This window comes from Nicotiana tabacum, chromosome 21, assembly GCF_000715075.1.
Source record: "Nicotiana tabacum cultivar K326 chromosome 21, ASM71507v2, whole genome shotgun sequence".
NCBI lineage: Eukaryota > Viridiplantae > Streptophyta > Magnoliopsida > Solanales > Solanaceae > Nicotiana > Nicotiana tabacum.
In genome coordinates this window covers 55,962,226-56,034,314 of record NC_134100.1, presented here as the reverse complement: position 1 = coordinate 56,034,314, position 72,089 = coordinate 55,962,226, and the positions used below count along the sequence as shown (strand labels likewise).

Genomic DNA, 72,089 nt, shown 5'->3' with positions numbered 1-72,089 from the left:
CCGCCGCCACCAATAATGCTACCCCAGGCCGCGATACATCTTTGTAGCACCTGGATGAATAGAATACTGAGAACTGTGTGTCTCCTCTAGAATCTTTCCTTCAATCCCTCCACTTTAGGGACACATAGACGACTCTGGAGTCGCAGAACACCATCCGCACCGATAGTAACCTCCTTGGCACCACCATATAGTATCGTCTCTCTGAGAATCAATAAGTGTAGATCGTCGTACCGGCGAGCCTTGATCTGCTCGAATAGTGAAGACTGGGCAACAGCGCATGCAAGAACTCGACTAGGCTCTAAAATATCCAACCTCACAAGTCTATTAGCTAAGGACTGAATGTCCAAAGCTAATAGCCTCTCATCTGCTGAAGTGAATGCCAAACTACCAATACTCTCTTCCTTTCTGCTCAAGGAATCTGCAACCACATTCGCCTTGCCCGGATGAAAAGGATGGTAATATCATAATCATTCAGTAACTCAAGTCACATGCGCTGCCTCAAATTGAGATCCCTCTACTTGAACAAATGCTGCAAGCTGCGATGATCGGTGTAAACCTCACAGGACACCCCATAAAGATAATGCCTCCAGATCTTAAGATCATGAACTATCGCGGTCAACTCCAAATCATGTACGGGGTAATTATTCTCGTGGGGCTTCAGCTGACGCGAAGAATATAAAATAACTCACCACTCCTGCATAATACACAATCCAAACCAACGGGCAAAGCATCACAATACACAGTATACATCTCTGAACCGGAAGGCAACACTAACATCGGTGTTGAAGTCAATGTGGTCTTGAGCTTCTAAAATCTCGCCTCTCAATCATCAGACCATCATAACAGAGCACCCTTCTAGGTCAATCTAGTCAAAGGTGTTGCAATAGATGAGAAGCGCTCCACAAACCGACGATAATAACCTTCTAACCCTAAGAAGCTCCTGATCTCGGTAGCTGTGGTAGGACGAGGCCAACTCTGAACTACCTCGATCTTCTTGGGATCTACCTTAATACCCTCGCCTAATACAACATTCCCCAAGAACGCCACAAAATCTCACCAAAACTCACACTTGGAGAACTTAGCATTTAGCTTCTGTTCCCGCAAGGTCTGAAGAACCACTCTCAAATGTTGCTCGTGCTCCTCCATGCTACGCGAGTAGATCAAAATGTCATCAATGAAGACAATGATAAATGAGTCAATATATGGCCTAAAAACCTGATTCATCAAATCCATAAACACCTCCAGGGCATTAGTCAACCCAAAAGACATTACTAGAAACTCGTAGTGGCCATATCTAGTCCGTAAAGCCGTCTTCGGAACATCTAAATCACGAATCTTCAGTTGATGGTACCCAGATCTCAAGTCAATCTTAGAGAATACCTTGGCACCCTGCAACTGGTCAAATAAATCATCAATATGCAGTAATGGGTACTTGTTCTTAATGGGAACTATGTTCAGCTTGCGGTAATCAGTTCACATCCGCATAGTCCCATCTTTCTTCTTCACGAATAACACCGGTGCACCCCAAGGCGACACACTCGGTCTGGCAAACCCCTTTGCTAGCAACTCCTCGAGCTATTCTTTCAACTCCTTCAACTATTTCGGAGCCATGAGGTATGGTGGAATAGAGATAGGCTGGGTACCTGGAGCCAAATAATTACAAAAATCGATATCACGAGCTGGTGGCATGCCTGGAAGGTCAGAAGGAAACACATCAGAGAACTCCTGGACCACGGACACTGAATCAATCGCCGGAGTCTCTGTGGTAGTATCCTGAACATAGGCTAGATAAGCCAAACAAGCCTTCTCGACCATGTGTCGGGCCTTCAGAAAAGAGATAACCCGACTAGATGCACTGATAGATGAACCTTTCCACTCCAATCTATGCAACTCCGGATTCGCCAAGGTAATAGTCTTGGCATGGAAATCAAGGATGGTGTGATATGGAGACAACCAATCCATGCCCAGGATGACCTCAAAGTCGGTCATGTCAAGCAATATGATATCCGCTCTGGTCTCATAACTATAGAAAGTAACAATGCAGGACCGGTAGATCCGATCCACAACAACAGAATCGCCCACTAGAGTGGACACATAAACAGGAGCACCCAAGGTCTCACGAGGAACACCTAGGAAATGAGTAAAATAGATGAATCATATGAATATGTAGACCCTGGATCAAATAGTACTGAAGCATCCCTATCGCAGACAGAAATAATACATGTGATCACGGCATATGAGGCCACTGCATCTGGTCTGGCCAGAAAAGCATATAACCTGGCTGGAGCACCACCTGACTGGCCTCCACCTCTAGGATGACCCCTACCCACCTGCCATCTGCCTCTGGGCGGGCAGATGGCTGGTGCAGCAGCTAGTGCTGTAATCATAGGCTGATAACCCTGTTGTACTGCCTTGCCCCAAAGCCTGGGACAAAACCTCTTCATGTGGCCAGGATCCCTGCACTCGTAACAACCCCTTGGAATGGTAGACTACTGACCTGATGTCTGACCCTGGTGGCCTGAATACCCACTGGAAGAATCCTGAACAGCTTGTGGGCGGTAGGAGCTCTCTAGCATGGCATTGAAATAGGGCCGCACTGGAGCACCCGGGGAAGGCGATGGTGTTGGAGATATGGTCCTGATAGACCAACCCCTCATAAACTGACCTCTTCCCCCAGCCGGGGCACCACTAACCTCTCCAGAATATCAAAATCACTGATCCCTCGTCTCCTGCTCTCAGTTCCGCTGACGGACACCCTCGTTCCTCCGAGCTATCTACGCAACTAGCTCGTAAGAAGTGCCCATCTCAACCTCTCGCGCCATAGTGGCCTAGTTACTAGAGTGAAAACCGGCAACAAACCTCCCCGCACTCTCTCTGCATCAGTAGGAAGTATCATAAGTGCATGGCGAGACAACTCAAAGAATCTCGCCTCATAGTCGGTCACCGACATCTGGCCCTCCTGAAGCTGCTCGAACTGAAATCGCAACTCTTCCCTCTTTGAGGGTGGAAAATATATGTCCAGGAAGAGGCGTTTGAACTAGTCCCAAGTCATGGGAGGAGAACATGCTGGTCTGCCGAGAAGATAGGACTGCCACCATCTACGGGCCCTGCCCTCTAGCTGAAATGTGGTAAAGTCCACCCTGTGGGACTCCAATATCCTCATGTTGTGCAGTCTATCCCTGCAGTGATCAATAAAGTCCTTGGAATCCTCATGTCGCTCACCTCCAAAGACAGGATGATTTATCCTGGTCCATCTGTCCAATAGCTTCTGCGGATCACTGGTCGCATCTGGTCTGGGCTCAGGTATAGCTACTGCAACTGGCTGAGCTCCGCCTACGGGTAGTGCGCCCGGGGTCTGATATACGGCAGTTGCATGCCTTGGAACCTGAGCGATAGGGGTCTGTGCTCCCCCTCCCGCCTGAGATGTGGCCGGGTCTGCTGGAAATAAACCATCCTGAGTCATAGAATCCATGAACCGCAGCATACGGCCCATGACCTCCTGAAATCCTGGTGCTGACATGAAAACCGCTGGGGCTGGCTCTACTACAGGCACCTCGCCCTGCTCCTTAATAGCAAGATCCTCCACAAAACCCACTAGTGGCACAATTGGAGCAACTCTGAGACGTCGTTGTGAGCACCTAATTTTTTACTATATTTGAATTTTTACCATCTTCTACTATGTAAATATTTTTAAAAATTTAATATATATATTTTTTAGCTTTTTTACATTTTTTTAATATAGAGTAAGAATTACAAATAAATTAAAAGGACAAATTATTACTATTAGTATTATTTTTATTTTAAAATAAATTAAATTTTAAAAAAATGAAAAAAATAAATATTTATTTTTTAATTTTCGGATGGGAATAAAATAATAGGAAAATTAAAAGTATGGAATAAAAAATTAAAAGTAAAAGTAGGTGGAAAATGTTTTTTACTAAAAGTAAATGAAAGTGGGGAATTATTTTTAACTTTTTAAAAAAATGGGAAGTGGAAATTCTTTTTAATTAAAACAAAAATCTGAAAAAATTCCAAAATATTTTTCTATAAATAGAAGAGAAATGTAAGGAGAAAGAGAGGGAGAAGGAGAATAAAATAAAGGAGAAGGGAATTGAGAGAAATTATTTTTTTCTTCTTCTACGCTAAGGAAATTTCTACTCGTGTTATTCTTTCTTCGTCTTTCTTTCAAACAATTCAGCAAGTCATCACCCAAAACCCAACAAAAATACTTCATAACATCCTTTTTTATACACCAAAAAGTGGAGTCAATAGCCGAGGTCGAGGATTCCGTTAGAGCTCCGTTCACTTGGTTTGATGTTATTCGTCGCTTATGCTTGTTCAGCGTTCGTCTGAGTTATTGTACCTGTTCATGGAGACTCATTTAATTGAAAATTTTGCATTAAAGATTTATTCTTCCCTCTGCTCTTTTTATCTTATTTCATGTTTTTTTTTTATTTTTCTTTAAACTTTATAAATAATAATGTAAGTTAGTCCTTAAATGCTATATGCTTAATCATGTTTTTGGAAATATGGTATTCAAACTTGCTTTAAAGTTGGGAATATTTGGACCCTAATGAGTTTGGGTTTCAATTGTTGGGTTGTAGGGTATTGGTATATGATGGTTTATTTATTCAAATATCTAAAATCATACACTTCTTCCACAAGTAATTCTATAATCCATGGCCTTCACAATAATCGCGAACTTAGGAAAGAAACAAATCATGAATGCGCTAGAATGCTTTAAGCGGACTCATAATTAATTGAATCATCGTGATTATGTATACGTTCACATGATATAATTACGATTCCCAAAATTAAAATCAAGGTATGCCTTCGCGCAACTTTGGGAGAAACAACCTTAAATATAACAAAAATGCTATTAACTGCGTGCACATACACGTGACATAATTTTGGCACAATAAACAAAACGGATTCACACACGTGATTCATTTCAAAGATAATTTCACATTTTAATATAAAAGCGGACAGATAAAATATGGAAACCAATAAATTATATTTTATTTAAAATTAATTCAAGCCAAGTTGTAGTCAATAAAGCGACCGTGCTAGAATCACGGGACTCGGGGAATGCCTTACACCTTCTCCCCGGTCAACAGAATCCCTTATCCGGACTTTGTTTTCGCAGACCAATAATAGTAGAGTCAAACCTTCTTTTGACTAGGGATTCAAATAAAAGGTGACTTGAAACACCCAAAAAATCAATTCCAAGTGGCGACTCTGTAAATAAAATAATCCCTATTCAAATTTGTCACTTTAATTGGAAAAACTTTTTAACCCACAATAATCCATAACACATATATCTTTTGGGGTTAAAAGGAGGTATGACAGTCGTCGTCCTCTACCAAGAGTTGGAGCCCTCCCTCGGCCTCTAGCAATTGGGGGAGTAGCTCCTCCATGATCGGGTACATCTTCCGCGCGTGTATTCACCATCTGTGAGAGAATAAGAGAAATATACTTAGCACAACATCAACTGCATGATAGGAGATGAAGAAATAGTAGTTTCCTAACACCCTATATCCTCTCGAAGATAAGTACGGACGTCTCTGCACCGATCCGCGAGACTCTGTTAGGCATGCTCATAACTTATGAGACCTTCGTGAACCTAATGCTCTGATACCATGTTGTCACGACCCATATTCCCCTATAGGTCGTGATGGCGTCCAACGTCACCTCTAGGCAAGCCAACGGTGAACTAGCCATATAATTATCTGTCTTAACATTTTAGAAATGGTTGATTTTAATTATTAAATAAGTGAGAGGTAAGAAATTTAATAAAATAAAGTGTGAGAAATTATAAGGGCAAGTGTGATGAAATAAATACTCAAATATTATCAAATGTCCACTAGCATAATTCCAAGACCCGGTGTCAAAAGTGTATGAGCTACTAGTAGAATAGTGTGTGCACTGCCGAGGGTCGAACGACACAAACCATAGATGCATCTATTAACCTGCCGAGGCGAACGGCCCGCTCCCATGAGAGTAGAGAAGTTTACCTCGCTCGCGGAAGTACTTGCGATGCGAGTGGACATGTATTTCTTAGAGTTATTATATATTCCTCAATTCTTCCCAAAAATAAGAAATCTAAATTGGAGAGTTTCAACCTTACAATCCCTAATCTCAGCTTTATTTTAGACAATTAATATGCATAATAAACATAACAGTACAACCGAGGCATGATGTAAATCTAAGACTACCCGGACATCTCATGGAATATAGCTACACACGGACTCTCGTCACCTAGTGCATACGTAGCTCCCCACACAAGTAATTCACAACAAATATACACCTAAGGGGATGAATTCCCTCTTACAAGGTTAGACAAGAGACCTACCTCGTTCTCAAGCTCACTTTCGATCCACAGATATGCTTTAAATCCTCAAATCGGTGCCAAACAACCCGGAACTAGTCAAATGTTATATAAATTAATCAACACATGTTCAAAAGTTCATAATTTAACTATTAGAGTGATTACCCAACCGAAATTGGAAGATTCCTAAAATACACACGCGGGCCCACATGCCCGGATTTCAAAAAATTTCAAAGATAATTGTTACACATAACCTCACGAACTCAAATATATAATATTTATCCAATTCCATAATCATTTTCGTGGTTAAATCCCATTTTTATCAAAACCTAGCTTTTTCAACTAAACTCATAATTTTAACAATTTTCCATATAAAAATCTACCTATAAATTATGTATTTAACTTACCTTGGATAGAAATTACTTACCTTCAAGAACAAGGTGAAAAACCCACTCTAAGAAGCTCCAAAATTTCCCAAGAATAAAAATAATGAGCCAAAATGGCCTAAGTCCCGTAATAAATGGACCTCGCTGCCGCCCAGCGGTTTCCGCTTCTGCGGAGAATTGGCCGCATCTGCGGCTCCGCTACTGCGGACGAAGGTCCTCTTATGCAGAATGCTCAAATCCCAGCACTAGGCTCACCTGCGGAAAGGATGCAGCTTCTGCGGCTCGCCTCCTGCATTTGCGACCCAGCCCTGGCCGGCTCTCTTCGCACCTGCGGCCCTTCCCTCGCAGAAGCGAGGCCGCTTCTGCGGAAATCTCTCTGCTTCTGTGAGCCACATCCAACTCACCCCAAACCACTTCTGTGGTCACACGCTCGCACCTGCGGCCAAAAAGCTTGCTGGTGCGGGCACACCAGATTTGGTGCACTAGCAGCTCTTTCAAGCATAAACCCGATCCGTTCATCGCCCGAGTAGCACCAGAGGCCCCCGAAGCCTCGTCCAAACATACCAACATGTTCGTAAACATAAGACGGACTTGCTCGAACTCTAGTAATGCGTAAAACAATATCAAAATTAAGAATCACACTCCAAACCAAACCGAATCAACTTATGAACTTCAAGTTCTCCCAACTCGCCTCCGAACGCGCCGAATCATACTTAAACTATTCATAATGACACCAAAATTTGCGTGCATGTCTTAAATCACCATACGGATCTATTCCTATGCTCAGAATTCCAAACGAACCTCGATATCATCAAAACCAACTTCAAACCAAATTTAAAGAACTTTAAAACCTTCAACGAGCCAACTTCCGACTTTAGGCGCTGAAACGCTCCCAACTCATCTGAAACCTGATCCGAACACACGCCCAAGATTAAAATCATCATGCGAACCTATTGGGACCTTCAAATCCCGGTTTCGGGGTTGTTTACTAGAAATGTTGATCAAAGTCAAACTTAACCCTTTTAAACCAATATTAAGGAACTAAGTGTTCTGATTTCAACCCGATCCCTTCCAAAGTCTAACTAACCATCCTCGCAAGTCATAAAACAGTAAAAGAACATACGGAGAGTCTTATTTAGGGGAACGGATATCTAGAAAGAAAAATGACCGATCGGGTCGTTACAAAAGTGCTTTAAGAGGTAAAAGGATCAAAACAATGTCAATTAAGAACAAAAAGGGTATAGGCTTGTAATGTAGGTGCCAAATAAAATCTATAGGATCAAAGGGGTTAACTAGGGATAATTTTTATTTGTGATAAGCAATAAGCACCAAAAGATCAAAGAAAGCCTAAAATCATTTCCCAAACCGAGCATCACCTAAAATTTTGCTTCAACTCACATACCGGGCAAGTTCTAGACACAAGTACAATACATAGACTACAAAAAAACCTTACCACACATGTCACATGACTCATTAAGGGAAGGTCCAATTCCAACTCTCAACTAATGCAAGTATTCACAAAGCCACGAGATATTAAGCATTAAGCACAAAGTGAACATAAGTCAAGTAAATAAGATATAGGCGTCACAAGACATGCTATCCAATTTAACAAGACGTCATGGATAGTTTCAAAACATAGGAAAGGTACTACACATGCCAAAGCCTAAATATGCTACTATCAAACAAGTCAGGGGCGCCTAAGAATCTCATATTTCTTTTTCCATTTATTTCTTAAATTCTAATCTACTCTAAAAATTAAAAAATACTACCCGGTTCAAACTACATCCCATGAAAAAGAACCGAGGCAAAAAGAAAACCCACGGGGATTATTACTACCTAAAAAATAAAAAGACATACTTTTGTATTATTATTTTTATTTTTCAATTTTTTTGCTAGACTTTAATTCCTCAAGAAAACTGTCTAGGAGATCCATCATTAGGAAAAGTCCAATATTTTTCAACTTGTTTCATTTTTTTTAATTTTAAAATTAGTCACCTTAAATACTACACTACTATAAAAACAAAAATTCGAAACTGAAAAAAATAAGAAATTAACATACTAATATAATACTACTAATGATCTAAAGAAATTCTCCCACCCACACTTAAAAGAGTGCAATGTCCCCAATGCACAAATAAAGAAACAAATAACGAGGGTGGACAAGAAACTCCCTGAAAGGCCAAAGGCCGAAGCACTAGCAGCTTACGGGGTACTCAGACTTCTCCCAAGGATGGTCCTTTGTGCGGGTACCTCACACTAGTTCCAACCATCTGGCTCGCTTTTGCACACTTTCAGTGGCCTTTCTTCCTATGCTCATAATCCTATAAAATAAAAATAAATACTACAAAAATAATATAATAAAAACAAAATCAACAAAAATAAAAGAGACAGTAAAGCTGGGTTGCCTCCCAACAAGCGCCTAATTTAATGTCGCGGCACGACGTGAACCATTTTTTTCTCCACCTTGAACTTATGAATTGTACCCCTAACATGGCATCCAGTCTGTGGCTATGCTCCAGTGGTGGGGCTACAAAGATAACCAGGCCAAGTAACAAATTTTTCACTCTGCACTTCTCGGCCTTTAGACGAGGAATGTAATTTTTTCTCTATGGCACGACAAACCCAAGAATATAAGCAGCTTGTTCCTCTTTCGTTGACTCCTCCAAAGGCTCATATGACTCGATTTCTATGTCATCATCCAAACACAATGTCGAAAAATATTTAGAATGAGGACCAGCACGTCCCAACTTTGGAATTGTTTTACTATTTACATTCTCATATTTACATACACTAGAGTCTTTAAATATAACATAATCTACTCCCTCATATGACTCTAAAACACTCTTCCGAACATTGACATCCTCAAGAAAAATATGGTCTAATGATTGGTATTCTCGTTTTAGCTCCTCAATTTTGTCTAGAAGATGTTTTTCAGCTTCACACAACTCATCATTAAATTGTTGGGTGTTGAATGCATCAACCTTTGCACTCAAATCTGCATCCAAGTTATGCATAGCTAAGCCAAAACTGTCAATTTCATGTACAAGATCACTTCTCTGCTTAGACCAATCATTCACCAACAATGTTAGTAAACAACGTCGTTTCTCATATTCGCTTAATCGAGAATATCCGTCCCAATACCAACCCTTACTCGCATATTCAAATTCAGACCTCCCAGAGTTCAGGTCATGACATGCCCAAAAAGACGGGCCATAAAAGCCTTCAATCAACCAAGCGTCTTCATCAATAACCTTACCTCCGTATATTTCATCCCCAGATGTCATGCTAAGAGAACTAGGAACACACTAAGAGATAACTCAAATTGTTATAGAAATAAAAATATTTACAAAAAGAAAAAAAACTGTAAATATACAAGTAAAAGTCTAATATAGAAAAATAGCTAATTCTAAGTCCCCGACAACGACGCCAAAAACATGTTGCGGTCAAACGCACATGCAAGTATACGCGGTCGTCAAGTAATAAAGTGGTCAGATAGAGTGTCGAACCCACGAGGACTTGTTATCAACTATTAACTAAATTAAACTATCTCAATTATCTAAACATGAATTGAACCCGAGAAGCATTTGATTATAACTAATTAAAATAAAGAAAAATAAATAGTGAACTTTGAACAAAAGAATAGCAAATTTTATGATATCAATGCGATGAAAACGATCTAGGTCACGACCCCATTTCACCATCCATAGGATGTCGTGATGGCACCTAGTCTCTAAGACTAGGTAAGCCTAACAGATTTGCGAAAATACATAATATAAAATTGAAGCCCAATTCTCAAAACATGAAATAATTATAAAACTGCCATTCGAAAATTACAACTCCCAAAACCCGGTGAAAACAAGTCACAACCTTCTAAGAGCAAATACTAGGTGTCTCTATACATCATAGTCTAAAGAAAATAAGGAAAAACAACATAGTAAGGATAGAGGGGGACTCCGAGGTCTGCAGACGCTGGCAGATGTACCTTGAAACCTCCACGTGCGGTCCAACTCACTGGTATTTGGTCTGTTGGGAAGAAACTGGATCTGCACAAAACGATGTGCAGAAGTTTAGTATGACTACACCACAATGGTACCCACCAAGTGCCAAGCCTAACCTCGATAGAGTAGCGACGAGATCAGGTCAGGGCCCTGCTGGTTTAAAAGAAAAATAAGGCAGAAGATGTCATAATATTTTGAAATAACTAATAATTTAAACGACAAGAGGTTTCAGAAAATATCAGCGCGGTAAATAGAAGTAAATAAAAGGGGCACTCCCGAGGTACCGCCTCATAGTCCCAAATGTAAATATGTACGACAGGGGGATCTCCCAAGGTACCGCCTCGTAGTCCCAAAGTAAATATGCAAGACAGGGGGATCTCCCGAGTAAACACCTCGTAGTCCCAAAGTAAATATGCAGTACAGCGGGATCCCCCGGGTAAATGCCTCGTAGTCCCAAAGTAAATATGCAGTACAGGGGGATCTCCCGAGTAAACAACTCGTAGTCCCAAACTAAATATGCAGTACATGGGGATCTCCCGAGAAACCGCCTCACAGTCCCAAAGTAAATATGCAACATAAGCGGATCTCCCAAGGAAACGCCTCGTAGTCCCAAAGTAAATATGCAGCACGTAATCGAAGGAAACACAAATTTTCAGCAAGAATCTTACAGTTAAAGATTTTATTCAAATCAAGAAAAATAGGTAATTCAACTAAGCATGTTGCACAAATTGCAAGTAAGAGTTAAGGCACGTACACATGCGATACTAGGCTAAACATGATCACTACATATGCTAAGGCAACTTAGTTAATGAATTTTAAAAGAAAATAACTCAGTTAAGGAAATTCAAAATATGACAAATCTCCAAGAACCGAATTTTTCATAATCAGCCTGTGTACGCACTCGTCACCTCGCGTACACGGTTCTCACATATCACAAATTGTTACAATAGTACCATATCCTAAGGGGATTTACCCCACACAAGGTTAGACAAGTTACTTACCTCAAATCTCGCTCAATCAATCGATAAGTATGTCTTTCCCTTGATTTTCCGACTCTGAATGGCCCAAACCAAGCCAAAAGCAATTACATATCATGAATACAATTACGAGAAACTAATTTAAATAATAAATCTATGACTTTAGCAAAGAATCAAAAATTCGGCCGAAAAAGTGAACCCGGGCCCACGTCACGGAATCGGGTAAAAGTCACATATTACTAATACCCGTTCGAACACAAGTCCAACCATACCATAATTACCAATATCCGACACCAAAATATCGATCAAAACCCCAAATTTCAGTTGAAGAAAATTCCCATTTTCCCCCAAATTTCTCAACTCAAAACCTTAATTAAATGATGAAATTAACGATAGATTAGTGGAATATAACCAAAAACGAGTTAAGAATCATTACCTGATAGTTTCCTCTGAAAATCCTTCAAATTATCACCTCAATTCGAGCTCTCAAAGTCCCAAAGTGAAAATGAGATCAAACCCTTGTAATTTCCCCTTTTCTACCCAGTGATCTCGCACATGCGGACCCACGGTCGCACCTGCGCCGCCGCACCTGCGGAATTTACATCGCAGGTGCAGACTTGACTTAAAACACCTGGGTCTGCTTCAGCGATCAGAAGACCGCAGCTGCAAGTGTGCGCCTGAGAACATTGTCCGCTTCTGCGGACTCCCCCTTCCAGCTCACTCTTCGCTTCTGCGGAAAATCAAGCGCATCTGCGGACTCACTGATGCAGTATTTCTCTCGCACCTGCGATTCCTGGCCACTTCCTTAAATCCCACTTCTTCGCTCCTTAGCTCGCTTCTGCGAGCTCGCACCTGCAATGGGTACTCCAGATGATGCCCAGCTTAAGCAATCCTCACAAGTCCAATCGTAGTCCGCTAGCCACCCGAAATCCACTGAGGCCCCCGGGACCTCAACCAAATATACCAACAAGTCCTAAAACATCATACGAACTTAGTCGATCCCTCAAATCACATCAAACAACCACAAAAACACGAATTGCGCCCCAATTCAAGCTTAATGAATTTTAAAACTTCAAACTTCTAGATCCGACGCTGAAACTTACCAAATCAAGTCTGATTGACCTCACATTTTGCACACAAGTTATAATTGACATTACAGGCCTATTCCAACTTCCGGAATCGGAAACCGACCCCGATATCAAAAATTCCACTCCCGATCAAACTTCCTAAAATTCATCAAATTTCCAACTTTCGCCAATTGGCGTTAAAAGGACCCACGAACCTCCGATTCAACATCCGAACACGCTTTTATGACCAAAATTACCCTACGGAGCTATAGGAACCGTCAAAACTCCATTACTAAGTTGTCTTCACACAGTTTGAACTGTGGTCAGTCCTTATGACTTAAGCTTCTATTTTAGGGACTATGTGTCCCATTTCACTCCGAAACCAAAAATAAATCCTCCCGGCAAGTCACAAAACCCAAAAATGAAATAGAGGAAGCAATAAATAGGGGTTCGGGGCTAATTCTCTCAAAACGACGGGCCGAGTTGTTACATCCTCCCCCTCTTATAACATATGTTCATCCTCGAATGAGTATAGAGACATACCTGAAGTGGTGAAAAGATGAGGATAACTGCTTCGCATATCATGCTCGGTCTCCCAAGTCGCCTCCTCGACCGGATGACCCCTCCACTGAACTTTCACTCAAGCAATATTCTTTGACCTCAACTTTCAAACCTGCCTGTCCAAAATAGGCACTGGCTCCTCAACATAAGATAGATCCTTATCCAACTGGACTGAGCTGAAGTCTAACACATGAGACGGATCACTGTGATACTTCCGGAGCATGGAAACATGTAATACTGAATGAATAACAGAGAGACTAGGTGGTAGTGCAAGTCTGTAAGCCACCTCTCCAATCCTCTCAAGGATCGCAAAAGGCCCAATATACCTAGGGCTCAACTTGACCTTCTTCCCGAACCTCATAACACCCTTCATGGGCGAAACCCGAAGCAAGACCCGCTCCCCAACCATGAATGCAACGTCACGAACCTTTTGATCCGCATAACTCTTCTTCCTCGACTAGGCTGTACAAAGCCGATCCTAAATCAATTTAACCTTTTCTAAGGCATCCAGAACCAAGTCTGTACCCAATAGCCTAGCCTCGCTCGGCTCGAACCAACCCACTAGAGATCGGCACCGTCTACCATACAAAGCCTCATACGGCGCCATATGAATGCTCGACTGATAATAGTTATTGTAGGAAAACTCCACAAGTGGCAAGAACTGATCCCAAGCACCCCCAAAATCAATCACACACGCACGAAGCATATCATCCAATATCTGTATAGTGTGCTTGGACTGTCCATCCGTTTGAGGGTGAAATGTTGTACTCAACTCCACATGAGTACCCAACTCACGTTGTACGGCTCTCCAAAACCATAATGTAAACTGCGTACCCCGGTCAGAGATGATAGATACCGGTACACCATGAAGCCTGATAATCTCGCAGATGTAAACCAGAGCCAGCTGCTCCGAATAGTAAGTAGTAACCACAGGAATGAAATGAGCTAACTTGGTCAATCTATCCACAATCACCCAAACTGCATTGAACTTTCTCTGAGTCCGTGGAAGCCCAACAACAAAATCCATAGTGATCCGGTCCCATTTCCACTCAGGAATCTCTAACTTCTGAAGCAATCCACTCGGTCGCTGATGCTCATACTTCACCTGCTGACAATTTAGGCAACGAGCTACATATTCCACTATGTCCTTCTTCATCTGCCTCCACCAATAGTGCTGCCTCAAATCCTGATACATCTTCACAGCACCTGAGTGAATGGAACGCGAACTGTGAGCCTTCTGGAGAATTAACTCACTCAAGCCATCTACATTAGACATACACAGCCTTCCCTGCATCTGTAATACACCGTCATCTCCAATACTTGGCATCACCGTGCTGAACTATGTCCTTCAGGACAAGAATATGGGGGTCATCATACTGACGCTTCCTGATTCGATCATAAAGAGAAGACTGAGAAACCACACAGGCCAAAACTTTGCTCGGATTGAAAACATCCAATTTGACAAACTAGTTGGCCAAGGCCTAAACATCCAAGGCTAAAGGCATCTCTGCTACTGGTAGATATGCTAAGCTTCCCAAACTCTCCGCCTTGCGACTCAAGGCATCGGTCACCACATTGGCCTTCCCGGGATAATAGAGAATGGTGATGTCGTAATCCTTAAGCAACTCCAACCACCTCCGTTGCCGCAAGTTATGATCCTTCTGTTTAAACAGATGTTGTAGACTTCGGTGATCGGTGAAAATCTCACAAGGAACACCATACAAATAGTGCCGCCAAATCTTCAAGGCATGAACAATAACTGCTAACTTAAGGTTGTGGACAGGATAATTCTTCTCATGCACCTTCAACTGCCTGGACACGTAGGGAATCACCCTACCATCCTACATTAACACTGTACCGAGACCAATGCACGATGCATCATAATACACCGTATAGGACCCCGATCCAATAGGCAACACTAACACTGGGGCTGTAGTCAAAGCAGTCTTGAGCTTTTGAAAGCTGTCCTCACACTCCTCGGTCCACCTGAACGGAGCACCCTTCTGGGTCAATCCTGTCATAGGTGATGCAATAGACAAGAAACCCACTAAAAATCGATGGTAGTACCCTACCAAACCAAGAAAACTCCGGACCTCCAAAGCTGAGGATGGTCTGGGCCAACTCTGCACTGCTTCAATCTTCTTAGGGTCTACCTTGATCCCCTCATTCGATACTACGTGACCCAAAAATGCCACAAAATCTAGCCAAAATTCACACTTCAAAAATTTTGCATACAAATTCTTTTCTCTCAAGGTCTGAAGCACAGTCCTCAGGTGCTGCTCATGATCCTCCCGACTCTGGGAGTACACCAAAATATCATCAATAAACACAATGATAAAAGAGTCAAGATAGGGCTGAAACACACTGTTCATCAAGTGCATGAATGTTTTGGGGCATTGGTCAGCCTAAAAGACATCACAAGGAACTCGTAATGACCATACTGAGTCCTGAAAGCACTCTTCGGGATATCTGGCTCCGGAATCTTCAACTGATGATAGCCTAAACGCAAGTCGATCTTAGAGAACACTCTGGCACCCTGAAGCTGATCAAATAGGTCATTAGTACATGGCAATGGATACATGTTCTTCACCGTAACCTTGTTCAACTGGCGATAAACAATACACATTCGCATAGAACCATCCTTCTTCTTCACAAACAAGATGGGAGCACCCCAAGGCGATACACCGGGCTGAATGAAGCCCTTATCGAGCAACTCTTGCAACTGTTCCTTTAAATCTTTTGACTCTATTGGGGCCATATGATAAGGTGGAATAGAAATGGGTTAAGTGTCCGATAACAAATCAATGCTGAAGTTAATATCTCTGTCGGGCGGTATGCCCAGAAGATCTGTAGGAAATACGTTTGCAAAATCCCTCACTACCGAAACTGACTCGACGGTAGGAGTATCAATACTAACATCTCTCACATAGGCCAGATAAGCATCACACCCCTTCTCAACTATTTGTTGAGCTTTAAGAAGTGAAACAACCCTACTAGGAACATGATCCAAGGTACCACTCCACTCATAGTCGCGGTAGACCTGGCATAGCCAACGTCACCGTCTTGGAATGAAAATCAAGGATAGCATGATACGGTGACAAATAACATCAAAATCCACCATACTGAGCAATAATAAATCGGCTCTGGTCTCAAAATCACTAAGAACAATCAAACACGACCGATACACATGGACAACAACAATGGAATTATCGTGTAGATACATAAATAGGTGAACTCAGAGAATCACAGGATACAACCAAATACGAAGCAAAATAAGATGACACATAGGAATAAGTGGAGCCTGGATCAAATAAGATTGATGTATCTCTATGACAGACCGGAACAGTACCTGTGATAATAGAATCTGATGCAACTACCTATGTCCTAGCAGGAAGGGCATAATATATGGCCTGGCCTCCCCCTCTAGGGCGACCTCTACCTGTCTGACCTCCACCCCTAGCTGGCTGAGCAGGTAGGGTGGTAGTTGGTGCTGTAATCATAACCTGAGGACCCAGTGGAGTACGTGGTGCCTGAGATATCTGTGGAGGTGCACCTCTCCAGAATCTGGGGCAATCCCTCACCAAATGACGAGTGTAGCATCACTCAAACCAAGCTCTCGGAGGACGTGCCTGCTGGAAGCACCCTGTAAAGGAGGCACACTAGACACTGGCAGTGCATAATAAGAATGCCGGGGCCTAGTAGTGGCCGGAGCACCACTAGCGGCTAGGAGTGCTGAATGAAAAGGGCGACCCATATAACCCCTGCCCTAACGAGTTGCCGCTTGGGCACGAGTACCACTGTACGTGCCAGACTCTCGAGACCTCTTGGCCTCCCTCTCCTCTCTATCCTGAGTCAGTATACCCTCCAACCTCCTAGCAATCCCTACTACCTATTAGTACGCGATATCCATCTCCAACTCTCGGGCCATACTCAATCTGATACTGGGGTTGAGCCCCTCAATAAACCTACGAACTCGCTCTCAAACAGTAGCAACCAGGGCTGGTGCATGCCTAGCCAAGTCATTGGATCAGACCACATACTCTGACACGATCATAGAACCCTAGCGCAACTACTCAAACTCTGTGCGCCAAGCATCTCTAAGACTCTGGGGAACATATTCCCTCAAGAACATATATGAGAACTAAGTCCAAGTGAGTGAAGATGACTCAGCTAGACTATCCAACTCGTATGCACGCCACCACTGATGGGCCGCTCCTCTAAGCTGGAACACAGTAAAAGAAACCTCACTAGTCTCCGCAACACCCATAGTACGGAGGATACGGTGGCACTCCTCAAGAAAACCATAGGCATCCTCTGATGCCAAGCCACTGAAAGTAGGAGGGTGGTACTTCTTGTACCTCTTGAGCCTGAGCTGCTCCACCTCAGAAGTTGCTGCCATAACCTCGGGCTGAAATGGAGCTATTGGTTGTATCGTTATGATCTCTGGATCCTAGTCTATCTGAACCCGCAGCTCTGGGGTACCGGCGATGGGAGTCTGTGCTCCTCCCCCGGCTTGAGATGTACCAGGTGCAAGTGGTATCCATCCTGCCTGAGCCAAGGTACTAAACATGCTCAGGAACTGGGCTAGAGTCTCTTAGAGGGCTGGTGCAGTAACAGGCGTCTCAGCTGCCTGCCCTCCAACTGGAGCTACTAGTGGCTCCTCTGTGGTAGCTCGTGTGGGTGCTCTGGCTGCACCACGTGGAAGTCCTCGTCCTCTACCCCGGCCTCTCGCGGCTCTAGCAGGGGGCACGGTTGTCTGGTCATCCGATCCATCTGTACGTATCCTCACCATTTGTAAGAGAATAAAAAGACAGAAGCTTAGAGTCCGAAGTCAAAATCTCGCACGATAAGGAATCAAAGAAAGTGAAACTTTTCCTAACAGTTCCATAGCCTCCCGATGATAAGTACATACGTCTCCGTACCAATCCGCGAGACTCTACTAAACCTACTTGTGACTCATAACACCTATGAACCTAGAGCTCTAATACCAACTTGTCACGACCCCATTTCACCCTCCGCACGATGTCGTGATGGCACATAGTCTCTAAGACTAGGTAAGCCTAACTGATTTGTGGAAATACATAATATAAAACTGAAGCCCAATTCTCAACACATGAAATAATTATAAAACTGCCATTCAATAATTACAACTCCTAAAACTCGATGGAAACAAGTCATAAGCTTCTAAGAGCAAATACTAGTGTCTCTATACATAAGAGTCTAAAGAAAATAAGGAAAAACCTGGAAGTCTCCACGTGCGGTCCAACTCATTAGTATCTGGTCTGGTGGGAAGAACCTGGATCTGCACAAAAAGATGTGCAGAAGTGTAGCATGACTACACCACAACGGTACCCAGCAAGTGCCAAGCCTAACCTCGGTAGAGTAGGGACGAGGTCAGATCATGGCCCTACTAGTTTAAAAGAAAAATAAAGTAGAAGATATAATAATATTTTGAAATAACTGAGAATATAAACGACAAGAGGTTTCAGAAAATATCAGCACGGTAAATCAGGGACACTCTTGAGGTACCACCTTGTAGTCCCAAATTTTAATATGCACTACCTCATAGTCCCAAAGTAAATATGCAAGACATGCGGGATCTCCCGAGTAAACGTCTCATAGTTCCAAAGTAAATATGCAGTACAGGGGGATCTCCCGAGTAAACGCCTCGTAGTCCCAAAGTAAATATACAGTGCAGGGGGATCTCCCGAGGAACCGTCTCGTAGTCCCAAAGTAAATATGCAGCAGGTAATCGAAGGAAACATGAATTTTTAGCAAGAATCTTACAGTTAAATATTTAATTGAAATCAAGGAAAACAGGCAATTCAACTAAGCAGGTTGCACAAATTGAAAGTAAGAGTTAAGGCATGTAGACATGCGATACTAGGCTAAACATGATCACTACATATGCTAAGGCAACTCAGGTAATGTATTTTAAAATAAGACAACTCAGTTAAGGAAATTCAAAAGATGACAAATCAGCAAGAACCGAATTTTCCATAATCAGCCCGTGTACGCACTTGTCACCTCGCGTACACGGCGCTCACATATCACAAATTGTTGCAACAGTACCAAATCCTAAGGGAATTTTCCCCACACAAGGTTATACAAGTCACTTACCTCAAATCTCGCTCAATCAATCGATAAGGATGCCTATCCCTTGATTTTCCGACTCCGAATGGCCCAAATCTAGCCAAAAGCAATTACATATCATGAATACAATTACGAGAAACTAATTTAAATAATAAATCTATGACTTTGGAGATTTGGAGATTTCTTAATTATAAAAAAACTGCTTACTGACTTAAAAATATTGAGCTAGCAACCGTTTTATATAAAATCCATGCTTAATTATATCATTGATATTTTATTTAAAGCCATAGTAAGTGTCGAAGTCGACCCCTCATCACTACTTCTTCGGGGTTGGCGGGATACTTACTGGGCACGCGTTGATTTACGTACTCATGCTACACTTGCTGCACATTTTTGTACAGGTACATATATCTCTAGTGGCCTTGTGGGAGCAGAGGCACGGTTATGGCGGGGACTTAGTTGAGCTGCATTCTATACTACGATCCGCAGCCGGCAGAGTCTCCTTCAGAGTACTTACATTTTTCCTTTCCAATTTGTATTCCGGACAGCTGTTGTATTTTATTTTTATATTCCTAGTTAAGGCTCATGCACTTATGACACCGGGTTCTGGGATGATTATGGATTGTTCTGTATTGAATTTGTTAAAAATATTATTATTTATTTTGTAAATTCCACTTTTTCTATTTAATTAAAGGAAAATATGATTTTAAAAATATTAAAATGTGAACCCAATAAAGTATTTATTGTTGGCTTGCATGATAGTGGTGTCTGGCGCCATCACGACCCTTTATGGATTTTGGGTCATGACAACATAAATCCCCAACATTCAAAACTCATTATATGACCTGATTCTTGCATCTATGCATCGTATAACTGTGAACAAGTTGTGTTAATCCATAACCATATCTAAAGACGTAATCACATGATATACCACATAACTCAAACACTCATAGCAATAACTTTCGATCGCAATAGCTGCTCGATAACCAACCCGACATCGGTAACAAACCTCATATCAACTAAAACATTGTTCTGAATCTTTGTACACTGCCAATAGAAATATACAAAAACTCATAACCACCCATCAGATTAACAAGTCGTGGAGCTCTCTTGCCCGATAAGAACCACAACCAAAATCTAAGTCGACTAGTGACACAATTCTTGCAAACATACCTTAATCTAATCTGATGGCACTCATTTCAAGCCCAATAACCTCACCTCATCCAGTATAAGCTACTCGACTGACCTATCACACGAATCCTACTTAGAGACATATACCATACAATCTGTGCACCAACGAACAATAACTCAAATATACCCAATGATGGAAAGAGAATGGAAATGAAGAAATCATCCTGGCAGCTCAACAGATACCACCACGTAGCGCAACGCTATTAATCCACCACACAAAGGGGAATCATAACACACAAAATAAGCACAGAGGATCATATCCTAGCATAATGCCGCTTTGATGCATGACCCAATCCGACACCGATCCTCCTAGAATACGTCTAGCCATGATACTCACAATCAACAACCATAAACATATCAACAACAAACACATGAAGCGCGTGACCATAACCTTGGAGATACGGATATAACTGTATACCAGAAATAGGAAGATCATAACCAAGGCACAATCAACCATTCAATACCACAAGAGCAATCTCGCTCGTATATCGCTACAAAGCCCAAACATAACCGCATCGTATGAAAATAGTCAACAATCTCACAACCCGTCGCATCATAGGAGAGTAACACATTAGACATATCAGAACATGAATGTGATCCACCATAACCGATAACATACCCCTCCACAATAACTGTGCTGAGTAGATAAATCTGACCCAATTTAGAACACACATCCTTATTAGATCTACTAGTAGCCTCCAAATCAATTTCGATCCATCCAAAGTATTTAAAACCCCAATAGGAATCGGAAAATAAATGCCTCTAACTCATTTTTAATTTTTAAAATTTAGGACATAACCCTAGATCTTGATTTAAAGAATTAAATAGGTTTTTAACTAAAATCATGGATTAAAGCTTAAACCAAGGGAATAAATTAAAAAACAATACTTAGGTTATGGTTTAGACCTTACCCCATGAAAGATACTTGAAGAACATCCTTGAATTCTCCCAATCCCAAACTTTCAAGATGAGAAAACTCTAACAACATTAATAGCCAAAAATGCCCAGCTGTTCTGCCTCGTTTCTTATGTCAAACGATCCTAAAACTCGCTTTTGATGCCTCCAATGGATTTCTCTTGAAATTCCATTCAAGTTAGGCTTTTGAATCACTCCATTTGACATTGTAATGAAGGAGATATGTTGGTTTTAATATTTGAAAATAGTGTAGATTTTTAAATACGAATTCAGTGGCAATGTCGTAATGAATCTGAATAATCTCGCAACCTAATTATTAGTAAAATGACCATAAATTCCTCATACGATGTCAAAATTTGATGATTTCAGTTGCTATAATTCCAAAATTATGATACGGATATAATAATTTAGTCGAAACACAAATCAAAGGCCATTTGCTCAATATGGTAACCTTTATGCTCAAATCAACGTCGAAATCGAAAACAATCACCATACAACCCAAACTTATCCAAAACTTATCGAAATTTAATCAAACTTTGTGGACATATCCAAAATCGTCATACGAACTTATTGGAATAATTAAAACCCGATTCTAAGTCTGTTTACCCAAAAATTAAATATTGGTCAACTCTTTCAACTTAAAGCTTCTAAAACGAGAATCATTCTTCCAAATCAATTCTGAACCGCTCGAAAACCGAAACTAACCATACACGCAAGTCATAATATATAATATGAAGCTACTCAAAGTCTCAAACCACTGAATAGAATGCTAAAGCTCAAAACGACCGGTCGGATCATTACAACGGAGCTCTATCTTTAGCCTCTAATCTATTGGCCTATATTACTCCCTTTAGGTTTAGTATTTAATAACAATGAAAGGTTTCAATGTGAATCACTTTGCCATATGTGACCCCCACATTAGTGTAGTTCTTACAATTTAATTCATCATTGATTGTTACAATTTGTTTAGGCCTTTACTAGTTCATTTCGTATGTAATTATACGTATGTAGTAGCATATCTAATGAACTTCTTTCTTTTTTTCTTTTTTGAAAATATATCATAATTGGGCTCGCCGAGTTTCTGAAGAACTCAGGCCTAAGTCTTGCCCCTGTGTGTTTGGGATGTCTGAAGTCAGTTGTTGTTCGTTTTGATATCTGTTAGGCCTGCCTCTTTTAGGCCCAAAAATAGAGTCCATATTTTTCCTTCACTGCTTTACTGTTTCACTGATTTACTGCTTTACTACCTTTGCTGCATTTTATTTCCCGCATATATACAACAATTATCATATTAGATTGGATGCTTCACTTCACTCCTTTGAATTATGTAGACAATCTAGGTAAGCTTCTAAAAGATATAGAAAAAAAAATATTATTAGATTAAGTAATAGATAGCCTTAAGTCACTAACCACACATCGTTTCTACTAACTTTTTGCTTACCATTTTATGAAGTTGTTTAGAACAAAACAGCTTTAGCAAAAAGCGAATATCCTCTATCTTCAAAAACAACCGGAAGCGGAATCCAAAATTAGTCTTTCTAATACTACACTTCCCCATAAAATTGAACAAATATCGTCGCTAGTTAAAAGGGGTTTCAATCGATTTTTTTCTAAGAAATGAATCGGAAAACTAAGGTATATCTTAACTTATTCCTTCACAATATTTTCACTATAGTTACACAAATAGCTATAATCATTTAAACACAAAGTGTTTACAATTTAACCCCATCTCATATTTTTTATAAATATAAATGTTTTGATTAGTACTTTAAAATCATATATATAATGTAATATTATCTCCAAAAGCTTTTCTAAACCTATGTCTTTTAAGAGCGCACACTTCTCAAGTATTAAGTCTTTGTAAATAGGTTCATAATATGTCGCTTCTTTAATACTAGTTTAAGCATAATATAAATAACTAACCCTTTAACCTAGTCTAAGTTCTATGGAGCTACCTCAGGTAGATTTTAAGGGGTGCCTAACAACTTTCCCTTAGAAGAACAAGAACCTTTACCCAAAATCTTACCGGTTAGCAGACTAATAAAGAATACAACTTTGATAATTAAATAGGTAGCCTAGTATACCTTTAAATGTTAGGTGGCGACTCTCTTTCATCAACAACAGAGGAACCACAAGTTGAATCATGTTTTGGCTAGTGCAAAATAGGGTGCAACAGAGTAGTCTATATAAATAGCTAACCCTTTAACCTAGTCTAAGTTCTATGGTACTACCTCAGGTAGATTTTAAGGGGTGCCTAACAACTTTCCCTTAGAAGAACAAGAACCCTTACCCAAAATCTTACCGGTTAGCAGACTAATAAAGAATACAACTTTGATAATTAAATAGGTAGCCTAGTATACCTTTAAATGTTAGGTGGCGACTCTCTTTCATCAACAACAGAGGAACTACAAGTTGAATCATATTTTGGCTAGTGCAAAATAGGGTGCAACAGAGTAGTCTACGAATGTGTGATCCTGGTGGTATTTCTGTGAAGAGTTTTCTTTCTACCCAGTAGGATGTGTATGTGCTACACTTAGAGTTCAAATTGCTTAAGGGGGGTTCGTACGATTGTCACGAGGATGAATATGTGCTTAGTGGATGATTTGAGGCATCTTATAATTAGGGATACATGAGTTTATGAAGGTTTTAGTTAAATTATAGTGTGAGATCATGGCAATTATGGAGTAAGGGTGTTGTGGGTTATCAGATGTTGTATTATATGGCTTCGGGCTAAGTGGGGGAGTCTGCTATAGACAAATAGATTACCTGGCCATGTGTTATATTAGTTTTGGATTGAGGCGTACTTATGGATCAGTTAAGACTTGAAGGGAGCTGACATCGAGGTTAGTGCGAGAAAGGAAAATTCCGGATGCATGATGTATTATATTTCATGGGCATATGGGAATCTTCAAATGGTTCAGGTTTATTATTCGTGGTGGATATAGTTTTTAAGGTGAAGGGATTTACTCGGTTGCTTAAAAGTGGGGTTACTTCTTTAGGTATTTGTGTGCTAATGGAGCACAAGTCGTTCGGCTCGTATAGGCAGCGCAGTGGAGATTTGAGTAGAGCAGATGACTCTCGAGAAGGTTCTAATGAGTTCAAGATTCATATATGGTATTTGAGGATTTTCGAGAGTTACTAATGGCTAAGATCTGATATTTGTATTGGGTGGTGTTGAGACTTGCGATAGTTCTATATCATTAGTGATCCTACATTTCAGTGTTATAAAGGTTAAAGAAATAGCTTCAAATTCATAGAAGGTCTCTTCTGAGTGGGTATCTCGGCTGCGGTACTATTGGGTGCTTAAGAGGGAGTACAGTGGCTTATGGGCCTTATGACGACATGGTTTTATGCTAGTATCTCTTGGGGTGAGCTTTGAGTTATGATTGTAGTGTATTGGCAAGGAAAAGTGTTAACTTGAAGGCAAGTTTAGAGGAACTAAAAGAAATCAGTCAGCTTGGTAGTGGTTTAGATCAACATAGTAATAGAAATGATCAGTTTCTTTTGTTCTTTTGGTGTGGCGGGGCTTTATAGGTGTTTTGTGGTGATACTCTTAGGTTGCGTGATCTATGTGACTTGGTTGAGTTAGAGGGATTCAGTTATGATGGCTTGGTTACGTGCAAACGAGTTTCGAAGAGTTCTCAATGGTTTCAACCACGGCTTGGGACGGATGGATGGGAAGTTTGTTGCGTGTTATGATTTTCTCCTGCATTGGGTCAAGTAGAAGGTTCCTGGTTGATGGGGTGTCTAACCTACTTGTGATTCAAAGTTGATAATGGGATTTTTGTGTTTTCCTATGATGGCATGATAGATGCGGTACGTCATGTGGAATTGAAATTTGCATGTACAAGTTTATGGTTCAGTTTCGAAGGAAAGGTCATGAGTTCTAGGCAGCATGGACCATTTCAGATGTTTAGAAGGATGCAAACATTATTTGGTATCACCTGGGAAGGGTGTGCAATTCTGAAGGCGCGTGGTATTTTGACTTGCGGACGTTTGGCTGGTATTACGTTAATCGCCTAATTGTTGACTACTAACGTTCAAACTTTTTCTACGTGGCACGGGAGATCTATGGAAGTATTTCCCGTGAAATGATTGTATATGAGGGATGTGTCAGTTATTTGAGTGGTGGAGTTGGGTTCGAATGTGGAGATTCTTATATTCTTGGGATTTGGAGACTAGGAGTTATCAGAGGTAGATTGTTCCATGGTTGTGGATAGTGAAAGTATGTTAAGAGTTAGACAACTGATGGTATGTGTTATGAATAGGTTACTGTGGACTTTTGGAATGTTATTTATCTATTTTTGATGATTGGAATTGGTTTGGGGGCCCATTGGCAGGCCTAACGAGAATATGTGTTCTATGTCGGATCGGGTTGATTTACTCAGCACAACCATTATTGGAGTGTGTCATCGTCTAGAGTTGACCTTATTCAGGTTCTGATATGTTCCATATGTTACTCTCTTATGCTATGATGGGTTGTGAGACTGTTGGCTATTTACACAAATCATGCAGTTCCATTTGGGCCTAGGGAAAAATTCGAGCGAGATGGCTCTTAGAGTGCTGGATTGTGGATTAAGCCTTAGTTATGGTCTTCCTGTCTGTGATATATTGTGTTATCCATTTGTCCATGGTTATGGTCATGCACTTTGCATGCTTGCCATTATTATACATGTGTTTTATGAGTATGCGAATTTGAGCAATGGGTAATCCATATGGACCGGTATGTTTAGACCGGGTTTCGCGTCGTCGTAAAGTTATGTTGGCATATGATCCTTTACGCTTACTTCATATTCTTTTTTTCCCCTCTGTGAGATGGGTTCATTGGCTGAGCTTGCGAGACAGTTCTCTCATTTGATTCTTCTTTCATCATTGGTCACATTTGAGTTGTTGCTTGCTTAACGCACAGATTGCATGGTACGTGGATCTAGGTGGTATTGGTGTGGCGTGTTGGTCGAGCAGTTTGTACTAGATGAGATGAGGCTAGTGGATTGGAAATGAGTACTATTAGATTTGATTAAGTTATGTTTGGAAGAATAATGTCATTAGTTAGCTCAGAATTTGGATATAGTTCTTGGCGGGCGAGAGAGCTCCACGACTTGTTGATCTGATGAGTGGCTATGAGTTTCAACCTGTTTCTTTCATCCTTGGTAGTGTACGAAGGTTCAAAACAAGGTTCTATTATCGGGTTTGTTATTGGGCAGCTATTGTGGTCGAAAGTTATTGCTACGAGTATCTGAGTTATGTGGTATATCATGTGATTATATTTGGAATATGGTTATGGATTGATAAAGCTTGTTTAGACTCATACAATGTATATATGTTAGAATCAAGTCTTATAATGAACCTCGGATGTTGGGGATTAGGTTCTAAGGTTTATGGACTAAGGTTAAAGAAAGGATCTTCAGTTAGGTTGTGTTGTCGGACTTACATGTATTAGGGGTGATGTGGGATCACCCATGAGTATGTGTATGGTAAGGTTATACAATGATCTGATGGCTTTGGAACGACTCTTGGCACGTTTGAGGACGAACGTATGTTTAAGTGGGGGTGATTGCAACGACCCGACCGATCGTTTTGAGAATTTACATTATGTTTCGTTGTTTGAGGTCTTGAATAGCTTCATATGATATACTATGACTTGCATGTATGGTCGGTTTTGGTTTTTGAGTGGTTCGGGATTGACTTGGAAGAATGATTCTCATTTTAGAAGCTTTAAGTTGGAAGAGTTTACCAAGGTTGAATTTTGTGTATTTGACCTCGGATTGAAGTTTCGATGGTTCCGTTAGGTTCGAATGGTGATTTTGGACTTAGACATGTCCGGATTTGTATTTGGATATTTCTAGAAGGTTTAGGCTCTAATTGGCGAAAGTTGTCAATTTGAAGGTTTGAAAAGTTCATAAGTTTGACCGAGAGTTGACTTTGATAGTATCGGATTCAGATTGTTGTTCTGGAAGTTGGAATAGCTGCATTTTGTCATTTGGGACTTGTGTGCAAAGTTTGGTTACGATCCGAAGTGTCTAAGAGTGATTCAGACACTTGCACTGCATATTAGTTAAGTTTAAGAATTTAAGTTGACCACGATCAAATATTGGATTTAACGAACTTGGAATCACGATTTGAAATTTTGAACATGCTTGTATGATAATTTTGGACTTGTCCGCAATGTTTGGTCGGATTCCACTGAGTTTTGGATAGGTTTGGGTTGTGTTGCGCTCGTATTTGATGTTTCATGTCGTTTCTTTCAGCATAAATGGTACCACATTAAGCAAATGATCTCTAAATTCTATTTTTATTGAACCATTAGACCCATATCATAATTACAAAACCATAGCAAAAAAGAATTATCGAATTCGGACATCGTATGATGGAGTTATGCCCATTTTAGTGTCGGAGAGGATATATGGTGCTAGTGCTCCGCATATGTGAAGTGGGGTCCGCACCTGCGAACCCGCGGGTGCGAAAAATGATCCGCAAGTGCGGAAATGAAAGCTGGCAGACCGCAGGTGCGAGTTTTTGGCCGCAAAAGTGGAAATCGTTGTGTATTAAAAATCACATTGCGTTCATTTAGTATTTTAACCATATCTTGAGTTCTAGAGCTCCGTTTGAGGTGATTTTTGCGGTGTTCTTCTCGTTTTGGCATGGGGGTCAGTATCTAACTTCAATTTCTTGTATTTTTTACATTATTACACAAGTTTATTTGTGAAGTAATTAATGTTTTGATTGGAGATTTGGGGGTTGTATCTCTAAAACGTAAAAGGATGAAATTTATGGATTTAGAGGTCGATTTGAAGCCGGATTTAGATGAAACTTGTATATTTGGACTCGTATTCGATGAAGTGATCAGAATTTGCGACTTTTGTAGGGTTTCGTGGTGCGGTCCCGGGTTGAATTTTTGGTTGACTTTGAGTATTTGATTAAAGATTCGACCTTTATTGTTTGGGTTTGACTCCTATGGTTTGATGTTTTTGAGTTGCTTTTGGCTAGTTTCGAGCCGTTCAAATGTCGATCCGCGCGGGGAGGCATTTTTTAGGTATGGCTTTGGCTTGTTTGAGTTAAGTATATTACCTAAACTTGGTTGAGGCACTAGTTGCCTGAGTTATTTGTGATAGCTACGGGCTATGGGTGGTGCATATGTGTGGGGTTGAGCCGTGTGCATGAACCAGGGTATTAATTATGCTTGCGGTAGTGCTTAAACTATCATATGCCTCAAATTGATTTCTAAGCTTCATGCTATGATGTTTCTTATATTTGTACCCTTTTTATGAGCTATTTGAACAATGTTTGAGGAATAACTCCAAATTTGTACATAAGTCCCAAATGACAAAACGATCCCATTTCAACTCCCAGAACAATAATCTAAACCCGATAACATCAAAACCAACTCCTGGAACATATGCTTGAAATAACTGTGATTACAGGATATATGCAAAATGTAGATTTTAATAAAATTAAAATATAAATTGTATACCCTAGGCAAGATTGCCATGCTTTAAAAGTGTGGCAATATATTTGTACCACTACTAGAAATTCGGCAAAAATCGACCAAGGTTGACCGACCAAAAAACCAACCAAAGTTGGTCGATTTTTCAAAATATTTTTTTTAAAATTTTTTTTTTTACGAAACCGACCAACTTTGGTCGGTTTTCTTTAGCGCAAAAATGCAGGAAACTAGTTTTGAGTCCCGCGAAATTTATTTTTCAAGAAACCGACCAACTTTGGTCGGTTTTTCAATTAAAATAAATAAAAATTAATATTAAAAAAACCGACCAAAATTGATTGGTTAATTTGGCCGATCATTTAAAAAAACCGATCAACTTTGGTCGGTAATTTTAGTTTTTAATAAAATCGACCAACTTTGGTCGGTTATTTTCGTGCGAAAATATAATTAAAGAGTATAAATCAAATAAAAGACAGTCTTAAAATAAAATACACCAATGGTCTAGTGGTAGAATAGTATCCTGCCACAGTACAGACCCCAGTTCGATTTCCAGATGGTAAATCTTTTGATTACATAATTAAAATACCGACCAACTTTGGTCAACTTTGGTCGGTTTTTTTTTTGCAATATTTTTTTTTGAATTTAATTGACCGACCAAAGTTGGTTGGTAATTTCCGACCAACTTTGGTCGGTATTCCTTTCCGACCCCTAAAATACCGTCCACACGTAAATAGTCGCGTTTTGGTCGGTTATTGTCCATTACCGACCAACTTTGGTCGGTTTTTTTGGTCGGTTTTTTACCGGATTTCTAGTAGTGTACGTCTACCATGTATATAAGAAAAGATTACGCTTTGTAAGTATTCCTTTAGAAGCCACGGTTAACAAGTGTGGCCTATAAAGGTAACAAAGGCCATGCTTTCAGAGTGTAGCTGTAATGTACAAAAGTGTAGCCATATGGGGTGTAGTAAACGTTGTCTTTGTTATCTAATAGGTCACGCGTTTAAGCGTGGCTTGTAAGGCAACAGTTGAAAAGCGTGCCCTTAGGTCAAAGGTTACGCAAGTTTTGGCCACCCCCAATAAAGCATTGCCTAAAGTCGAAAAGTGTGGCCTTTGATCAAAGGGCACATTTTTTACTAGTTTAGGCCACACTTTTCCGGGGTGGTCATACGCCTAAAATGTTGTAGTGTAAGCCTATGAACCTTCCAAATCTTCAAATTTTTAACTTTTGCCAAATAGAGCTAAATCAACCTAGGAACCTCCAAATCCAAATACGGACATACGCCAAAGTATAAAATCACAATACAAGCCTATTGTAACCATCAAAATACCAATTCGGGGTTGTTCACCCAAAAGTCAAACCTCAATCAACTCTTATAACCTAAGTTTCCAACCTTGGAACTAAGTGTTCCAATTCACTCCAAAACTTTCGCGAAACCAACTATTCCGGTAAGTCACAAAACAATAAAGAAACATACAGAAAATATCAAATAAGGAAACTGAGTTCAAATACACAAAATGACAGACGGAACCGTTACAGCTTGTATATCGCTTTTAAATATACCAGCGTTATCCCAAATTATGTCATGGGAACCGATCATTGCTTACTAACTTGGAGAAGTCACCTCTTTCACTTTTTTTTTTTTTCTGATGCTGCATGTGGCGTCAGAAACATAAGTTGATACTTGATGCGATATTAGAAAGGTTGCACCAAGTTGGTGATATGATACGTAATTTTTCTTCTTTGTTTCGAGAGAGCTATAGAGGCAAATGGTTCGCTTCATGGGTCAATGACCAAGTAACAGTCTCTGGCCTCTAGAATTTGGTTGTGATATAGTCACCGTCGAAATTTTCAAAAGATAAATAATCGTCAAGTAGTATGTAGAGTAACAAATGCCTGTTAATAATTTATAATTTATTAAACAATATTGATACAAAATAAAACTCTATGCTATTTTTTTATTTTATTTTCAAGGTTTCATTTTGCTTTATGCATGGGATTTTTACTAGAGTTTCAACTCCTTTACTTTGTTACTTGTATAATTGCTAGCATTAAAATTGCACTTACGCATTGTTTGCAATTTTATTTTTTTTAAATTTTCAAGTGACGTTTACTTATTTTTCTGTTTTATATTTGAAAACATCTCTTCAACCATTAATTTTAAAAATAAAATTTCACATGTTTAAATTTTAAAATAGTTTATATAGGTGATATTGATATAATTCTAAAGTTTTGAGATCATAGATGATGTTTATTTAGTGGGTCTTTTTAATTCATGCAATAATATTAATGAAGTTTTATTTCATTACCTCAAAAGATTAGGGGAGTTAAATTGAATTTATCAATGGTATATACTATTATCAGATAATCTTTTCTTTTTCAATTTCACTATTGCCTTTTAAAGAATGGGTGTGACCAGCTCATGTTGACCGTTTATTTCAAGATGAAAGGGCTCTTTGTCGAATTCAAAAAATGAAAAGAGGTCAATTTTAATATGCTTTTCCAATTATGATGAATTTCTTCTGCACTATTAAAAGCCTTCCAATGAAAAAATAAAAATTAAAAGCCTTCTAAATTGGTGGTTTTTTGTCTTTTTGGAAATCAATGTCATGCAAAAGCTTTACTACTATTAAATTCCAACAAGTATAGACATTATCTTTCTTTATCGTCTTTTGGTTCTTACTCGTCAACATTTGAAAAAGTTCAAGAATGGTCATCCTTGTAATCAGGAAATGGTTTAGTGAATTCTTGACGACCATTATGTGTTTCCTAATGTTTTCTACGTCGATTTTGACCAAAACTAGAAAAAGGAAACAGAAGACGATAGCTAGGGTTTCTCCTTCCAGATTGATGTTGGGAAAATTATTCCCTGTTGAAATCTTGATATTGATAATCACGTTATCTCCATCCAAATAAACCTTTTATTTTAGGTGGGAATATGGTGAGTCCTCAAGGCTTGCATGAAGAAAGATTGGTAGCTGTGGCCATTGATAAAAATAAAGGAAGCCAATATGCACTTAGATGGGCTACTGAGAATGTAATTGCAAAAGGCCAAAAGGTCACGTTACTCCATGTTCCTCAAAATACATCAACGCCTCCATCCCCAACGTCATATCACAATGGTATACGTAATGTCATAATGAATGTTTATATATGATTTTTCTTTTCTTTTTTTTGCTTAGAAACGGAAAGTAATTGCATTACGAGGAAATTAAAAGTTGGTTATTACAAACAACTAAAACTGATCGCATAGCAACCATTCCAGCATAGTCTGTTTATATGATGAGAACATGGTACCTTCAGATAAGCATGTTTCAGTTTTAATAATTAGCAAACGAAGTTTTAAAAAAAAAACAAAAATAAGAAGAATGAAACTTTGCTTTTTTAGATTTATCGGTATATGTTTCTTGATAGTTAAATTGGTTTTGTAATCAGAATTATTTATTTCTTTTTATGTAGTATCTGTTTACCCGAAAAATGGATAGAGTTGAATTTATACGCAGTTCCGAAGATATATGGTGTAACTTAATACAAAATGCAAGGATAAATAAAAATGTAAATGTGGATTGGAGAGAATGCAAAAATAGATAAGGTTATCAGGAACAATAAATCTTAGGATTCAACAAATAGAATCAATCTAAGGAGTTTGAAAGAGCGATTTTTTTTACTGTAGAAGAATATAGCACTTTTATTACAATGTAAGCCTGAGGAAAAACTTATCCTACAGAAATGATAACCAAGCCCTTTTATAGTGGAGGGATTTAGCTCTAAGCATAATAAAATAAACATTCAGTGGGAGACCCATGATAAGTCAGCTTTTCCATAATTTCTGCTAAGATTCTCTCTAGTGGGATTGCAACGGCTTTTGTCTGCGAGCTCGATCTTGCTTAGAACCCTCGATTTTGGTTTGAGCTTGATTTCGGCTCGAACTTGTGATCTTGGTTCGAGCTCGATCCTGGTTCGAGCCCTCGAATTGATTCGAGGTCAACGTTGGTTGGTCTCTGGATTATCAGCATGATAGGTCTACTCTGCATCATGGTTCGATTTCGATTCGAGCTTGATAATGATATTGAACTCGACACGGATCGGCCTCCCCGGGTTCGAGGTTAGTTTGGTCCACCTTCGGGATCTTACTTCGATAGATCATCGTTCGAACTCGATCGGACGGAAAGTAATTGCATTACGAGGAAATTAAAAGTTGGTTATTACAAACAACTAAAACTGATCGCATAGCAACCATTCCAGCATAGTCTGTTTATATGATGAGAACATGGTACCTTCAGATAAGCATGTTTCAGTTTTAATAATTAGCAAACAAAGTTTTTTAAAAAAAAAAAAAAAAGAAGAATGAAACTTTGCTTTTTTAGATTTATTGGTATATGTTTCTTGATAGTTAAATTGGTTTTGTAATCAGAATTATTTATTTCTTTTTATGTAGTATCATCGTGTGTTCTTGTTTTACGCTTAATTATATTTGGTGTTTCTTTTCTTTTGCAGTAGGAGGCAATGATTCATCAATTGGACAAGATCCAAACAACCAATGTACAGATTTGTTTCTTCCTTTTCGAGTCTTTTGTTCTTTCAAAGAAGTAAGAAAACCAATTTATACCTTTATCATGATTTTCCTTTGCTAATTGTTGCAGCGACAATAAGATTTAGAAAATGAAAGTAAAAATTTATAACATTCTTTTACACGAATTTTCAGGTAGCATATGACCTAATCACACTTGAAGGTCATGACATTGCTAAGGCTCTCATTGACTATGTTTCACTATATAGAGTTCAAAATTTGGTACTTGGTTGTCCATCAAAGAATGGGATTTCAAGGTACTTTTTTTCTTTTTATATCTGTGCAAAAGTACGTTAGAATTAAAAATTAGTAACTGCGAATTGATAGTCACATGAACTTTAATGACAGACTTTTCACTAAAAGTGATGTTGCAAATATTGTACTGAAAAAGGCACCGAGCTTTTGCAATATTTACATAGTTGCCAAAGGAAAGATCAGTTCTGCAAGATTGGCTTCTCACCCGTTGAAAAAGAGATCCTCAATTCCTAGCATACAAATTCCACAACGCAATTCCAACTTTGATGCAACTAGTTTCATGTAAGTGTAAATTATACACGTTTTTCAGGGTCATATTTGCATGTCACTTCTTATCACATTTTAAGTTTTTTCAGGGTAATTAGGGTCTAGTAAGCATTTGTTCTTTGCTGTTTGCATATTGTTTTGCTAAATTTGTGTTTCTCATCTTTGTGCTACAGATATACTATTGATTTAATAGCTTTGTATTTGATCACAAAATATGAAATTTTAGTAGCATGTGGCTGTAGAATTTGAGGTTCACTGCTGAGAAGCTAGAAATTAAGGCTGTAACATTCCATGCACTAGCTAGAATATTGGTTGAATGACCTCAAAAATACAAATCTGGTATAAGAAAAAAGAGAATCAGTTAAATTCAAGTATTTGACAACTCTTTTTCAAATTTCTGTCACAAAAATTCAAGGTCAGATGTAATACAGAGTTCTAAGTGTTAATTTCCCAATATTTCCTCCTTTTTTTGGCTTGGTACTTTAGTAACTTTTCAAGAAGATAGCCACATTTAGTCATGACACCTCCCATATGCATGGAAACAGGTCACCGTTTTCAAGGCTTAGTACATCAACAAACAAGATATCAGATGAGCTTAATGTGCCAAAAGCCGAGCACTCATTTCCAGGTTCGGATAGACTGAGCACGGATAGTGTATTCCTGGATTGCTATGATAATTTAGGATGTGAATTTCATCCTCGTCGTCCTTCAAAATCTTTGAATTTCATCGACAGCAAAAGTGGTGATCACCCTACGAGTTTCATTGGATCAAGGTTGTCTGGTTTTAGTCCTACAAGGTTGGTTGATCATCTTGACTCCGCATATGACTTTCTACTATCCGAACAGAAATGTGAAGAAAACTCATTGTCCTCAGATAAAATTGTAAGTTTTAAACTTCTTTCAGCTGTGTTAAGTATGATATGAAATATTTTCCTAGAGAGAATGTTTCTATAAGAAAAATTCAGATTAAAAGTATCCGATAGTAGCAGAGGGTTGGGGACAAAGAGTTGGTGATTATCATGAATAAGGAAAACGAAAATGTGTTCATATATTAGTATAAGTACCCTCAGCAAATAGTTGAGTGGTTGAGATGTAGGAGTAATAACTTGGAGACCCCTACTTCAAATCCCAACTTGTTGCAGGTGAAATTAGTTGGACTTGATCTAGAAATAGTCCAAATCTTCAGTTGCATACAACTACCAATTTTGTGATAAGACGATGCAGATCTTGGATTTAGTAATCTTCTAGCTAGTAAACCATGATGACTTTGTCAATTGACATTCTACATACTTTGCTGGTTTAGTGAACTCAGCTTTCAACAAATATTCCATCACTTGCTTCACATGAGGTAGATCATCAAGGTTATATTTTCTTGCAGGTTTCCTTGTGGCCTGAATCCATTATTAATGCCATTGATAATTCTATCGATTCTTGAAATAAGTTTAGGCATTTAGATGTAATTCGAGGCAAAGCAGTCTGGAAAGTGTTTGACTAATTTTCAGATTTGACTTTTTCACGTTCGCTTATTAGGTCATTGATTTTGGTAGGCATAGAATCTTCTTCCTTAGCAAGGTTGACTTTAATAAGTGGATCATAGGCTTAAAAGCTGGGTGATAGTCAACTACTCTAGCAAATAATATTGCCCTTTAATTTATACACGGTAGGGGATAGTTTGGATCCTTAAGTTGGGTGAACATAATGATAATTTGCTGATGGAGGATGTCTTTGACAATTTTCTCACCATTGTCAACCATCTAAGTGATTGATAGATGGTGGGTCAGCGTGGTGGTGGATCGCGAACCCCTGAGATGTGTTATAGCACATGGTCAAGACACCTACAATTCATAATTAACCTTCTGGCCTATCAGGACCATATGTGAGGAGTAAAATACGATTTCCACCATGTAGATGTCACCTGGTATGTTCTTGTTAGTTGGGATAATTTGCACTTGGTTCACTCTCAAGAAAATCAGTTTCCGGTGCAAGGAGGAAGGGTTTTTAAGTCTCTCCCTAAGAGGACATAGTAAGCAAGTTTGACGTATATGATAAATACTTCCATATTGGTTGTTTTACAGCCCACAAAGATTTCGGCAATCAGGACTCCTACTCTCCCGTGAAATTTTTCATCTTGCGGCTGGTTAGAATTAGATCAGTCTTGGTTTTGGCAACCTTCTTAAAACTGTTGATCCGCATGGTGTTGAGTGGCCGTTTTCATTAATGCTGCAAGGGCTTCAACTGTTGGGTTATACGAGATAGCTTCCTAAACATGATCATTGCAGGTTTCGTTATTTCGTATGCTAGGGTATTCTATTTTGCGTCGCCATTTTAGATATCCTTCAGGTTCTTCCAAGTCATCGGATAGTTCAAGGAATCATTGGGGGAGTATGATCACTAGTCCAATTTGGACTGCCATGTCGGTCTGCCACTCTTCTAATAAATAAGGCGATGCTGATGTCTTTGACTGCTCTACTACTCTGCAACTTTTCCTTTCTCAGACGCAATCTTTTGAGCTTCTTTCTTGAGTCTCTTCTCTGCTTGTTGGTTTTTTGTCCTTGAGTATTCTTCGTCGAATGCCAAGGGTGCATCTTTTGGTTAGTGCTACCTAGGTGATCATATGCTGTTTTTATTTGACCACCAATGTCGACGTTGAGTTTGATCATTTTTCCAGAAGTTTTCTTAATGTTGTTGATGATTGTGATGAAGACAACATATACCTTGTTTACCCGAAAAACGGATAGAGTTAAATTTGTACGTAGTTCTAAGGGTATGTGGTACAACTTGACACAAATCGTAAGAGTAAATAAAAATATCGAATGTTGACTGTAGAGAATGAAAAATAAGCAAAGTTGAAAAGATGATGATTTATGGATTAAGCAATATGAATCAATCTATGAAACTAAAAAAAAGGATAACTCTTCAATATGGGAGTGTATGATATCTCAGTTACAATGTATGCCAAACTTGATCATTTACTGAAATATAGTCATCCCTTTTATAGTGGGGGGATTCTACTTTAGATATAATTAAAAATATATAGTGGGGACCCATGATAAATCAGATTTTCCCTAATTCCCGTCGAGATTCTCTCCCTTAGTGCGGCTGTAACAGCTCTTGTCCATGAGCTCGATCTTGATCGGACACGGTATTGGTCGGTATTAGTTTTAGAGCTCGATGCGAGTTTGAGCTCGACGCCGACTCGGGGTCCGGTATTTACCTGAGTTCGGTATTGGTTGGCCTCTGGTTCTTAAGCTCGATTCTGCTGCTTCTTAGTATAGTTCGATTTGGACTCGAGCTCGATAATGACGTCGAGCTCGGTATTTAATCTGACTCCGAAACTCGAAGCTTGTTCGCGCTTTCTTCAAATCTCACCTCGATATTATGAAGATGCTCTTCGGTCCATCTTCACCAATCGTACGAAGGTTGAAAATAATTTTGACCGTATACAGATAGTCCCCTCGTTTCTCGGGAAGGATGTGGCGAGAAACGATATGATTTCCCAACGGCTCGATCACATACACGCTGACGTTTGCATCGAGCTCGATCATGACGTACGCAATAGCTATCCCATTGGTTTAGTTTACCAAGGCATTAAATGCGTGTGAGACGGTGGTCGGCCACCACTGATATTGAACCACCATTGCTCAATCTATAAATATCCCCTCCTTTTACCATTTATCACTTTTACATCTTCAATCTCCAAAATCTTTCTTCAAAAACACCAAATCTTTGTTACCTCCTTCTATTTTTGATCTTTAAATCCAAAATGGCGAAAACATCAAAAATCATTCCTCAAATAGAAAAAGCTTCTTCTTCACGGTCTGCCGCCGACAAAACACCGGTGGAGCCACGGCCTGAGGAGTGCATTCCTGGGGTGTGTGTTCTTACCTCTGATTTTAAGGTCGACAAAGGCTCGTCGGTTCCCGGCCGATGTGAGCCAGTATCGAGGTATATGTGTTCGATAACCGAGGGGTACCTTGAACAGATAAGAAAAGATTGTAATTGGGAGAACAAAGAAATAGTAATCCCGTCTCCTGAAGAAGATATCACCACTCACGTGAAATGGTTTTTAAGCATGTATACTTACCCTTTCATGTTAGGTCCTCTCGACCCTATTATTATTAATTTCTGCCGTCAATACCAAATAACCCTAGGCCAGATCCATCCTTCTTCTTGACGGATCATTATTTTGATTCGTTTCTTCGTGAACAAAATCGAGGGGATGCCTTTCACCCTCGACCATCTTATTCGATTGTACTGCCCTCGCCTCTTTAGAGGCAGGTTAATAAAGCCTCAGCGCTGGGCAACCAAGGTTTTGTTCTCGAACATAGACGAGGACAAGGATCGAGGCTAGATGGGCATGTTCGTTCGAGTGAAGACTTCGGATCTGATTCCGTCTAAAAAGATGCCATTTTTTGAGGAGTGGAACATGAAATGTAAGTGTAATTCTGTTGTTATCTCCTACTATTTTGCCCCTTCATTTCTTCCTCACCGATATCCCCCTTTTGTGATGCAGCGGTTCCTTGGATTCCCAGTGCAGTTCCTAACCTCAAGAACTGGGTATGAGGTCTAGCTTCGACCTCTACATATGCCGAGCGCTCATGGCGTGATTTGTCAAAGGGCCGATGGGAGGCCAAAAATCATGGTAAGCCTCTTTCTCGTATCTTTGGTAATTCGAACGAGATGCTCTCCATATACTTAAATCAATTTTCTAGTATGTAGGCCTGGGCAAAGATGCGGTTTTGAGGCTCCCGTCCGTCGAGGAAGAGGCTTCGGCCTCTATCCCAAAACCGGTGAAGGATAATAAGAGAAAAAGGGCCTCCGCTTCCAAAGATCCAAAACCAAAGACGGGGATGGCTCGTAAGGCGAGAAAGAATATCATCCCTTTGACCATAGAATCAGTCTTGCATCTAAGGGATAAAGACGAAGAAGAAGAAGAAGAAAACGACGGGTCCGTGCTGGTAGCCCGAGTGAAGAAAACCATTGATGCCCCAAAGGCAGCTGAATCGATGGTGATTTATAAGCTCTGCCTCGGACTGAGGAGATATCGGAGGAAGGTTCGGGCAGAGTCCCCGAATCGTTAGAGATCGAGGATGCTTCCCACCGAAGTCAACAAACGGTGGGTATATCAGAAGGGGCCGGTCCTGAAGCTCTCCAAACTAAGGAGAACGCCCCAAGCGAGTCGCTTGGGGCAGTAGTAATCGGAGACTCGCCAACTCTCCCTGCTTTTTCCGAAGGGGCGATTCGGGAAGCCCAAGCTTTGGGGGCCCTCGAGATAAACCGGTCTCATGAAGGGAAGGACCCTTTCTATGATTTGTTTACTAGGGTCGAGGATGTTGCTGGCCCTAGTAATGTGTTGGGCCTTTTCTGTGAAGTGCAACAAGCTTTGAATCGGATAAGCTTTAACTCCCTTCATTGATATTACTTTTATGTTTGCTATTCTTCTCAAACTTCTTTTCTTCTTTCTAACGTAGATCGCAGTGGTTCATCGAGAAGTATGTTCTCGGTCTCAGGCTGAGCTACGTCGGTACGAGGCTGACCTCCGACGGGTCACGGAGGATAGGAACGCCCTTAGACTCCTCTTCGGTCAAAGGGAAGAAGAAATCAAAGACCTCCGAGCTGAGTTGGCCAAGGCTTATCAAGACCAGACCGACCTGACCGAGCAGGTAATAATAATCTTAAAAACCCATGGGCTCGATCCTGGAATGGTGGCTATTATTTGGATCTCATAGCTGCAGCAGAAGCTTGAGGTGATTGGGAAGCTTCGTGAGGAGGTCGATATGATAAGGGCGGAGTCCTTGGGATGGAAAGCTGGTATAGACCGTCTTGCCGCAGAAAAAGAAACTGCTCGAGCCCAATTATCATCGGCCAAAAATCAACTTCAAGGCATGAAGTAGAAGATCTTGGTTCAATCAAGAAAAATAAAGGAGCTCGAGGCTCGGTTGGCCTCTGAACTTGCCAAGTCCAAATCTGATGCCGAAAAAGCAAACGCTAATGTGGATGCATTCGTGGCCGTCTATCAGGCCGATACTGAAGCTGCTCATGTACATGCAAGAGAGGCGGCTGAGACCGCTAACACTTGAGCACATTGGGTTGCTGAACTTGCTAAATGCCGATCTCGAGGAGATCCATGCTCTAGGTTTCGATCTCACCGAAGAAATAAAAAGGGCTAAAGAGCTCGACGTCGATGGTTGAGTGAGTGATTTCTCGAACTCAAAATAAGAGTAGCCCGTAGGCTTAGTAGTCGAGTGAGTGCTTGCTCGAACTAGAAGTAATATAGCCAGTAGGCTTAATGGTTGAGTGAGTGATTTCTCGAACTCAAACTAAGAGTAGCCCGTAGGCTTAGTAGTCGAGTGAGTGCTTGCTCGAACTCGAAGTAATATAGCTCGTAGGCTTAATGGTTAAGTGAGTGATTTCTCGAACTCAAAATAAGAGTAGCCCATAGGCTTAGTAGTCAAGTGAGTGCTTTCTCGAACTCGAAGTAATGTAGCCCGTAGGCTTAATGGTTGAGTGAGTGATTTCTCTAACTCAAAATAAGAGTAGCTCGTAGACTTAGTAGTCGAGTGAGTACTTGCTCGAACTCGAAGTGATGTAGCTCGTAGGCTAATTTAGTCGAGTGAGTTATTCGAACTCGAAGTAATGTAGCCCGTAGGCTTAGAGATCGAGTAAGTGATTGCTCGAATTCGAATAAAAAATAGCCCTTAGGCTTAATGGTTGAGTGAGTGATTTCTCGAACTCAAAATAAGAGTAGCTCGTAGGCTTAGGAGATTGAGTAAGTGATTGCTCGAACTCGAATAAAAAATAGCCCTTAGGCTTAATGGTTGAGTGGGTGATTTCTCGAACTCAAAATAAGAGTAGCCCATAGGCTTAGTAGTCGAGTGAGTGCTTGCTTGAACTCGAAGTAATATATCCTGTAGGCTAATTTAGTCGAGTGAGTGATTTGAACTCGAAGTAATGTAGCACGTAGGCTTAGAGATCGAGTAAGTGATTGCTCGAACTCGAATAAAAAACAGCCCTTAGGCTTAATGGTTGAGTGAGTGATTTCTCGAACTCAAAATAAGTGTAGCCCGTAGGCTTAGTAGTCGAGTGGGTGCTTGCTCGAACTCGAAGTAATGTAGCCCGTAGGCTTAATGGTTGAGTGAGTGATTTCTCGAACTCAAAATAAGAGTAGCCCGTAGGCTAATTTAGTCGAGTGAGTGATTCAAACTCGAAGTAATGTAGCACGTAGGCTTAGAGAATGAGTAAGTGATTGCTCGAAGGCAAATAAAAAACAACCCTTAGGCTTAATGGTTGAGTGAGTGATTTCTCGAACTCAAAATAAGAGTAGCGCATAGGCTTAGTAGTCGAGTGAGTGCTTGCTCAAACTCGAAGTAATGTAGCCCGTAGGCTTAATGGTTGAATGAGTGATTTCTTGAACTCAAAATAAGAGTAGCTTGTAGGATTAGTTGTCGAGTGAGTGAGTGCTCGAAATCGAAGTAATGTAGCCCGTAGACTTAATGATTGAGTGAGTGATATCTCGAACTCAAAATAAGAGTAGCCTATAGACTTAGTAGTCGAGTGAGTGCCTGCTCGAACTCGAAATGATGTAGCCCGTAGGCTTTATTAGTCGAGTGAGTGATTCGAACTCAAAGTAATGTAGCCCATAGGCTTAATGGTAAAGTGACAGTCCCCGATTTTTGGGGTAATGGTCGGCACTTGAGCATGTTTGCGTAATAGATCATGAAATAGAGGATGGGTTGTGAGACATGAGATATGGAGAAGTTTCTTTTCATTTCGTTATACATATGTTTATATTTTGTACCAGGGATCGAGCAGTCTACACGAGCATGGTTCGTTTTGACCATTTGGCTCTTACAATTCTTCCTATCGGAACCCTGTTGTTATGAAGTAACTTTCTTGCATCGAACTTGATATATTTGAGGGTAATGCCCTACCAGTATTCGAGGTTGATTGTAAAGAGGCCTTGGATACTGTTAAATTGCTCTAAGTTAGCACGATCAATGGTTGCCTCATTAAAAATCTTGCCGAAAAACCCATTTGGGATAAAACAGGTCTAAGGGAAAAAGTGTGCAACGCGTGCTTTCAGACCTAAGGCTTCGTGTTGAATGATCCATCCTTGTTCCTGATTGAACTTCTGCAAGGGTTAGTTTCAAAATATAAACGAACATGGGAGGGTCGTACCTTAGCAGTAGTATCGTTTTAGGTGTGACACGTTCCAATTGCTTGGTAGTTGTTTGACGTTTATAATACCGAGCTTGTAGGATCCTTTACCGACGTTTTCGAGTACCTGATACGGTCCTTCCCAGTTTGGACCCAGTTTTCCTTCATTTGGATTTCGTGTGCTGAGGGTGACTTTCCTTAGCACTAAGTCCCCGATTTTAAAATGGCGAAGATTGGTTCTTCGATTATAGTATCTTTCGATCTACTGCTTTTGGGCGGCCAATTGGACGAGAGCAGCTTCTCTATTTTCATCCAATAATTCGAGGCTAGTATTCATAGCCTTGTGATTTGACTCTTCTGTTGTATATCGAAACTTGGCACTTGGTTCCCCGACTTTGACTGGAATCGAAGCTTTGGAGCCATATACTAAGGAGAACGGGGTTTCCCCCGTACTGGATTTTGATGTTGTTCGATATGCCCAAAGAACTTCGAGTAGGATTTCTCTCTATTTTCCCTTAGCGCCATTCAACCTTTTCTTTAGGTTTTGAATGATAGTCTTGTTCTTTGATTCGGCCTATCCGTTCCCACTAGGGTGATACGGTGTCGATAATATCCTTTTTATTTTGTGGTCTTCGAGGAATTTTGTCACTTTGCTGCCGATATATTGTTTGCCATTGTCACACACTATTTCGGCGGGTATCCTAAATCGACATACGATATGATCCCAGATGAAGTCTATAACCTCTTTCTCTCTTACTTTCTTGAACGCCTGTGCTTTAACCCATTTAGAGAAATAGTCAATCATAAATAAAATGAACTTAGTTTTACCTGGGGCCGATGGCAGAGGGCCGACGATATCCATTCCCAATTTCATGAATGGCCATGGGGATAGGACTGAGTAAAGTTGCTCTCCGGGTTGATGGATCATCAGTGCAAACCTTTGACATTTGTCATATTTTCGAACAAACTCCTTTCCATCTTTGTCCATATCAATTCGATAATATCCTTCTATGAATATTTTTCGTACTAATGAATCGTCACCGGAATGATTTCCACAAGTACCCTCGTGAATCTCACGTAGGATGTAGTCTGTGTCTCCTGGACCTAAGCATACTACCAATGGTCCATCGAATATCCTACGGTATAATGTTCCATCTGCAGTCAATATGAATCGAGCAGCTTTGGTTCGTAGGGCCCTTGAATTTTTAGGGTCCGATGGGAGTTTTTCGTTCTCCAAGTATTCAATGTACTTATTCCTCCAAGCCTAGGTTAAGCTTGTAGAATTTATCTCGGCATGACCTTCCTCGATCACGGATCTCGAGAGTTGAACGACAATCCCCGAGCTGATCTCATCTTCCTCGACCGATGATCCCAAATTTGCAAGTGCATCGGCCTCACTGTTTTTTTCTCGAGGTATATGCTGTAAAGTCCATTCTTTGAAACGGTGCAAAGTTACCTGTAGTTTGTCCAAATACCATTGCATTCTATCCTCTCGAACTTCGAAGGTTGTGTTTACTCGAACTTCTGCTCCCAAGCTTTTAGCTAGCTCGAGACCTGCAATCATGGCCTCATACTCAGCCTCGTTATTAGTCAACCCAGTAGTTTTGATAGATTGCCTAATAGTGCTACTCGTAGGCAGCTTTAAGACGAGGCCTATCCCGGACCCCTTCACGTTCGAAGCCCCGTCTGTGAAAAGGGTCCATACCCCCGATGATGTACCCGATTTCAACAAGAGTTCCTTTTCGACTTCGGGTACGAGGGTTGGTGTAAAATCGGCAACGAAGTCCGCCAAAATTTGAGAGTTGATGGCCGTCTGGGGTTTATATTCGATATCGTACCCACTGAGTTCAACGGCCCATTTGACCAATCGGCCTGATAGTTCGGGCTTGTGCAAAATATTACGAAGTGGGTAAGTGGTTAATACGCATATGGGGTGACATTGAAAGTATGGTCTTAACTTTCTAGAGACGCTTATCCGTGTAAGTGCCAATTTCTCTAAGTGTGGGTATCTAGTTTCTGCTTTCCCTAAGGTTCGACTTACATAATAAACGGGAAATTGCGTACCTTGCGCTTCTCGAACTAGGACACCACTTACCGCGATTTTCGATACTGCCAAGTACAAGAAAAGTTTCTCGTCTGCCTTTGGAGTGTGAAGCAGTGGTGGGCTAGATAGGTATCGCTTCATTTCCTCTAATGCATGTTGGCATTCCGGGGTCCAGGCAAAATTGTTCTTCTTTTTGAGTAGAGAGAAAAATTTGTGACTTCGATCTAATGACTTGAAATGAATCGGCCTAAGGCAGTAGTCCATCCCGTTAGCCTCTCCACGACTTTTACAATGTCCACGATGGCGATGGCCTTGATTTTATCGGGGTTGATCTCGATCCCCCGATTCGATACCATGAAGCCAAGGAACTTGCCCGAACCGACCCCGAAAGCACATTTCTCGGGGTTGAGCTTCATGTTTTATTTCCTTAAAATCTCGAATGTTTCCTGTAAATGTGCCAAATGGTCCTCTGCGCGCAGGGACTTAACTAGCATGTCATCAATACAAACTTCTATTGATTTACCTATTTGTTCCTCAAACATTTTATCCACTTGGCGTTGGTAAGTAGCTCCTGCATTTTTTAGCCCGAAGGGCATCACATTATAGTAATATGTTCCATACTTGGTGACAAATGAAGTTTTTTCCCGGTCTTCCGGGTTCATTTGGATTTAATTATACCCGGAATAGGCATCGAGAAAAGTAAGGACCTCGTGGCTGGCCGTAGCATCGATCATGCGATCGATATTGGGCAGCGGAAAAGAATCTTTGGGGCACGCCTTGTTTAAATCCTTATAATCTACACACATTCTAAGTTTGTTCCCTTTTTTAGGGACTATAACTACATTGGCTAACCATTCGGGGTATTTCACCTCCCGAATGGACCCTATTTTAAGAAGTTTAGTTACCTCGTCCTTTATGAATGCGTGCTTTACCTTGGACTGGGGTCTTCTCTTTACTTCACTGGTTTGAACCTAAGGTCCAAGCTTAGCCGATGCATCGTTATATCCGGTGGGATCCCTGTTATATCTAAATGGGACCAAGAAAAATAATCTATGTTATCGATAAGAAATTAAATAAGCCTTTTCCTGAGTTCGGGGGTTAGCCCCGTTCCCAGGTATATCTTTTGTTCGGGCAAATGCTCGATTAGTATGACTTGCTCCATTTCTTCAATCGTTGATTGGGTAGCATCGGAATCATCGGGGACCACGAAGGATCGAGGGATCCTCGGATCATCATCTTCGCCAATCTTCTAATTTTCTGGTTGGGTTGAAGCTGACGTCTGTGATTGCTATTTGGCATCCCGTTCCCCTTTCGAGTCTGACCCCTTTGTTGACGAAGGTGAGGATATTAGAATTGCTTATTCGACGGAAAACATTTCTCTCGCATCCGGTTGTTCTCCGTTCACTATTTTGACTCCCTCTGATGTTGGGAATTTAAGAACTTGGTGGAGGGTCAAAGGTACAGCTCTCATATTGTGGATCCATGGCCTTCCAAATAGGGCGTTGTACCTCATGTCGCCTTCGATTACGCGGAACTTTGTTTCCTGGATGGTCCCGGCCACGTTTATCGGCAGAATTATCTCGCCTTTGGTGGTTTCACATGCTATATTGAATTCGTTTAGAACCAGGGTTGCGGGTACGACCTGGTCCTGTAGACCGAGTTGTTCTACAACCTTCAATCTAATAATATTGGCCGAGCTACCTAGATCAATTAACACACGCTTAACTTTAGTTTTATTCATAAGTACGGATATTACCAGTGCATCATTGTGAGGTTGCATGACTCCTTTTGCATCTTCATCATTAAAGGACAAGTTCCTATGGGTGCGTAATCCTAAGTACGAGGTCGATTTTCTCTCATAACCGATATCTTAGTACGTTTAAGCACTGGCCCTTAAGGGGTATCGACGCCACCGATGATCATGTGGATGATGTGCTGTGGTTCTTCCTGTTTGTTTTGTTTACCGAAATCCCTGATTTTGAAGTGGTTTTTGGCCCTGTCACTTAAAAATTCTCGAAGGTGCCCTTTATTGAAAAACTGGGGTACCACCTCTCTTAGTTGCCTGCAATCTTCTGTTCTATGGCCATGGGTGCCATGATATTTGCACATTTGATTGGGATTCCTCTGGGATGGATCAGTTCTGCATGGGTCGAGGCCATTTAGTGTCTTTGATGCGTCCGATAGCCGACATGATGGCGGATACATCAATGCTGAAGTTATACTTCGATAACCGTGGTGCTTCCTTAGGTCTGATAGGCCTGTCGAACCCATTTCTGTTCATCATACCCCGAGAACCTTGACCTCGATCACTTCTTTTATTATCTTGTCTGGGTTACGTCTTGATTCATTGATCCTGTGGTTTCCACTATATGGTCGATATCGGTCCCTGATCGGACCTTGTTCTCGATTGATGTCCCTTCTAGCAGCGGGTTCAGAACCCAACTGATCGTCATCGACTCTAATTTTTGACTGGTAGTGATTATGTACGTCGGCCCAAGTAATAGCTGGGTACTCGATCAGGTTATGCTTCAACCACCATGAAGCCGTCGTACTTCATTCGTTCAAACCTTAAGTGAAAGCCTGAACATCCCAATCGTCTCTGACTGGTGGCATATCTATTCGTTCCATTTGAAAATGAGATACGAACTCCCTTAGCATCTCGTTATCCTTTTTCCTTACCTTGAACAGGTCCGACTTCCTGGTCTCGACGTTTATGGCCCCGGCATATACTTTTACGAAGGAATTTGCATGCATAGCAAATAAATCGATAGAATTAGATGGTAAATTATGATACCATATCATTGCTCCCTATGATAGGGTTTCACCGAATGCTATTTTCAGGTTCAGAATGTAGGTTTGCCTCAATGGCCACATGCAAATTAATGTCTAATGGCACTTCGACTCGAGCTCCAACGGCGTCGACAAGTGGCCTTTCGGTCATGGGCATCAAATTGTTATTCTCACCTTGAAGACCACCTTCATTGTCGATAGGTAAGGACATTTAATTGATAGCTCGTCGTTGCTAATCCGAAATCAAAGACACTTCTGGAAACAAGCGTACAATGGCGTGTTTTGCGGATTCGTATCAAATAACCACTATTATCCTTAGCCCCACGGTGGATGCCAAACTATTTACCCGAAAAACAGATATAGTTAAATTTGTACGTAGTTCTAAGGGTATGTGGTATAACTTGACACAAATCGTAAGAGTAAATAGAAATATCGAATGTTGACTTCAATATGGGAGTGTATGATACCTCAGTTACAATGTATGCCAAACTTGATCCTTTACAAAAATATAGCCATCCTTTTTATAGTGGAGGGATCCTACTTTAGATATAATTAAAAATACATAGTGGGGAACCCATGATATATCAGTTTTTCCCTAATTCTACAGAGATTCTCTCCCTTAGTGCGGCTGTAACGGCTCTTGTCCATGAGCTCGATCTTGATCGGACTCGGTATTGATCGGTATTGGTTTTAGAGCTCGATGCGGGTTTGAGCTCAACGCCGACTCGGGGTCCGGTATTGACCTGAGTTTAGTATTGGTTGGCCTCTGGTTCTTAAGCTCGATTCTACTGCTTCTTAGTATAGTTCGATTTGGACTCGAGCTCGGTATTTAATCTGACTCCGAAACTCGAAACTTATTCGCGCCTTCTTCAAATCTTACCTCGATATTATGAAGATGCTCTTCGGTACATCTTCACCAATCGTACGAAGGTTGAAAACGATTTTGACCGTATACACACCCCATTGTCGAGGTTGATTTCTACCACTCCTCTTATTATTATTTTGTGAAGCTAAGAGTGGTTCGTTTGGAGGTTCTGATCTAATGGTGCTTTTTATCTTTACCAGTAGTAGGTTTTGGTGTTAGTTGAAGGTGGAGTACGGGTAGATTACTCCTTATGCTTTGCCCCATTTTTTACGTTTTCTCTCTCTACTCTGAGTTGGGAAAGGACTTGCTTAGCCTTTGACTCATCTATCTTGAGTCTTGACAACAACACTTTCTTATTTTCCTTGCTTTTGCCTTCGGTTCATCTAGAGACTTTGAAAGAGTAGATGACTCTGTATACTTTCCTCATGGATGGTGTGACTCTTCTTTGCTAGGATTTTTCTAGCAACTTATCGAGAATTTCGTTCCCCTTATATAAAGTTTCTTCTTCTTGGTTGGTGACTTAATGTTTTTTATTCTTTCTTCTTGTTGTTAGTTCACATGCCACTTAGGTTCTAACGACTCATTGAATGGTTCCTTTACCTGCACCTTCCATTCCGTCTAGTTGGTTTCTTCACCTTGCATTTTCCCTATCTTTAGGCACTCTTCTCAGACAATTTGAAACTACTATCCTCAATAGCCTTTTGTAGTATATTACAAAATATATGGCAGTTGTTGATGGAGTGACTATGGGTATCGTGCCATTTGCATTATCTTTTACTCTTTATTTCCTCAGTCGGTGGCAATCTATGTTGCTCAGAAAATTTTATCTACTTATCTTTGAGTAGATAGCCGAAGGTCAGTTGTTTTTCCCTTCTCTTCACTTTTACTTGTGTATACGATCAAAATCGAGTTCGCCTGCGACATGGTAGATCAGGCTCGAAACGTGACAATAAATGACTGAAGATCGATCCCAAGTCCAACCAGGTTAGAACCCGGGGGAAGAACGCCTGCCTTCGAAGAATATCGAGACCGTGATCCCGGAATCAGTCTTAGCCTCGAACGAGTTCGAAGAAACATTGTTAGCATAGCCAACAGAAGGCCAAAATATTGGTGACCGGTCTAATATTACATCGGGAATCACAACACGTATCGATAAGGGATCGTCAATCAGTAAATCAAGAGATTTATTTACCGTTTATAGAATTGTACCTAAAGTAGGACTCCTCTACTATATAAAGGGAGTCTGATAATTCATAGGGCACATTGTAACATGCACTCAAAAGCAATACATTATTATTTTTCTCTTTAAGCTCTTATTCATATGTATCTTAAGACCGATCGAAGTACATCCGGTTTGAGGGTGACTGGTCTTCCAGGACTGAAATTATCCAATTCGTGTGGTTTGAATTTACTTTGTCATTATTTATTTCAATTGCAACTTAATTTATCACTTTGTATCAAGTTAATCCGCATATCTTTAAAACCACTTATAAATTCAATTGTTACCCGATTTTCAGGGAGAAAGAAGTCATCGATTTCATTTGGGACCAGATCATATGTCGGTTCGAAATGCCGGCCGAGATCGTGTGCGACAACGGGAAATAATTCATCGGCAGCAAAGTAAGCAAGTTTCTCGGACACCATAAGATCAAAAGGATCCTATCAACGCCCTACCACCCTAGTGGGAACGGACAAGCAAAGTCGACCAACAAAACCATACTCCAAAATCTCAAAAAGAGGTTAACCAACGCCAAAGGAAATTGGAAGGAAATCCTGCCCGAAGTCCTATGGGCATACAGCACGACCTCGAAGTCCAGTACCGGGGCCACCCCATTCTCGCTAGTTTACGGTGCCTAAACTCTAATACCGGTCGAAGTCGTAGAACCAAGTCTCAGGTTTCGATATGCAACCAAGGAATCAAAAGACGAGGCCATGAATACGAGCCTGGAGCTATTAGATAAAAGGCGTGAAGCCGCCCTTGTCCGATTGGCCGCCAAAAATAGCGGATCGAGAGGTATTACAATCGAAGGGCCAACCTTCGACACTTCAATGTAGGGGACTTAGTGTTTAGGAAGGTCACACTAAGCACCCAGAACTCGAACGAAGGGAAGCTGGGGCCGAACTGGGAAGGGTCATATCAAATTATCGAGATCACCGAAAAAGGATTGTACAAACTCGAAGAAATGAATGGTGAATGACTACCGAACAACTGGAACGTAACTCACTTAAAGCGATAATACTACTAAGGTACAACCCCATTCATTCCTTTTACTTATTTGCATTTCGAACTAACACTTGCAGGCAAACGTGAAAGAACAATATAATTTTTAGGCCTGAAAGCACGTGTTGCACTCTTTTTCCCTTGAACCGGTTTTGTCCCAAACGGGTTTTCCGGCAAATTTTTAATGAGGCAACAGTAAATCGTGCTAACTTAGAATTGAAGGCCGACAATGAACCAGCGTTGAAGAACACAATAGCAGTATTCGAGACTTCTCTATGATCGGCCTTGAACACTGGGGGGAATCACCCTCGGATAATAAATTTAGCAAGGAAAGAAACTTTGTGACCGAATAGTCTCGGCTCGATCGATAGAATTTACTGTAAGGGTCGAACGGTCTAATGAACCATGCCCATATAGACTACTCGAGCCCTGACATAAAGCTTGTACACATGTGTAACCATATATATTACACACATAAATAAAAAGAAGTTTCTACATTGTGGATAAATATCTTGTCCCTTAAAATTTTCTTTTCTTTCTTTTCTCTTAAAGAATTTCCTACATTCGATCCCCCAAAGGTATCGAGCCCAAGGGTTGCCTTTATCCGGGTTCAAAGGATCTCTCTCACTCGGGGACTGCCGTCCAAAAATAAACACGGATAGCCCGGGCTATTAGAGTCGGGGGGCACAAGACCTATTAGGCAGCACCCGAACTTTAAAGGCTATGGCCATCCCCGCTCGGGGACTGTTATCTTAGGCAAGCCCGGATAACTCGGGGTAACAAGCCCAATGGGCAATACCCGAACTAAAAAGGCTACGGCCATACTAAAATGGCTCGGAGGCGTCTGAGAACCGTAACAAAAAACAAGGCCTTCAAAATTTCTAAACCGGTTCTAAAGGTTACCCTCGGCAAACTATAATCTAAAATATTATAAGTACTTTGGGGAAAGGTTTTCGGTCATACCGAACCCCCACGATGCCTTAAACAAAATAATGTCAAAGGCAAGACATGTTCGAACCTCCGAACATGACCTAACTATTTCATGCTAAGGCATTTCAAAAGTTGCAAACATAAAGAATAAAGCAAAGGAAAACAAACTAAGAAATTGTAGACGGTAAAAAAGAAGCCTTGTATTATATATACATATAGTCTTTACAAAGGCCGAACGGCCTTGAAAGAACGTACAAAAGTATAAAAACACAAAAAATAAAGGAAAATGTACAAGGCACTTAAACGATTTGGTCTTCAACGGAGTCCGCCTCATCGCCAGGGTCTTCGGAGTCTCCTCCACCCTCGGATCTGCTCGAACCCTTGGAGTCTTCTTCATCCTCGGGATACGCCAACTTCTTGGCCTTGTCTTCGAGCCCCTTAGCACTCTCAATTTCAGTCGATAAGTCAAAACCTCGAGCATGAATTTCCTCGAGGGCCTCCCTTAAGGATTGCCGCTTTGCGTGCTCGACGATATCCTTCAGTCGATCCTGGGCCGCCTCAGCGTCGGCCTTATATTGGGCCACCATTTCGTCGGCATTGGCTTTGACCACCACAACCACCGACTTGTTTGTTTCGAGCTCCTTGGCGAGAGTTTCTCGATCAGAGATGACCGAGCTTAACTGGGACTGGCGTTCCTCAGCCTTTTGGGCCCGCGCCTCGGCCATCTTCTTTGTTGCTCGAAGCTGGACCTCAGCCAAAGCCATCTTCGTCCGAGCAGTCTCCTTTTACGAGGCCATGCGGTCTATCCTGCCTCTCCATTCTTCAGCCTCGGCCTTGACAACATCCAGCTCAGCTCGTAGTTGGTCGATCTGATCGATCTTTTGTTAGACCTGCGGATTCCGACCATTAGTCACCGAGTCTAGTTCATCGTCACTAACTTCAAATATTTTTACCTGTTCGACCAGGTCGGCATGCTCCTTCCGGGCCACCTCCAGCTCAGCTCGGAGGCTCTTAGCCTCCCTTTCACGCTGCTCACTGAGAAAATTATAAGTATCTCTCTTCTCAGTGAGCCCTCGTAGCTCAGCCTCAAGCTGGTTCAGCTTGTCCCGATATCAAAGAAAAGTTTCATGATGAAGCACTGAGGCCTACAGACACAAATAAAAATGTTAGGGTTATATATGAATTAGTCTAAGTACAAGTTAAAGTCATCAAGAAAGATCTGAAATTACCCGGTTTAGCACATGTTGTGCTTCGTTGAACAGACAGGGCACATCTACCTCGTTCATCTTGGCTTGGTCTTCCTCGTTCACCAGACACCAAAGGTAATTGGACACCCCTACTGGGGCGGAGAGGACCCGGACATCCTTCAGAATGGAGATAATGATGGATCGCTTCCGGTCAGGATCCACACTCACAGCCAGGAAGCGGTTGATCAATTCCGGGCTTGTGGAAGGTCCGCTTTTTCCCGAAGATGGACTCTTCTTCGTTATCTCGAAGTCACCCAATCCAGTGACGTCCTTCGTGGCGTTAGAATCCATACCATCAAAAAATCCACGGAAGGGGTTGTCCGCTTTGTGGGCCCCCTCGTTGGGACATTCTTTCATCATCTGAGCCTCGTTATACGTGGACTCAGTGAATGAAGGTGACTCAGTGATGTCTATCACACCGTGTACTTCCTTCGAGGCATTGCCTGCATCCCGGGAAACCTCAACCCTGGCCTCCTCTTCGGCCTCCCTAACCTGAGGTATATCGGCCTCGCTTCTCTCCTGTTCGGAGACCCCTTGCCCTTCGAGTTGCGATGGCACGCGGGATATCAGATCGAAGGCTTCATCGTCTTCGACGGCAGTACGCAAAACGGTCTCCTCGGCAGCTGCTCGCGAGGAGGAATGAGTTTTTTTTTAGGGAATGATTTTTGAAGTCTTCGCCATTTCGTTGAAAATGGAGGAAAAATGAGGAAAAGAGGAAGTTAAAGGAATGCACCTGATGGCTTGAGATGAAGATGAACAAGAGTTCTTACAAAAGATCTCAAATAACCGGGATACAAGTGCCAGAAAGTATTGAAATTTCTAAGGTACGAGGGTAGAAGGCTTGGATGTAAAGTTTAAATGAATAAAGAAAGAGGTATTTATAGTTTTTCAGTGGCAGTTCGCATCCGGGAATGGCAGACCAGCGGCTGACAGACATTTAATGCTATTAAGACTTGATTGACGAGACGTTTCATTTGTTTTGTCGTTTCTGTCACGGGGTATCAAAGTAAGAATCGGAAGCTCATGTCATTTATCGTCGTCTACTCTCCAAAAAATGAGGGGACTATCTGTATACGATCAAAATCGAGCTCGAATGCGACATGGTAGATTAGGCTCGAAACGTGGCAATAAAGGACTGCAGATCGACCCCAAGTCCTACCGGGTTAGAACCCGGAGGAAGAACACCTGCCTTCGAAGAATATCGAGATTGTGATCCCGGAATCGGTCTTAGCCTCGAACGAGTTCGAAGAAATATTGTTGGCAGGAATCACGGCACAAATCGATGAGGGATCGTCAATTAGTAAATCAAGAGATTTATGTTTCATTTATAGAATTGTACCTAAAGTAGGACTCCTCTACTATATAAAGGGGGTCTAATAATTCATAAGACACATTGTAATACGCACTCAAAAGTAATACATTATTATTTTTCTCTTTAAGCTCTTATTAATCTGTATCTTAAGACCGATCGAAGGACATCCGGTTTGAGGGTGACTGATCTTCCAGGACTGAAATTGTCCAATTCGTGTGGTTTGAATTTACTTTGTCATTATTTATTTTAATTACAACTTAATTTATCACTTTGTATCAAGTTAATCCGCATATCCTTAAAACCACTTACAAATTTAATTGTTATCCAGTTTTGAGGGTAAACAACTTGTCCTTGTTTTCAGTTTAAAAGCTTCACAGTCTTTGATAGCTGTAGGTATTGATAGGATCTGCGTTTGCTGAGGAATATTTCTAAATTTAGTTGAGTGGGCCGGATCTAAGCAAGTGACGATTGACACAAGATGTGGACTTTGACTCCGTATGCTCTTGTTTTCCTGCTATTTCAGTTGGGATGCATGTCACTTACTACTGTGATTTCACACTGAGATTCCAGAGGTTGTGAATGACACTTGTTACGCATCTTGTAGAATATCTGGAGGTAATAAACAATTGATTCATCTACTAGTTGCTTTAAGGTTAACTAAATCAGCTATTGTAACCTTCGATTATTGTCACAACATTCTCTCCTTGTCTACCCAATATTGAATTGAGTTGGTTAGTAGTGAGAAGTACCATGAAAAAGCAGTCTCTACTAGTGGAAAAGCTAGGGAGAAGAGTCGTAATTTAAGACAATTATTTTGAGAATCTTCATGTATTGTGCTTTTGAACCAGCCAATATTCTCAATGGTGGACTTGCCATCTTACTCGAGAAAAACTAACAAATTTTACTTGAGAAAACTAACAAATTGTGGAGTTCGCAGTACGTACTATCCTATCGACCCAATTTGGGTTAAGGCTTTTTGTACGCCTGTCAGTGTACCGACTTCAGGTTGATGCCAATGTAACACTTCATCTTCTCAACAATGAAGTTTAATCATACAGATAAAGGTTTTTTAATTTGTTGGATTTGGTATATGAGCCATTGTAGGTTGTTTTGACCTTGGTGGAGTAGGTGCATGCCTACTAGGCAGAGCTTAGAAGTGTTGCTAGCTAGTTTGGGATAGCTAAGGAATTTCAGGCAGAGGGAGGATTATGTAATGTCATGGCTGCTCTGTTGTGTAACTAATTGTGTCCTTTCATAAATAACTGCAGGCGATACCTCTATTTTATGAGTTAAAGATGAGAGGAAATGGAGGAGTGCCATAATTTATATATAGGTGCACCTGTGGTACTCGCCAAAAAATGATTTTCTCATATTATATTAAAGAAGGATCAGATAGTTCTACTAGGTCAGTTGCTTCATGTTGAAAGAAATAGTCAGCTGGAGCTGTCCATGATGGATTCATCGTTTGAGTCATCGGGATGGGTGGAACCTGGCCATACTGTGAAATATTTCTACACTGTAAAGGTGGAGCCACAATAACAGTTACGCGGTGCCTTCCTGAAGTTCCTTGGAAGGGTGACGTAAGGCTAAACAACCGATGTCAGTGCGATTGTTGTCCGCCAACTGAGGTCCCCTCCGTACGCTAGACTAGATTGTCAGTGTCGTACGGGAAAATCAATGTCGTGATCAATTGAGAGAGAGAGCAGAAAAGAGAATTGAGAATGAAAGAAAGCTTGATTGCATTGAATGAAAGCTATTACAGAAAATAACACGGTGTCGGGGGAGAGAGATACCAGTATAGAGAATTGTTTACTTGCTTGAAAGTTTGATTGCTTGGTCCCCCTTAATAATGCTTAAAAAAAATAAACCAAAGTTACATAACTAGACCTATAAAAGCTGAAAAATCATACTTAAAGAAAATACAATAAAACTACTCTATATTTACAATGAAAAGGACTTAGTCTTCTACAATGCAGAAACAAGTCCGTTGGCAGCAACTTTGTCTTTAGCATCAGGGTCTGCGCGGGCGGCATTGTTTGCGCGTGCGGCGCTGTTGGCATCTGCCTATGGCTGGGCGCTGGCGATGGCTATCGGTGGGGCGACAGAGGCACATGCATGCTTGTCACTTGGAGCTGCCGAGACCACAGAGCCGACCGTGGCAATGGGCGTTGGGAGGCTTGCTAGGACGCCACGGGGCGCGTCCAAGGGGTCATGGGGCATGGCTGGAAAGCCGCCCATGACATTCTCCCCCACCTGAGTTGGCGATATCCTCGGCGCCTTCCTTGCAAGGTAATCATTCAATCAAGCTCTTGTAGGCTTTGAGGTTTGTTCCCCTCTCCCAAGTATTCTCCTCTGCATCACATCCCTGCCATTTCTCTTGGTGATCTTTCCTTGAGGCGTGAATCACTCGATCATCAAGAATAGCTTCAGCACGCCTTTTCCCAGTTGAATTGGGACCTCGAATACTTGGTATTGTGAGTTGGCTTCGTGAAGGATCCTACATATCTTCCCGAAAAGGTTTCAGGAGACTGACATGGAAAACATGATGGATTTTCCACCAAGCTGGGATATCCACACGGTATGCAACTTTCCCAATGCGCCTTTCAATGGACAAGGGTCCAATATATTTTTGCAATAGGCGAGGGTCATGGACCCCTGCAAACAAGTACCGCTTTGGGATTTTGACCATCACTTTGTCTCCCACTTGGTATTCAACAAAGCAGCAATTCTGATCAGCATGTCTCTTCATCCGCTTTTGGACTTTGACAAGATAGCTCCGCACTATCTCCAAATTTTGCTTCTATTCTTTTGAGAAGCTAGCAGCCCGAGGAGATTTTGACATGTTTGGTGCGTTCACAGTGTGTGGGAGTAGCGGTTACTATCCGGTAACAATTTCAAAAGCGCTTTTGTTGGTACTTGAGCTCTTTTGTGAATTGAAACATAGTTTAGCAGCATCCAGAAGCATCACCCAGTTCTTCTGCGATCCGGTCACAAAGTGCCAGATATATTCCTCTAGCATGCCATTGAATCGCTCCGTCTGGCCATCCGATTGCGGATGAAAACTTGAGCTATGACTCAATTTTGACTTGAGACACTTAAAGAGTTGGGTCCAAAAATTGCTAGTGAAGCGTGATTCGCGATCACTAACAATGTCTTTAGGTAGGCCCCAATATTTGACGACATGAGAGAAGAAGAGTCGAGTTGTATCTTCTGCTGATATATATTGTGGGGCTGCTATAAAGGTAGCATACTTGGAAAACCGATCCACCACAACCAAGATAGTTGTGAGATCTCCGACCTTGGGCAATCCGGTGATGAAGTCCAGGGAAACGCTTTCCCAAGGTCTTTTTGGGATAGCTAGTGGTTCCAAGAGCCCTGCCTGCGTCAAGCGGTCTGACTTATCCTTCTGGTATACTAGACAAGTCTTCACATACTGAGCGACATCATCGACCATTTGAGGCCAATAATATGCACGGCGAAGCAATGCCATGGTACGTTCCTCACCGAGATGACCGGCCCACAAAGTATCGTGGCATTCGCCAGAAGAACCCTTCGCAGATCTCCTCCTTTAGGAACATAAAGTCGGTTCCCTTTCACTTTTAGGAAACCATCTTCGGTGTAGAACTGGCGAGTCTTTCCCTGTCCTACCAAATCAACCAAATACTGTGCAGCAGGATCCTTGATGAGTAGATCCTGTATTTGGTCTTTTATGGTGGTGGTTACTTTGCTTCCCCTTAGGGCGGGAGTACACACACCGATGTTAGATCAGCTCTCCGACTGAGTGCATCAGCAACATGATTGGTCTTCCCACTTTGATACTCTAGGTTGAAGTGAAATTCCGCTAGGAGTTCCTGCCACCTAGCTTGTCGACCATTCAGCTTTGGCTGGGTCATGAAATGGCTAACGGCTGTGTTGTCTGTCTTGACCACGAATGGGGCTCCCAGTAGATAATGCCTCCAAAGGCGTAAGCAATGAACGACAACCAATAATTCTTTCTCATGGGCAGCATAGCGCCGCTCTGCATCCTTCAGTTTCCGGCTCTCGTACGCTACGGGAGGCCCTTATTGTAGCAATACTCCACCAAGTGCATAGTCGGAGGCATCCGTTTGTACTTCGAATGGCTTGGACAAGTCAGGGAGGGCCAAGACTGGGCTACTAGACATAGCCATTTTCAATGCGTTGAAGGCCTCTGTTCGCTTGGGGCCCCAATCCCATGGCGTGACCTTCTTGAGAAGTTCTGTCACCGGCACCGCAATGAGGGAGTAACTTTTCACAAAACGCCGATAGAAGTTGCATAGGCCAAGGAACGACCTCAAGGTGTGGATATCCTTAGGAGGCGGCCATTCTATGATGGCCTGAATCTTCTGCTGGCCCATCTTGATCCGCCCTTCCTCGATGACATGTCCGAGGAAGTCAATTTGTTTCTAAGCAAAGGAGCACTTGTATAGCTTCGCATATAATTCGTGCTCCCGCAATCGGGCTAGGACCTTCCGCAAGTGCTCCAGGTGTTTTTCCAGTGTCTGGCTATATACCACAATATCATCCAAATAAACCATGACGAATTCATCAATGTATTCTCGGAAGACTTGGTTCATCAAGGTGCAAAATATGGCTGGCGTATTAGTTAAGACAAAAGGCATAACCAGGAAGTCGTACGACCCATATCTTGTCACACAGGTCATCTTGTATCATCACCCTCTACAATCTGAACTTGCCAGTAACCTGTCCTGAGGTCTATTTTGGTGAATACCGTCGCACCACCCAGCCTATCAAACAAGTCTGCCATTAGCGGAATAGGGTACTTGTTTTTCATGGTGATTTTGTTTAGAGCCCAGTAATCCACGCAGAGTCGTAAACTACCATCATGTTTCTTTTTGAATAGCACAGGGGACCCGTATGGGGACTTGGAGGGCACGATGATCCCTGTATCTAGCATTTTCGTCAATTGTCTCCGAAGCACGGTGAGTTCGGGTTGTGACATTCTGTATGGCGCCCGAGCAGGTGGCTTCGCACTCGGCACCAGCTCAATCTCATGGTCCACAGTTCTCCTAGGCGGAAGACGCTTTGGCATGTCTTGTGGCATGATGTCTTCAAATTCCAGAAGAAACTCCTTCACGGGTGCAGGAATAGGACCCGAGGAGCATTCTATATCTTCCATGCAGAGGCTAGACGTGGGTTCATGTCTTTTTACCCCCTTCTTCAACTGCAAGGCTGAGATATTCTCGACGGCCATCTTCATGGGAATGCACGGAATAATGCAGGGCTTGGCTCCATTTTCTCCCATTATCAGTAGCAAGTCTGCATACGGTGCGGGCATGGTATTGGTCTGTCTCATGAATTCCAACCCCACTATCAACTCGAAGTCATCTATGATCACCACGCGCAGGTTGAACTTTCCTTCATAAGGGCCAAGTTTCACCGGTACTTCTTTGGCTATTCCACCCACTGGCTGAGGTGGTGAGTTGATAGCCTTGACACGACCTTTTCCCTTTCCTACAACTAGGCCAAGGCGCTCCACCTGAGTCGAGGCTAAGTAGTTGTGGGTAGCACCCGTGTCTATCATCGCCCAAATGGGCTTGCCATTTACCTTCATGTCAATGAACATTAAGGTCCTCTCTTGATGAGGAGGAGTCCTCTCGTTCGCCTTCTTTTTCCTTTTCTTGGTGATTGGACAGGGGTCCTTCTTCTTACGGATACCAGCACTGGTTCCCGCTAGGGATTCAGAAATAGAGCCAACAATGTCATTGAATGCACCTACTGGTTTGGTTTGGTCCGCATCATCGGCATCGTCATCCGTCCTATCCTCAAAAGCTTGATGGGTGTTCATCTGTGCATGTGGGCATTCATTATTCCAATGTGGTCCGCCAAAATGACGGCATCCTGAGGGGGGTTTCCTTCCCCGATCATTGTTGTTAGATGCAGCGCTAGTACTGCCTGAGGAAGGAGCCTTAGATTTGGTTGCACTCCGGTCTCCTCCACTTCTGCTAGGGCCACTAGTGTTTGGCTAGCCTCCTTTGTATCCTCCTCGGACAGGCTGTTGAGGCCTGTCCTTCCGAGCTTCTACTTGATAATCCACAACGCACTCTGCTGCTTGGATTGCCTTAGGTAATGTGTCTACCCTTTGTCTTTGTCCCCCATGTCGCAGATGTTCAACAAGAGCGCAGAGAATTCCCGCACATAATCCCGCACTGATTTGATCTGGCGGAGCTCCCGTAGCTTTCTCCTAGCATTGTACTCAACATTTTCGGGGAAGAACTGTAGGCGTATGGCTGCCTTCAGTTCTGCCCATGTCTCGAGGGCATCTTCACCAGCCTTGATGGCTTAATATTTCTCCCGCAGCCAGAGTTTGGCATCACCCTGAAGATATATGGCAGTAGTTGTTATCTTCTTAGCTTCTTCTAGGCCACCCATGGCATCGAAGTACTGTTCGATGTCGAAGATGAAGTTTTCCACTTCTTTGGCATTCCGAGCTCCACTGTATGGCTTTGGCTCATGAATTTTCAGTTTTTGGGCCACAGGGGCGAGGTTCACAATACCCCCGATTTGGTTTCCACCTCCTCGAAGCAGGCCTTGTAAAGCAGCATTGACAACGTTGAGCTGGCCTGTCAAGTTGTCTATAGTTTGTTGCATGGTAGTCACCTTGTCTGCCTCTTGTGCCCTATTGGCTAAATCCTCAGCGCGCTCCTGTTGAAGGACCTCAAATTTACAAAAAATTTCGGCTGCTCTGTGGCTGCTATTTGCTGGTCTCCTTTAGAGTCGCAACTGATATTTTCTATGTCAACTTCGGCCTGGATCAGTCTGTGGTCTAGGTCGTCCAACCTTTGTACTAGGCTGGTCTTTAGGTTAGGCACCATTTCCACGATGGGCCGTAATGCATCAACCATTCCCTCAAGGGTCGCGATGCGATCCCCATAATTCACCATGGTCAGAAATGGTGGTAATTGCAATGTAATCCCTCGTCCGATGTCGAGCCTAGGCTCTGATACCAACTGTTACGCGGCACCTTCCTGAAGTTCCTTGGAAGGGCGACATAAGGCTAAGCAACCGATGTCAGTGCGATTGTTGTCCGCCAACTGAGGTCCCCTCCGTACGCTAAACTAGATTGGCAGTGCTCTACGGGAAAACCAATGTCGTGATCAATTGAGAGAGAGAGCAGAAAAGAAAATTGAGAATGAAAGAAAGCTTGATTGCATTGAATGAAAAGCTATTACAGAAAAATAACACGGTGTCGGGGGGAAGAGACACCAGTACAGAGAATTGTTTGCTTGCTTGAAAGTTTGATTGCTTGGACCCTTTAATAATGCTTAAAAAAAATAAACCAAAGTTACATGACTAGACCTATGAAAGCTGAAAAATCACACTTAAAGAAAATGCAGTAAAACTACTTTATATTTACAATGAAAAGGACTTAGCCTTTTACAAAGCAGAAACAAGTCCATTGGCTGCAACTTTGTCTTTAGCATCAAGGTCTGCGCGCGCGGCGCTGTTGGCATCTGCCTGTGGCTGGGCGCTGGCGATGGCTATCGGTGGAGCGACAGAGGCACATGCGCGCTTGTCACTTGGAGCTGTCGAGACCACGGAGCCGACCGTGACAATGGGCATTGGGAGGTTTGCCAGGACGCCACGGGGCACGTCCAAGGAGTCATGGGGCATGGCCGGAAAGCCGCCCATGACATAACACATGGGCCTTGATAGGACTATGAAATTAGTTGTTGGTTAACACTGATAGTCGAATATTCTATTCATTCTGCTCCCTAGCAAAATAGTTCTTGTTTTGCACCGTGGGTTTGATGACATTGCTGATGTTGCTAAGTCATTGCATCATGTCATTGCTCTAATGTTGATTTGATCCTTAATTAATTAATGATGTGGTTGCAATCTCATCCTTCATTCGTGGAGACATATGTACACTAGCATTAAGTGGTGGAGTTGGGGCATCAAATGTCGAACAAATAACTCAATATGCTATTATTGGAATACTTTTTCCGGATCATAAGTACATATGTCAAGAAAAATTGTATTTAGCGGAAGTACTACTTTAACGATTCGTACTTGAGCGTCCCCTCAGGTGTGCCTAAGAATTGTGGGTTAAATAGTTGGACTGGACTAGGAGTATAGCAAATCTTCAGTACCAAATCATTTTCCTATTTGTAATCAGACGATTTAGCATAGATAAAGGGACTCTAGTTCTCCTAATACATTTCCAGGCGTTGTTTGTGGGTTGTGGACTAGGTTTTTCTTGCTAGTTCAATAAAATTTTGAATTGTGTTTAGTAAAATAGAGGGATATTTGTTTTACAGCCTGGGTTCTTCCTCATGAACTAAAAAATGATTGGCTGATTAGTGAGGTCTTGAAAATGTCATAGAATTTATGATCGGCTATTTCATTTTTGCTTTAGCAAGCAGGCGATGCAAAAAGGCTAAAAATATTCCAACTGGCATCATTGTCCTTAGTCATATTGGGAGAAAATTGCATATCTAGTCAAATTTGGAACTCCAATATGGTGGTAACACATGACAACACTAAGTTGAGCAAATCTACTCCAATCTTGATTTGGTGATTCACCTGATACCTGTGGTTGTGGATTGTAACAGACTATTTGGTGGACCAATTGTGGTGCGTGTAAGTAGTTCCAAACCTACTATCATAAATGATGTTAGTGAAATCTAGTGACATTGGGTAGAGTGAACTGGCAAACACCTGAATAATGAGTTGGCCCTTTAAATAATATGAGTTTTTCACTGAAACATAATTTATTTTTAACTTAAATTAAATCAATTAAATATCAAAACATATCTTTTGAAGAACACAGTCAATAACATCATAAAGATATTCTGTTTTCAGATTAATTATTGTTTGATTTGCTAGTTGAATTTTAACATTTGACATGTTAAATTTGTCAGAAAGAAATGGAAGAAAAGATGAGAAGACTAGAGTTACAAACAATTCAGACTATGGAAATGTACCATGCAGCCTGCAAAGAAGCACTACGAGAGAAACAAAAGGTAAAGAATTAAATTGCCTTTTTAATCAATTAATTATGATGGAAATGTCATGACCCAATTTCTCCCTCCGTGAACCGTCTTGACGGCACCTAATTTCTACGACTAGGTAAGCCTAATACTTTTGCGGAAGTGAAACTAAAACATGAACATTAACTACTAACAGTAACAAATATCTAATAAGTAACTAAATGCAACTCGGCATATACAATTATCACCTCTAAAAATGTACAAAACAATTACCCAAAATTCGAAATACTGTAAGTCACAATTTACTAAGAAGTCTTAACCGTTCTATACATCATTTCTACAGAAAAAAGGAAAAGTGAACATAGGGGGAAAGAGGGGGACTCCGAGGATCTGCGGGCGCGAGCAGATGTACCTTAAAGTCTCCAATAAGCAGCAGCGACTGCAACTAATGATGAGGCTGGTAAGATGAACCTGGATCTGCACACGAAAACATATGCAGGAAAGGGCGTGAGTACACCACAACGGTACCCATTAAGTGCCAAGCCTAGCCTCGGTCGAGTAGTGACGAGATGAGTTCAGGGCCCTACTGGTATAAATATAATGAAATAAGACAGAATGAAATATCGCAGTAAAATAAATATGAAAATCTAATAGGAATAGAATCAATGAAAGATAACAGCTCAGAACACAGTGATAACAACATGGGATCTCCCGAGATAGCGTCTCGTAGTCCCAAACGTAAATGTGCAGGGGGATCTCCCGGAATACCGTTCCGTAATCCTAAATATAGGGCCGGAACACACTGTGCATCAAGTGCATAAAGGCTGCTGGGGCATTGGTCAGCCCAAATGACATCACAAGGAACTCGTAATGGCCATACCGAGTCCTGAAAGTATTCTTTGGGATATCTGGCTCCCGAATATTCAACTGATGATAACCTGAACGCAAGTCAATCTTGGAAAATACTTTGGCACCATGTAGCTGATCAAATAGGTCATCAATATGAGGCAAGGGATACCTGTTCTTCACTGTGACTTTGTTCAACTAGCGATAATTAATACACATACGCATAGAACAATCCCTTTTCTTCACAAACAAGACAGAAGCACCCCAAGGTGACACACTGGGCCGAATGAAGCCCTTATCAAGCAACTCCTGCAACTGCGCCTTCAACTCAGGAGGAGCCATACGATATGGAGGAATAGAGATGGGCTGGGTGCCCGACAACAAATCAATGCCGAAATCAATATCTCTATCGGGCGGCATGCCCGGAAGATCAGTTGGGAACACATCTGGATAGTCCCTCACTACTGGAACTGACTCAACTGTAGGGGTATCAATACTGACATCTCTCATATAAGCTAGATACGCATCACACCCCTTCTCAACCATTCGTTGAGATTTAAGAAATGAAATAACTCGGCTGGGAGTATACTCTAAGGTACCTTTCCACTCTAATCGCGGTAAGTCTGGCATAGCCAGTGTCACGATCTTAGCGTGACAATCAAGAATAGCATAATGGGGCGACAACCAGTCCATGCCCAAGATAACATCAAAATATACCATGCTGAGTAATAATAAGTCAGCTCTGGTCACAAAACCACTAAGAGCAATCAAACACGACCGATACACGCGGTTCACATCAAGAGAATCTCCCACAGGAGTAGACACATAAAACAGAGAAACTCAAAGAATCCCGGGATACGCCCAAATATGGGGCAAAATAAGAGGACACATATGAATACGTAGATCCTAGGTCAAATAATACCGACGCATCTTTGTGACAGACTGGAACAATACCTGTAATGACAGAGTTGGAAGCAACTGCCTCTGTACGAGCCGGAAGAGCATAATACCTGGCCTAGCCTCCCCCTCTAGGGCGACCTCGACCTCCCCGACCTTCACCTCGAGCTGGATGAGCAGGTGGGGCGGTAGCTGGTGCTGGAATCATGGCTTGAGGACCCGGTGGAGCATGTGGTGGCTGAGAAGTCTGTGGAGGTGCAACCCTCCTAAGTCTGGGGTAATCCCTCACCATATGGCGGGTGTCTCCACACTCAAACAACCCCTCAGAGGGCATGGTTGTTGTGACTGACTCGGGCCAGGTCTGCTGGACTGGCCGCTAAAAGTACCCCGAGCAGGAGGCACACTAGATATTGGCGGTGCATAATAAGGCTCATGGGGCCTAGAAGGGGCTGGAACACCACTGGCAGCTGGAAGAGCTGAATGAATGGGGCGACCCACATAACCTCTACCATGGCAGGCTACTGGGGCACGAGCTCCAGAATAAGAACTAGTCTCTCGAGACCTTTTGGCCTCTCTCTCCTCTCGGTCTCGGGCAAGCATGCCCTCCAATCTCCTAGCAATACTCACAACCTGCTGGTAAGGAATATCCATCTCCAGCTCCCTGACCATACTAATCCTAATACTGGGGTGAAGTCCCTCAATAAATCGTCGAACCCTCTCTCGAACTGTGGCAACCAAGGCCGGTGCATGTCGGGCCAAATCACTAAAGTGGACTGCATACTATGACACAGTCATAGCACCCTGGCGCAACTACTCAAACTTCACGCGCCATGAGTCCCTGAGGCTCTGTAGGACATACTCACTCATAAACATGTCCGAGAACTAAGTCCATGTGAGTGAAGCTACCTCAACCGGACTACTCAACTCATAAGCACGCCACTACTGATAGGCTGCTCCTCTAAGCTGAAAAGTGGTAAAAGAAACCCCACTTGTCTCTGCTACGCCTATAGTACGGATAATACGATGACACTCCTCCAGAAAACCCTAAGCATCATCTGTAGCCAATCCATTAAATGTAGGTGGGTGGTACTTCTAGTACCTCTCAAGTCTGAGCTGCTCCGCCTCAAAAGCGGCTGTCCTAGTGTCATGCTGAACTGGGGCTACCGGCGGCATAGGAATGAACTCTGGGGCCTGATTAACCTGGACCCTCTACTCAAAAGTGTGGGCTGCGGGAGTCTGTGCCCCTCCCCTGGCCTGAGATGTGGTGGGAGCTAATGGAATCAATCCAGCATGAGCTAAGGTGCTGAACATGCTCATGAACTGGGCTAGAGTCTCCTGGAGTGGTCCAGCAATAGGAACCTCTGGTGCCTGGCCTCCAGCTGGAACTGCTGGGGGCTCCTCTATTGCAGCTCGCGCGGGTGCTCTGGGTGCACCGCGTGGCCGTACTCTACCCCGGCCCCGGCCTCTGGCTGCTCTAGCAGGGGGCGCGGGTGCCTGGTCGTCAGATCTTCCGGTACGGGTCCTCACCATCTGCGAGAAAGAATAGAATAGAGAATTTTTAGAATTTGATGCCAATAACTCGCACGACAAGGAATCAAAGAAGTTTGTTTGTTCCTAACAGTTCCACAGCCCCCTGAAGATAAGTACAGACATCTCCATATCGATCCGCGAGACTCTAATAAACCGGCTTGTGACTCACGACTCCTATGAACCTAGAGCTCTGATACCAACTTGTCACAACCCAATTTCACCCTCCGTGAACCGTCGTGACGGCACCTAGTCTCTAAGATTAAGTAAGCCTAGCACTTTTGTGGAAGTGAAACTAAAGCATGAACATTAACTACTAACAGTAACAAATATCTTATAAGCAACTAAATACCACTCGGCATATACAATTATCACCTCTGAAAATGTACAAAACAATTTCCCAAAATCCAGAATACCGTAAGTCACAAGCGACTAAGAAATCTTAACCGTTCTATACATCATTTCTACAGAAAGAAGGAAAAATGAACATAGGGGGATAGAGGGGGACTTCGAGGATCTGCGGGCGCAAAAAGATGTACCTTGAAGTCTCTAATAAGCAACAGCGACTGCAATTAATGATGAGGCTGGTAAGATGAACCTGGATCTGCACACAAAATATGTGCAGGAAAGGGCGTGAGTACACCACAACGATACCCAGTAAGTGCCAAGCCTAACCTCGGTTGAGTAATGACGAGATCAGGTCAGGGCCCTACTGGTATAAATATAATAAAATAAGACAGAATAAAATATCGTAGTAAAACAAATACAAAAATCTAACAGGAATAGAATCAATGAAAGACAACAGCTCAGAACACAGTGATAATAACAGGGGATCTCCCGAGATACCGTCTCGTAGTCTCAAACGTAAATGTGTAGGGGGATCTCCCGGAATACCGTTCTGTAGTCCCAAAATAAATATGCAAAACACGGGGATCTCCCGGAATACCGTTCCGTAGTCCTAAAGTAAATATGCAGTAAAGGGGGGATCTCTCGAAATACCGTTCCGTAGTCCCAAAGTAAATATGCAGCGCAACCAACCAAAATAACAATTACAGCAAGAAATCCTACAGTTTAGACTAAGTTCAAGTCAAGGAAAGCAAGTAATTTCACTAAAACATGTTGCACAGAGTTCAAATAGGCAGTTAAACAAGTAGGCATACTATTCTAGTCTAAACATGATAGTTACATATGCTAGTGTGTTTCAAATAAGGAGAAAAACAAGTTATGACTTAATGAAAAATGGAGTTTTACAATAAATAGCTTGTGTACGTACTCGTCACCTCACGTACACGGCGCTCACATATCAAACAATACAAAATCCTAAGGGGAGTTCCCCCACACAAGGTTAGGCAAGCCACTTACCTCGAACCAAGCACAAATTAATCCGTCACAATGATCTTTCCACGAATATCCGACTCCGAATGGTTCAAATCTAGACAAAACCAATTACATAACATAAATATAGCTACAAGAAACTAATCTAGCTAACAAAACCAAAGCTAAGGTAAGAAATTAGAAAAATGCCCAAAAAAAAGACTCCCCGGGCCCACGTCTCAAAATCGGGTAAAGGTTACCAATGAAGAATACCCATTCTCTCACGAGATCACTTGTACCAAAATTATCCAAATCTGATTTCTAAATCCCACTCAAAACTCAGAAATTCGTTTGGGGAATTTTTTCCCCATTCTCCCAACTTTCTCACTCAAATTCCTTAATTAAATGGAGAAAACGACCATAGATTAATGAAATACAACCAAAAATAAGTTAGGAATCGTTACCCCAAAGCTTTCTCTGAAAATTCCTCAAGAAATCGCCTTCTCTCGAGCTCAAAAATCAAATTTGTGAATATGAACCTCAACCCTCAATTCTGCCCCTTTTCTGCCCAGTGATCTTCACACCTGCGGGCCATGGGTCACACCTACGACGCCGCATCTGCGGAAAATCCCTCGTAAGTGTGAAAATCACTTAAGAGGGCTGGGTCCGCATCTGCGGCAGTGGGGGCCAAACATGCGCATGCGCGCCTGCGGAACATTGTCCGCTTCTGCGATCTTCCTCCGCGTCTGTGAATACTTGGGCGCATCTGCTGGCATCGCAGATGCGGAAATTCCTTGCACCTGCGACCCCTGGTCAAGCCTCCGAATTCCGTATCTACGCCTGTTCCCCCGCACGTGCGAGCCCGCACCTGCGGTCTCCCCTCTGGAGGTGCAAAACACTAGAACCAGCAAAAACTCAGCAACTTCCCTAAGTCCAAAATGCATCCGTTAAGCATCCAAAACACACCCGAGGCCTCCAGGACCTCAACCAAACATACTAACCAATCCTAAAACACCATACGAACTTAGTCGAGCCCTCAAACCACATCAAACAATGCAAAAATCAAGAATCACCCTCCAATTCAAACTTAAAGAACTTGAAACTTCAAAATTCGACAACCGACGCCGAAACCAGTCAAAACTCGTCCGATTGACCCTAAATTTTGTACACAAGTCATATTCAATATTATGGACCTACTCCAACTTCCGGAATCAGAATCCGACCCCGATATCAAAAATTTCACTATCGGTCCAAAACTCCAAAAATTTGACTTTCGCCATTTCAAGCCTAAATGAGCTACAGACTTCCAAAACACAATCTGGATACGCTACTAAGCCCAAAATTATCCAACGGAGCTAACGGAATCGATGGAACTCCATTCCGGAGTCATCTTCATACAATTCCGACTACGGTGCCAATCCTAAGGCTTAACCCTCCATTTAGGGACTAAGTGTCCCAAAACACTCCAAAATCTAAAACGAAACCTCCCGGCAAGTCACAATAGCAGAAAAAGATACGGGAAAAGTAGTTAAATAGGGGATCGGGGCTATAACTCTCCAGACGGCCGACCGGGTCGTCAAAGTCGCAGGAAAGAAATAGAAAGTATAGATTAGAGGGATAATGGTATTTATCTTGATTAGAGAAGAGCTACAAACCTCCATTACCTTTTTACAAGAGAATCTGCTTACTCCGAAATTTGAACGTGGGCCTAGAAGGGGAATAATCTGGCCTTCTCAAATCTACTCGCTTGAAATGTGAACCTGTTTATCTTTTGACTTACTATATAATATACTAGCTAATGAATTCGGCTTCCACAGCTAACCAATCTCGGCAAACACAAAAATATTCTGCAAAAACGTTTTTAGTTTTGAATTATCCTTTATAATGACATTCAATAATCTGCTTTCATTAGTTTTTCTCTCTAATTGCACAATTTTGAATAGATTATTAGACACTCATGCAATACCTTCCAACTCACTTCCAACTCAATTCAAACAATCACTCCTTAATGTCTATTCAGCACTTAACATGAACCTACTTATATTCCTTGTCAATTACTGAAGTTTTTTGTTTGACAAAAATTTCTCTACCAACTTAGGAAACAGTAGCGCAATGAAAAGAGTGATCAAAATTATCGAAAGACATGCAAATGACAAAATACTACTTTTGTACATGATACTTTTGACTGTGTGCGTGAACCGAATCTTTTTTCTTATTATTAGTGTCATTTAAACCTTAATTAGTCGTACTTTAGTGTGCGCATTTACTTATATTTGTACCACAATAATACATTTTTAGTTTTAAGTTCCGTATAATATATGCTTCTACCTTTTGTCTCCACTTGTGAAAATATTGCTAGGTTTTCAACATACATTCCTCTTGAGCCGAGGGTCTATAGGAAACAGTCTCTCTACCTTCACAAGGTAGGGATAAGGTCTGCGTACACATTGGGTATGTTGTTGTTGTTATTATTATTGATTCATCATTTGTACATTGGCATAATACCTCAGGACCCCTGACTTGACACTTTTAATTTGGTGCATACCTGAAATACTTTTTGATCCTAATTATCTCCTGATCTTGGAACTTTGATAGTCTTCACTCCCTGAACTTGGCAGTTTGATAGCGTCCAAAAGTCATACCATCAAATAATTTTGTATAATTATGTGTTGTATATGTGTTAACTAGTTTATGGTATTTAGGTTAAGGAACTTGAGAATTTGAGGAAGGAAGATGAGAAGAAACTAGTAGAAGCGAGGCGTCAAAAGGAAGAGGCATTGGCCTGTGTTGCGAAGGAAAAAGCATTAAGAATGGCATCAAAGGAAGAGGCCAAAGCAGCTCAAAAAAAGGCTGAAAGAGAGGCACAAAGAAGAAAGCGTTCGGAAAGAAAAGCACTAAAAAAATCTGAGGCCAAGAAGACTGCACTAAAGTCCTTAGTTCACTCCCAAAAGGCCATGAAGTATCAAAGCTTACTTAGGATACTTGTGGTTTTGATAATATTTTACGTTTATTTCTTTGAGTTGAGATGAACCTTGAGTCAATAGAGAAGAAAAAGGGAGGGATATGTTTAGCATGTTATCGATGGCTAAGAAACTTATCCTGAATTTCTCTATTTTTTGCTTAATTTTATTAAATATTAAGAAAGTAATATTTTTTTGTGTTTCTACGAGTTACTTGCATATGACTGGGGAAAAACAATAGAGAGACTTAATATATTCAGAGCTTTGTGCAAGTAATGTTGTGCTCAAGGTTAATAACTAATCACCTACTATGTTTTTACTTTGGAGCAAAAGTAAAATTATCTCTGTATGATATATAGGTCATGGTTCGAGTCAAGAAATCAGACACCGACACTTGCTCCATGCAAAGTTACTTACACACTTTCTTGGGGTGCGGCCCTCTCTCTTGCCCTACGTGAACGCATCACACAAGGATGATTCATGCACCGGGTTATCCTTATACGTGGGTGAAGAGAAGAGGCGGAGGTAGGCAATATATATTGTCTTTCCATTAATTATAATTAATAGGATATAGTTGCATCTGATATTTGTGGAAGTTAGTTCGAAAAATATAACTCTAATATTTTGTTCTTTGAAGTCAATAATCGGATATGTCAAAGAATTGGCATATCTTTCAAATCATAATTTGGATTAGGTTATAAGTGGGCAAGCAAACGACAGAATCCTCCATGCTTCCACAACCAGATCTCATCCTAACCTTTGAAATATCCTTCAATATAACTCAAGCCAAAGAACAATTTGCACTCCCTTTCCTCAAGAAAATGAAGCCACTCATTTCAATTATTCGTATAATGGCTTTATAGGGTAAAATTAGCAGATGACAGGTGGATGTTCATCAAGTGAACACGTGGCAATAAAGACACTTAGGAGATGAGTCAGCAAATAACTGATACTAGATCTAAGTATGCGGCCGATGTTGTATGAGTCCCGGTGACATCAAGACCGGAGAGAAGAATTTGAAAGCAAGATACCAATTGAAGAAGACAACATTAAAGGAGCAGTTGTTACAAAGAATTTTAGTATTTACACTCAACCGTTATGCGACTATCAAGAGGGGTCTTTATTCACTTTAAAGAGGAGCTTGATTTGGTGATCTTGTCTCCCCTAATTTAACTACAAGGACATGAAATATTTGTAGGAAAAAAGGCTTATTCTACTCTCTTATTCTTTTAACACCATTTTGCTAAATACTTTGTTCTTGTTCTTGCTTTCGAAGAAGCTCAATTCAAAGCCATGCTTGTATTTTCTTCAAGTATTCTTAATTAATTTACTTATGCTAAATTTTTGGATCAATTTAATTCACGTGTCTATAAACTACGTTACAAATTTAACTGTATCATTTTACAGGAAAATGGTTTGGTGCCCACCGTAGGCATAGACAATTGTGATATTACTTTGATCCATTCATCTTTTACTAACATATTTTAACACTTTTCTTTAGTAAAGCAAAAACGGATATGGCACCTAATTTTTTCAACAACTCACTCAATGTTGGGACAAATAACGAGCATGAGGATAATTTATGTGGTGGGGATCTACATAATGATTCAACCAGTGAAACCTACACGACGGAAATGAGACAACTCCATTCCGGCAAGAATGAAATACTCGGCGTGCAAGGAGTCCTATCTTTGATGATATGGATGATGAACCCGTTGTCGAGACGGTGAAAGTTCTAAGAGCACAGAAAAGGGAAATTCTGAATCATCTCTCAATATAGGTGTTACAACCCATGTTTTCGTACGTACGAGTACGTCGTAAGTCAATTGATGTAAGCTCAGAAATGAAATCATATTTGAAAAATTTATAAAGTAAGTTAATCATATTACCTCGGAGGTTACAAATATTGAAGATCATGAACAACAAGTATAAAGATGGTTGGAAGGTTCAAAAGCTAAAGGAA

The 72,089-nt window shown here is 41.4% G+C and overlaps 1 protein-coding gene across 1 annotated transcript; it reads left to right on the top strand.

The window, feature by feature from the left end:
- The first annotated feature begins 31,668 nt into the window (after nt 1–31,668).
- On the top strand, nt 31,669–70,347 carry LOC107761456 (uncharacterized). Its single transcript, XM_075242363.1, has 7 exons — nt 31,669–32,074; nt 33,450–33,541; nt 33,658–33,779; nt 33,871–34,059; nt 34,590–34,926; nt 62,514–62,615; nt 69,869–70,347. The coding sequence occupies exons 1-7, from the start codon at nt 31,891–31,893 to the stop codon at nt 70,193–70,195; spliced, it is 1,353 nt and encodes a 450-aa protein (XP_075098464.1). The 5' UTR covers nt 31,669–31,890; the 3' UTR covers nt 70,196–70,347.
- The last annotated feature ends 1,742 nt before the right edge of the window (nt 70,348–72,089 follow it).

Bases quoted from the DNA above. Each gene is read 5' to 3' on its own strand.
- LOC107761456 (XM_075242363.1), top strand. From the start codon at position 31,891: ATGGTGAGTCCTCAAGGCTTGCATGAAGAAAGATTGGTAGCTGTGGCC. The intron at 33,780-33,870 runs GTACTTTTTTTC...CTTTAATGACAG, and splicing joins TCAAAGAATGGGATTTCAAG to ACTTTTCACTAAAAGTGATG. The intron at 34,060-34,589 runs GTAAGTGTAAAT...GCATGGAAACAG, and splicing joins TTTGATGCAACTAGTTTCAT to GTCACCGTTTTCAAGGCTTA.